Below are 72,089 nucleotides of genomic sequence, written 5' to 3'. Positions count from 1 at the left end.
TTTGTTTTCATGGTATTTGATTTCATTTTCCTGGCTTCTTGAGTCTTGCCAAGTAGTCCTCTTGAAGAAACCTGAGACTAACTTGATTTAATCAGAATGACAGACTGGGGAGGTCAAATTAAATAAAAAAAAGAATTAATTTAGTCCCTCTGTTTAGAGAAAGTCTTCCAAAACCCACCACCATATCACCATCCTGGATGTCTCTGCCTGTAGCTTTTTCAGTTCTAAATATACAGTGAGGTGGTTTGATATGAACGTTGGCTCTGATGTTTTTTGTGTATCAGATTTCCTACATGATCTCGGCTAGCCTAGTTTATAACTATGCATATCTATGCAACATTATGTATTCACCCACATATAATATTTTGCATTCACTAGAATTTCATTTATTGCTTTCTTCAGGTCACCCTGCTGTTCTCTGAATTCTTCAGCAGATCTCCACGAAGAGTTTTAAGCTGGGTGAGCCTATTTCAAATCAATTTGATTATATTGAACAACTAAGGCGCAAAGACTGTAAACTGGCCTCTTTGCTGGCATCTGTGCAGTAGTAACAAATATTATTTAAACATCACTTGTTACTTGTTTGGAGCAGACTATTTCTTCAGATATAGATTCACATGAAGACTATGAAGTCTGGGCTTGAGCAGAGCAATCATCTGCAGTTTACCTGCATTCGTCCTGGTCTTACCAGTTTATCAGCTTACCAGCTACTTCCTGAGCAAGGCAGAGAAGCCATATGAATGCAACTTTCCCTCTATCTGGAAATTCAAATGCAGACAGGAAAAACATATGGTGTTTTTGAAAGAAAAATGTCTTATGATCTGTGTATTAGTTCACATAGCATAGAGGAGACGCACTTCTGCTGCTCCTATAAGCGTTTTTGTAGTCATCCTGCACATGAAAAGTGTTGTTTTCCGTAGCTGGGTTGGACTGCATACCATTAGAAGTTGATGTATGCACAATTGGCCAGCCAAACAGGAGGAACTGCAATATAGCATGATGACTTGGCTTTTTTATTTGCTTGTTTACAGGTAACTTTTACAACTCTTCATTATCTTTGTGGTTAAACTTTGGGAGTATAGGTTTTAATTTACTTATATTTACACCTGTGGATGAGGGTGCAGGACAGACATGTCCTTTTCTGTAAAACATTACCATGTCTGGGGATGGGGAAAAGAAGTTCTGTCAATATTAGTGCACTTATCTTTGTTCTCTGCCTGCATGGTTAATGCATTGTTAAATCCAGTGAAAGAGAAGTATTGGTTTCTCTCTTTTTAAAACCAGCCCAAAAGAGATAGCTTCTGAGCTATGTGTCATGCTGAGAGATCATGTGCTGATAGAAGTTACTATATTTCAGCATTAAAAACAACAAAGAAAGTACAACAGCCTGACTGAAGAGATACTTCAAGATGTTTTCCCTTCCAGTGGGAAATATTTACACCATTTTAGTTAAGCAGGTTTTTAGAAATTGTTGTATTTCATTACCACCATTTAACTCTTGTACTTACATTACATTCAGATGTAAAAAAAAGAAAAATTGTATTTTTGACCATAATTGATGAAAAATTAGTTCACTTATGCATAGAGGTGGAGAATCAAAATCCTTCAGACCATTCCTCTGTTCCCAGGCATATGGTAAATACTGAGAATATATACATTTATCAGCTAAAAAAACCAGTATCAAACACATGATGTACTGAAAAATTCAGGGCACAGCTCTCTTTTTAAGGGAATGATTACAATTATTTGCTAAGATTATGACAGCATCACTGTGACTTATGTGTGTGACAATATTGGTGGACATCACTGAGAAATGTATTTTTGCAGAAGAGGTTTTAATGAAGACAGAGTGGTGCAGATTACATGACTTTCAGCTAGGCAGGTTTCCTAGCTGGCCTGTTCAGTATGTGCATAATTTGCTTCCAGTTTCTCTCCGCTAGAGAAACCTGTTCAGTCCTCCTATGATCCTAAATGTATCAGCACTCCTGGTAATACCAGTTGCTAAGAATAACAAGTAAAAATAGAGCCAAAGGGCTTAATGTATTAATTGTTTGCAGAATGTTCCCAGTGCCTGTTTCCTTACTTTCTCCATGAGCTGGGACTTTTTGTTAAATTAATGGAAATTATCTGCTGTTTCCATAAAATGTGGGTACTTTATCTGAACTGAAACTCTGCAGTTGCATGGTGTGGGTGGCAGAATGCTGGAATGCCTTTTAACTAATCTCCCCAGAATCGTGTTTATGGGATAATGCAAAGGCTAATTCCAGTTTTGGAATTACACTTTCAGCACAGCTGTCATGTGGCAAATCTCTTGCTAGAACTATATTTATGGAAATGGCATGGAAATAGCCCACCAGTGCTTCTCTTGTCTGAAATCTTTTTTCTGCTAGCTGTGGGTCTGCTTATGAAAAAGATGACATGTGAAGGAAAGAGATGTGGGAGCTAAAATACTTTGTATCAATGGTAATAGGGACTCTGCCAGCTCCAGAGGGAGAGCTGCTTATTTTATGTCAGAAGAGACTGTAAAAATATATTGGCAAATGAAAGGAGTTTAATGGGGGATAACACCAACAGCTTTTACCACTGTAAAGGTCAATTTACATGACACTGATGAGATGTCTGCTTTACAGCTTTTCTTAAACCTGATATTTTCTGCCTTCTTTGTGTATGCTCCTTGGTGTTTGAAGACCTGACAATGTATTAGTTCTCTGCAGAGTCCCAGTTGAAAGCAGTCAGTTTTGCTCAACACAACCCCCTCCCCCGGGCCTAGAAATTGCTTCTTGGGCTTGCTACTTGGATTTCATTTATCTCTAGTCCAGACTCTCAGAGGCAATGAGAGTCAGAGGCTCTGAAAGAAACTGCCCTCCTTGAAAGATCTGAGCTAGCATGTCTTCCTTCTCCCAACAGTTAAATGTGGACTCATAACATTTTATGTAAGCTGTAAAAATAAGTGCATTTTTAAAAACTGTGGGTTGAGGTTCTTACTGCTTATGTTGCTAAGAAAAGCATAAAAATGTTAGAATATGGCAAGCAAGTTCTTGCATGTGAATTTGCACTTCCACCCCTCACTTTTCAGTACAAGACCCAAGACAGAGCAGCCATTGCAGTCACCCAGGTAATGTAAAACTTATTGCACAAGGAATTCAAACTCCAGCCCAAGGCTATAGCCTGTTAAGGATGTGCTTTGAAACTTGTCACATTTTAAGGCAATCTCATGTCATATACATGAGATAAATAAAGTGACTTAAGGCTCTTGGAAGTCATCAACTTCAACACCAGGTCATTCAAGGTTTTTCTATTCTTACTGTGTCTTGTACAAGGCCACAATTTCTGCTGCTCTCTTTTAAAGCTTATTGCTGAAAACAAACCTTTTAAACCGTACTTGGTTTCTAAGTAAGGTTGAACTTCAGGTACAAACAATAAGCACTCATGAGGAAGGCAAATCTTGACAAACCCTGTTAGCTGCCTCGTCCAGGCTCTGTGCTCTTTGTCAGTGCTGCCCCAGCCAAGGACAGCTATTGGAACAGGCATCCATGCTGAAATATCTGGACTCTGGTAGCCTCTTAGTTGTCTTGCCTGATCCGCATGCATGCTTATCCTGATAATATTTACAGTGAAGGCATTCTTCTTGTCTTGTGTGCATCAAACTGTTTCCTTTACATCTTCACAGGAATGAAACAATTGTCACTATCTGATTCTGTCATGGAAATGAAGTTAGGGTGCAAGAGCGCAACAGGCATAGCCACCGCCAGGCCTAGCAAGAAAGGGTAATGGAGTCTTAATGTAAAGCGGGAATAAAACTGCGTCTGTTGCCATACCTGAGGGAAAAGTGAGTGGTGAGAAAACAGGGTTCATAGGCTAGGTAAATATGAGACAGGCTTTTTTTTTTTTTTTTTAAATTTTTTTTTGTGAGTTTTTTGCTTTGTTTTGTTTTGTTTTTGGTTTTTTTTTTTTTTTGGTTTTCTTTTTTTGTGGGGGTGGAAAGGGGAGGAACAACAGAATTAAGTTTTCTACACTTAGAGTACAAAATGATGATTTTAAATTCTTTATTCTGTCTGTCAGTGGGTTATGTTTATTTCCCTCTTGCTGTGTCTTTTTCTTACAGTGAATTTCTAGTCATATGGCTTCAGAGCTGTTAGAGCTTACAGCATCAAGCTGTGTTGGTGGTCTTGGTTTTCCATGGAGAATTTACAGCTCTGTGTAATCACAGAGGGTGATGGAGGAAGTAAGGTGAGAGAGAGGTGGCACAGGTATATTGTAGTGTTAAAATTAAGGTCCAACATTGCTTCAAGTCAGCCAAGCAGGAAATCCCATTCCAGCCTGGAAAGACCTAGTTTTGGTCCTCATATGGTTCTGCATTGATATAGGTTTAGTGGACAAGAAGAAGGAGAATTTAAAAATCGAGTGTTCCTGTAACCAACATGGTCTTTGTTTTGTTTGTGGGCTGTCTCCATCCCTCCCTCCTACAAGATCGATACTGCGTTTTTCAATCAGCTGTATGTTGCATGGATTGATAAGGAGCAATGTTTACTGTGCTGCTCAGCTTTGACTAAGCTGCATTAACATTGCAGGTACCTACCTGCCCATCCTGGAATGAAAGTCGTGTGGCCCCTCTTAAGAATTAGTTTTTCTGAAATGGAGGTGAGAGACAAAAGTCATGAAATAAAACAGACTTCCCATATACTTTGTCTTCTTTTTCTCAGTTATGTTTGTGTGTGGTACTGTTTGTTTTGCAGGTGTGTCACCTTGAAAGGTGAAAATTATTTGAACTATGAGTTAGTCTACCATTATTTGTGTCTTTTATTTTGTGATCTTCAGTTACCTTTGCATGTAGGTACATTCTGAGGTCTCAAAGATTCTTAGAAAATTTTTCAAGTTCTTGTATACTCATGTTTAGCAACATTTCTTATCCAAGGAATATTTAAGAGCCAAAAAATTAAAGTCCTTCCTTGCTTTCTACACTGCTCATTTGATTGCTTGTCACTGGCTTGGTCTGTTTTTATAATTTTTATGCCAATATGCTCTATCATTTACAAAACTGTTGGCATTGACTTAGTTAATGCTTATGAATTTTCTTTTCTGGTTGGCTCATTATTCTGTTTCCACTAAAGGTGACCTAGTTGGGTGATAGCTGCTGAGTGTGAGAAGTGTGGAGAGTAACTCATGCAGAGACTCGTGGTGCATGGTACTGACCAGGCACGGCCTAAATTAAGCCTGATCTGCACTGGTCAGCAAGGAGTTGTTGCTTCAGTAATTCAATGAGTCCTGGCAAGGGAGGTAGGCATAGGGTGGATTTCTGAGGCCTGACAAAACCTGTCCATGGAGGTAACATTGGAGAAAGTCAGCTTCATTTGTTGTCTTGCTGTTTTGTCCTTTCAGTTTCATGTAGAATCCTTCTGTTCAGTAGTTTTGAATTTCCAGTTTAGTATGGGTTTTGCTGTCTGGCAGAAGTTACAGTGTTTCTCAGTGTTTCAGGAACATGCTGTGGAGATGGGAGGAAATGAATGAGTCTTTTCATGCAGTAAATGTTTCTTTTGAAGTTAGAGCTATAAGTGATATTTAAACCTCAAACACTGGTTTGGTAACAAATTACCTAAGCCTATCAATAAATCAGCTTTTCTTCTATGAAGATTTTTTTTCCTTTGAAATTGTTTTACAAATAGTGTAGTGTCATCTCATGGGATAAAGAGAGGATAATGTTTATGCCAAAAACTTCACAAGGTCTCCTCCCTGAATGTAGATGACTAGATAAATTAATTAAAATATCTCTAGAGAAGAGATTTTACATGGAATATAAGCCACCCTAGCTTAGTCTCTGTGATATTTAGAATCTTGAATCCTATTTTATTTTCCAGAGTGACATATGTGTTGGTATTTTACAGTAAAATTTTTATACTGGATTATTTTGTCCAATGATCGAGGATGTTCTTGCAAAAGAGCAATAAAGCTCTAGTGAAGAGTCATTACCTTTTTCATCCTGAAAGAATGGGCCCAAGAATGCTCTTTCTTTTTTTTGCTTCTGTGAGAAGCTGAACGGCTGTAATCTGCACTGTGCAGAAGTCAGTGTACTCAGAACACATCTTATGGCCAAAGCCCTCTGAAAACCATGCTGTTGTAGGGTTAACAGAGAATCCTCTCTGAAGCAAGGAGCAAACTACAGTTTTAACTGAACATATATCCCCAGACATCTGAAGAAGTCTCTAAGCCACCTAAAATTCCCCCTGTGTCTTACTTAAGACAGACCCTGATCTGTGTGATATGTGTAATGCTAAATAAAATTAATTTTTCCACAGTAACAATATTTTCTCTTGAACACAACTCATTCTACGTTTTACAGTGGCTAGTAAGATGTTGTCTTTCATGTAGGGGGAGTGAACCCAGAAGAGATGGACCTTTCTACTCTAAGAATCATACCAATGAGATCTGGGTCCATGTTTTCACAGTAACTGCTTTATGTAAATACTGATTTCTTAATTCCAAATCTCTTTCCTCTTAAAGAGAAAAAGGCAAAGCAAAAACCTAATCCTGCCTCTTTGGCTCAAAGCTCTGAAGCTGATTGACATTATTATGTTGTGCCTGAGATTGAAAGAAAAAGGCCCTCACAGAAAGGCCAAAATCATCTGATTAAGTCTTTAATGTGGAATAATTACCTGTTTAAACAGAAGGACTTGTTTTTGGCCATTACATGAACTCTCATAGGAAAATGCAGAGAAAACTCACAAGATCCAAATTCTTTCAAAACATAGCTGGCTGTATAGCTGCCATGTGTTCATCCTAGGGAAATAGCTGCAAGGTCATTTGTTAGCCTGACAATAGAAAACATGCTGGAAGCCCTACAGAGCTCTGAGTTTCTGCTTGCAGGCACAATCCAAACACTGAGCTTATCCACAGGATCATGCCCTAAGATGTCCCCAAGACATGAAGCCCCTATTCTTCCCACAGGCCAAGTCAGTTGCTGTCAGTTTTATGGTGTTCTTGTTGAGTGCTTCTGGGAAGAGATATGTATGCTAGTAAATGACATTCTGCATTACTGAAGCTCTTTCAATCTTTGTTTAGGTTCTTCTGGGTCTTCCCACTGCTTATATGAAGATCTTTTTGCCATATCCTCATTGCTTCATGAGTCCTCAAGCTGTAGAGAAAACAAGGTTTGTGAGGGATAGAAAACAGATAAGCAGATATAGAACAGATATGGTTCTATATTTTTTTACATTTTGACATTTTTTAAGTGATGGAGCCAGCTTTAAGTGATGGTAATAGCAGAAGATGAATGTTTGTTCTTTATATCATTGTCCACTGATGCTTCATTACTTTGCAGGCATTATTCAACTTCTCATTTTGAAATATATTTTCAAATTATGACCTATGTTTTTTAATGGTGACCCATTAAGACAAAAAGACATAAAAAGCACACAGGAGTTTACTAAAGACAACAGGGACTTCTCAATCCTTTGCTATCTGATGTGCCCTAGTACCAGTATATAGATGAGTCTTCACAATATTTTCTACCATTACTGTCAGTCAAGTTTCTGTGCAATCAGCTATAGGCCTTTCTATAGACTGTGCTCAAATGTTGAACCCAGTTCTTTTTCACTGTAGGGTAAGGTTTGGGATGAGGCACAGAGAGTCCCTTTGAGAGTTATGCTAATGAAAACCAGGTGGAATTACTTATGAGCTGACTTTCCAAGAGGAATTACTTGTTGCATGCTCTATTTTATAGTCTGTCCTCTTTGCTGGAATTTGGAAGGATGAAGCTAATCAATCATCATCCTTCCAGTGCAGTATGCAGGGTTTTGGCACCTTGGATCTTTAGCGTACCACCTAATTTTCTTGAGCAAAAATTGATAGCAGTGTGACTCATACCAATGAAAGCTTCAGACAGATCCCCTTCCCTCAATGAATGAGTATATTGTGTGTTCACGTGGGGAGGAAAGGGACTAAGGGCAGGGAGAGAGCACTGAACTTCTGGAGCCGTACTGGCTCCTGACTTACTGCTGTAGCTGGCTCTTGCCAGTATTTACAGAGGAGGTTACAACAAATATTTGATTGATTGCTAGTTTATGTTAATTTCTTCATCCTATTGACCATAGATTTGCACTTGAAGTCTGTGCCCTCATGACTACCAGTGAAGTACTTCACATCTCCTGCTTTTGTCAACAGCCACTGCCACTGTTTCTTGAATAGGGTACTACTCTGTTGAGCAAGTTCAGTATCTCTACATGACTGCAGAGGTGCCACTTAGGTTCTGTTTTGACAAAGAAATTACTAACTGGACAGATCCCAGGAGAGAAAAAGGCATGGGTAGTTTTAGCACTAATGAAGCTTGGGTAGGTACGCTTTGGGCTCAGTGCTTAGGGATTTGGGTGTGTAAATTGAAGCATCCTGCAAACTAAACTGAAGCATCATGAAACCTTTTGTGTGTGTGGGATTTAACAACTCTGCTAATTCAGTGTGAAAAACAAATTTTCTATTTAGCAAAGACGTCTCTCTTGGGAGAGAGAAGAACCTGATACCAATTTGAGTAGGATTTGAACTCTTTTTTTTGTGTTGTATTTCTGTCCTCTGTTACATAAGGGATGTTAGTCAAGTGGGTTGTGTTAAGTAGCATCAATATTTGAACACAGGCTAGGGGATGCTCTACTACAGATGGAAGCAGTATATTTCTGAGATCAGTGCATGAGTCTGTGTCCTTTCATTGATGCAAAAGTAATTTGTTTTCACTTTTGGTGTTGTAGTAGATGACTCTCACAGCTGGGAAACTTTGTGGTGAACTTGTTAGAATGACTGGAAAGTATAATTCAGACAAATTTTCTGAATTAGGGAAGCTGTATTGTCATTCTTGGATTTGGCTAAGAGGAAAGCCAGGTGGGAATGAAAAGAAAATACTTAAATATAGTTTTGTTCCTTCCTGAAAAAGAACGGTTACTATGGTGTTTAAATGTCAGTTTTGAATTGAGAGTTGTGGACTATAAACAGAAAAGGTCTTAAATTCTGGTGGATTATCAAGTTCAGTCCTCACCTTGTTAGAAAGATTTGGTAAATTATATGTGCCTTGGGTACAGATCCTATGCTTTGGAGTAGATGATCTCCCTGGTATGGTAGGTGAAAAAGATAAGAGATACAATAATGAAGAAAGGCAATATTCAGCTACAACCTTTGTGATAAAGATTGTTTTGTCCTGTATTAATATTAAGTTCAGAAACTGTTTGAGGCCATAAACAAATTTTAATGTGTGCAGTCTGAAAGATTTGAACCTGAGTTTCTAACATTAGTATATATGAAATCTATTCCCCACACTGAAAACCTGGAGAACAATTTGATTATCCATATTACATGAAAGGTTGTAATGCAGTCTACATACATTTACCAGGCCTAAGCAAAATCCAGAGTTATCAAATATTTGCTGAATGTATTTGTCATAGGTCTTCCTTTAGATCATGTAATCCCAATATTGAGAAAACTTTATTCAGTAGTCAGAAACATTTTGTAGGCAGCAGAGCAAGCTGCATTACTCTGCTTAATACTTGTATGTTTGCAGTGCCTAAGTAGTATGCCAGTTTTCCTTCCAACACAAAAGCTTATTATCCTTTTAATTATTATCTCCATCTTTGTTTAAAATTTGCCTTGCATAAGTATTATATTTCAGGGGGAGCTAGAACAACAGAACTTTCTTTCTGTGTCCAATCTTCCTTTCTGTCCCTCGTTACTTGCATGGAGTTTTTGAAGAAATGCTGAAATGTTGACAAAATTTCCATAGGAAAAAGGTGTCACTGTAATAGTTTTGATCTTGGAGGGTCTAATTTAAATAATAAGTATATCAAACCTCTCTCTTTGTGATAATGAATACATGTATGATTAAAAGCATGCAGGGAAAGAGAGATAATCAAAAAAGCAGAATAACTTGTTAAGTTTTCTGTGATTTGGTGAGGGAGTGAGCTTCTCTACCAACCACTGAAGAAACTGGATGGAATACTGGTCTTCTTGTATTCAATAACTCTGTGTTTGTGGTGGGTTGACACTGGCTGGATGTCAGGTACACAACAAAACTGATCTCTCACCTTCCTCCACAAATGGATGGGGGAGAAAAAAGTGCAATGGAAGCCTCATGAGCTAAGGACAGAGAGAGATCACTCTTCAGTTACCATCATGGGCAAAACAGACATGACTTGGGGAGAATAACTGAGTTTATTACAGTCAAAATAAAAATCATCACAGTATAGTAGAAGTAAAACAAATCTTAATCACACCTTCCCCCACCCCTCCCTCCAGATTGCTTATGCTGTTGCTTAGGGAGAGGAGTCCTTTCACTACTCCAGCGTAGGGTCCTTCCCATAGGAGACAGATCTCCACGAATTTCTCCAGTGTGAGTCCCCTACCATGGGGTTCAGTCCATCAAGAACAACTTGCTCCAGCATGGATCCCCCATGAGCTCATAAGTCCTACCTGGAAACCTGCTTCAGCATGGACTTTTCTCTCTGGGTCTACAGGTCCTTGCTAGGACCCTGTTCCAGCATGGGCTTCCCATGGGATCACAGCCCTTTTTGGGCATCTGCCTGCCCAAGCGTGGATCTCCTCCATGGGCTGCAGGTGGACCTTTGCACCCCCAGGGACCTCTGAGCTTTGCAGGGGCACAGCTGCCTCACCATGGTCTACACCATGAGCTACAGGGGAACCTCAGCTCTGGTGCCTGGAGCACCTCCTGTACCTCCTTCTGTAGTGACCTTGATGTCTGTAGAGTTCTCTCTTCCTGTTCTCTGGCTGAAATTACATCTGCATCATGACTGCTTTTCTTTCTGCAATATGTTAATGCAGAGATGCTATCACCATATCTGATGAACCTGGCCTTGGTCAGTGGTGGGTCCATGTTGGAACAGGCTGGTATTGGCTCTGTCTGACATGGAGGAAGCTTCTCATAGCTTCTCATGGAACCGACACATGCAGCACCCGCACTACCAAAACCTGGCCATGCAAACCCAATGCAGCTATTTAAATACAGCCAAGATTTCACTGGCTGTGTGATGCCTGGTATTGATTTGTAGTAAGGCCAGTATACCTCATTCTGAGAGTCTGTGGGAATAGTGGTATTTACCTCCAATTTTAAAGCCTTTTTTTTTTTTTTTTTTAAATAGGACAATATGAGCCATTCTTTAGGTCAACAGGTATCCAGTCCTGAGAATTGAAGCATATCAAAACAAAACCAACAAGAATCATCCTAGTGGTTTGTCCTGTGCTCAAGTGCAAAGGTGTGGGGAAATTAAATGATCTTCAGGTTAACAGAAGATGATCTGATGGAGAATAATGGGTACGTATCTCAGATGATCTTTCTAAAACATGTATTCTCCCATGAATTTTTTTCTGAAATTCATAACATGGGGACATCCATGAGTTCTACAGGAATGGTTGTGATATGGTGTCTGAACTTCCACTTTCTTGGTGGGGCATTTTGTCATGCTGTTGAACTGTGTATTCAGGTTCCCAAATTCAAGGACATGGTCCTGTCATTGGACTCTGTCACTGAGAAATGGCTGCAGACAAGCAAAGGGGCATGTTCCAATTTAATCACTGCACAGCTTTTGTGACTATAGCTGTAGAACTCATTCCAACACTCAAGGTAGCTATCACCATTCATTTTCTTCTTGTATCATGGACATCAAGCAACAAAAAAAGACAACTTCCTACACTACTGGAAATGTTCAAATATTGCATAAAGTTTTAAGCACTGTATTTATCCAGTGAGAGAATAACAGAACACTTAATGCTGGAAAAGATAGAGATCATCAAGTCCAACCTTTGAACACCAGATTGCCAGCACAAAATGCCATGTTGAGTTGTTTCTTGAATACCTCCAGGGATGATGACTCCACCACTTCCCTGGACAACTTTTTCCAATATCTGATCACCCTTTCTGTGAGGGATTTCTTCCTAATGCCCAATCTGAACCTCCCTTGATGCAGGCTGAGGCCATTTTTGCTTGTCCTGTCGCTTGACCCAGGAAAGGAGACCAACCCCCCACCTGGCCACAGCCTCCTTTCCAGCACTTGTAGGCAGTGATAAGGTCACCCCTGAACCTCCTTTTCTCCAGGGTAAACACCCCCAGCTCCCTCAGGTGCTCCTCACTGGACTTGTGCTCCAGACCCTGCCCCAGCCCCACTGCCCTTCTCTGCACTCTCTCCAGCTCCTCAGTGTCTTTCCTGCAGTGAGGGCCCAGCCCTGGACACAGCACTGGAGCTGTGGCCTCAGCAGTGCCCAGCACAGGGGACAATCCCTGCCCTGGCCCTGCTGGCCACACCATTGCTGATCCAGGCCAGGATGCCATTGGCCTTCTTGGCCACCTGGGCACTGCTGGCTCGTGTTTAGCCACTGTCAACCAGCCCTCATTTCTGCCAGGCAGTTTCCAGCCTCTCTGTCCCAGCCTGTGGCACCACCTTGGGTTGTTGGGACCCAGTGCCTGGCCTTGTTGAACCTCATACTGTTGCTTAACACAATTTACTTTTCAGTATCAAAAATGACCCTAATGGACCACAAAATATCATGGTTCTTAATCCAGCTATTAACAAACAAACAACAACAAAAAAAAAGGTATTTTGAGACCAAAATTTTTTGATTCTTTTCCCTTATGACTGATATACTATAAGTGCTTTATTTATGTTGAATTACTGTACCCTCACAATGGTTTATAGGCATGCTACAAAGGATTTCCAACACATTCCTCTCTAAGGTAAATGAGTTGGTTTTAAGAGGCTTTTAATGAGTCACAGAAATACATGCAATATTTTACATATGAGTCACTACAAAATATGATCAAACATTATTTTTACATTTCTTAAGCAGGAGTATTGTAAATATATTTCCATGATGGTGCATTTCACACATTCTGTCTTCTGGTTATTTGCTATTGCTATTATGGCTATTGCTGAAAAATAGGAAAAGTGCAGATAAAAAAATTTCCAATATACATAAAATATTTATGAATAAAAATTTACATTAAGAATTTAGCAGAGTCCTTAATTTCAGGTAGTTAGGAATGGGTTGCCATTGTATGACAGTGAGAAAGATACTTTACATATTTTTGTTTTCTGTTTTAATCACCTCACCTGTCTTTGATATTCCAGCCAAAAATACTCCACTATTTAATTTCAGTTTTAGGGACTTATAACTGTGGTTGAGTTTAAGAATTCAGCATTCTTTTTATATTTAAGCCAAGAACATTAAATCCCAGAGAATACAGTACTATGTCTCAAGCCCTCACTTCATAAGATGATGTTGGAATGTTTATAGCAGCTTGTCCTGGGACTGACAAAAGGAAGGGCTGATTTCTGTAGAAATTACATCCTGACATCCTCATTAAGACCTTCCTTTCTGATATCCAGTGGTATGTGGGGCAACTTCCTTTCTCCCTTTTCCTTGACACAACTTGTTGAAGAGGAATGTGAGGGCTGGGTGTGATCTTCCCAACATCAGAGTGAAAGGAAGTAACATACCAAACAGATGATGGTATAAGTGCTGCTGAATCTAATTCCACCTCCACCCCTCTGGGTCACCACTCAGCAATATTTCAAAAGAGTAAAGTCAATAGTCATAACAAAAAGCCCATTCAAGATCTGTCAGTATTAGAAGTGGAGATAGAAGGAGAGCTAATTAAGAACTGCGTTTATTGATATGCTGCATGGTTTTTTTTTTTTTTTTCCTGGGTAAGCTGTGCTGTCACTTTGTAAGTTCAAAAGGTAAGGAGACTTCTATACCAAGTATGCACTGAGAAGTGTAGATTGCAACCCCTCTTTATAGAGCTGGGTAAACCTGTTCAGCATGAATAACAGTATGTAGTCTCCCGACAGGCTTTATTCTGATTTCAGTAATGAGAACACCCCAATTCCTGATGGTACTATCTTTGAGGGAGAACATGGAAGGTGAGAGGTTTACATGTTTTATTAACCACCCCCTTCTGCAACTCTCTCACATTTCTCATATCTGATATTGCATTCATTTATGTGTGAAACACTTACAGCTACCCAACAGATAATACTTTTTGACACCACCTTCCTGGAAAGGAGTGATTAGTCAAACAACACTTCTAAAGCATTCATGGAGGTAGGGATGTGGAGGGAGAGATAACACTGTCTGCCTTTCTAGGCAGGTCTACCTCTGCATAGTTTTGTTGCTTTCTGACTGCACTTCATGTTAAGCACGTCTGACTGCCTTCAATTTGCCTTTGCATCAAGAACATCAGGGGTATTAGGTTGAGGCTCAAGTGCCTTGTGTGGGCTTCACCTAAATGAACATTGTATACTTGTGGCAGAATGTGCGCAGTGCTGTCCACCTGCAGACCCACTCCATGTAGTGGTGGTTACTACTGAGCCAAGCTAGTTTAAATAATTGTCCCTGTGACATGGCCTGTCTTTAAAGGATTATTGTGACAGTCACAGGCAGACCCCAAATCCATGTCTGTGAAAACACTCTAGCTTAAACATCTCAGAGCTGAAGTTTAGCCCGTCTGTGCAATGGCAGGGGAGATATAAGTTGTGAAGAAAATAAAGACATCAAGAAGCTGTAAGATGCCCATTAACCAGCTCCTGAGAGGAGACCTACTAGACTGAGACCAACTGCTTTAAATGATGAGGCAGTCATGCTGTGCAAAGAACGAGCTGCTAACTACCCCACAACCACCCACACCAAGTGCCCATTCACATTTGCTATCTTCTCCATATTCTTCAGTACAATTTTTATAATTTGTTTTTCTGTTTCCAAATGCATATTTTAGGATCCTGTATACCAAATCTTAGAAAATCAGGAATTGTTTTTCACAGTGTTGCACAAAAATTATAACAGTAGCTATGCATTGTATGACTCCTCCATAGTTTTTTTTTGATGAAGAAAATTGGCTCTGCACTCTTACACAACCTGACTGTAATGATGATGCAGGGTGTATGAACGATGAAAGAAAATGATTTGGCAAAGAATTAAAAAAAATATAAAGATTAAAAGTACATTAAAATTTCCTTTCTAATCTTGAGAAGATATATAAACCTAGCAATATTAAGATGATTGCTTTGGGTTACTAGAATTTGAATATCATTTGATCTCCATTTAAAATATCTGCATATTTTTGTATGACAAACTTTGATAGCAAAGTCAGTGATAATGAGAGTTTGATGCTTTACTTATGGACACTTTTTCTTATAGCTCAGTGATACTGCTGTGAGATATCTTGTGATAATTTGTTTGAGAAGGAATTATCCTACAACATTTAATCATTACTTCTTTGGTGTGTGGTTTGGTTAACATGCCTAAAATACCTGATTCAAATTACTTAGCCTTGATACAGGATTATCTCATCCTTTAAGACATACTGATTTTTGCCACAGCAAAAAGAGCTTGCACTCCATAATTCAAGTATGTAGAACTTGGAGATTTATACCTGTCCATAGGCGTGCTGAAATTCTCTAGAAATTCAGGACACATAGCAATACATAATACCAAAAAATATTAATTAGAATAAACATTTTGCAAACCTGCTGGAAGAAATATAAAAAACAGGACAACACATTCTGAAGGTACTACATATGGTACAAAGCCAGTTGCAGGAAATGCATTGTGTAAGTATTGTGGGCTGAAATTCCATATCTAAAACACATGGGTTTGGAATCTGCTTTACAGCATCGTTTAACAGTTAAGGTGATTACAGCAACCTTAAAATGGAAGGGTGGCAGACAACCACCAAGCAATATAAGGGTAACAGGAACACAGAAAACACAGTGACTTTTTAAAAAAATTGATACGGAAGAAGAATTACTGAGTTACTTTCAAGCAGTACAAACAACCCATTTCAAATGGGTCAGCACTATTGTTTTCTATTTTTTTCTAATTAGAGGGAGAGCAAAGTCAGTTTGTTTAGCTGTAGATAGCCAGCACTGAAAGGAGCACTCAGGAGAAAGAGAGTCACTACAGAAAAGGCAGATTAATTGTTTCAGCTGGTATGGGCCATGGAGAATGGGTTTGGCCCAACATCCTCTCACAAAAGAAAGAGAGAATCTAGAGTTTTCACCGTCAATTTAGAAATAAATATTTAAAAGAATCTTTTAGAAGACATTCTCAAAACCAAAATTTAAAAAATTGCTGTGATCAAGAGGACTCTTAATATGTCACTTAAACATTGTTCATTAGGCAGAGAAGATAGTTATCACAATGCTAGTCTTTAAAAAAATATGCAGAGAAATATCCTTGGAGGCATATACCAAAACACCTGTCACCTGTACCCTGTATATTTAAAACTGTAATAAAATAGGAGAACTGAACATTAGCCATCATAAAATAATGGAACCAAATATTTACTATTTGACTTCCTTTCAGAGCAAGAAGGATTTTTTTTTTTTTTTGTAGGTAATGCCTCACTAACCTACTAGAGCTCTATTATGGAGCTGAAATGTTGTCCATATGTAGATTCAAATTATGAAACTGAACATGTGACAAAAAGGCTTTGACATGGGTCTTTATTGATGAATCCTGCACTGAAGTTCTCACAGGACAAGAGGGCTTATAAGTGGAAAAGCAATTAAGACACAAGAAGCAAATAGTAACAACAAAGGGTCATCTTTCAGGTAAAGATTTCTAGCAAGGATGAAGGTCCACCTCTAGCTGGTCAGCTTGCTGTTAAATGATCTGATGTAGGGATAAATTGTGAGTTGGGAAAGTTTGCAGATTACACATAATTATTAGAACAGACCAGTCATAAGGTGATGGGATAGGGATTCAGATTTTTTTTTTTTATTGAAAAACAAGATGATAAAATAGCAAATTAAATGTAAGGCTAGAAAGTATGAAATAATGCACATAGGAAAAAACTATTGTTAGAAGTTTGCCACAGCCTCTAAATTAGCACCTTAGAAAGAGTTTTTTGAAAGCATTGCTTCACTACAGGTTAGCCCCCTAGTAGTAGTGTTAGAAATTGTTGCTGTCTTCTCATTATATATGGGGGAAGAGAAAGGAGAGGAAGGCTTCCAGGCTTTGTCAGTAACTTAACTGTGAGTGTCCTCAAATATTAACAAATAACTAAAGAATAATGAAAAAAAAAAAAAAAAAAAAAAAAAAAAAAAACCAAAACAACTGCTTTGTGCTATTGGAAAGCCATGGATTATCAGTGCCGTGAATATTGCAAGAAAACCTGATCATCCTTTGTCAGAGAAGCAGAAATAAAGGTAGAAGATAGATTGAGAATGTTTTCAAAGTTAACAGATGTATAGAATTGTTTCTGTCTGAGGAGAAATAAAGTGAGGAACTTAATCTCAGGTAGTAACAGGTCCCACATAACTGTGGAGAGTCTGATGGAAGTGTCAAAATGTAGAAATGGCACAGAGAAAGTGATTAAAGCATCATTTCCCACTATGAAAGAAATAAACCAGATCAGTAAAAAGTTATAACTAAATGAAATGGAATCTACCTCTCCAAAAAGTATATAATCAAATTAAGGTGTCCATTGTAATGGATTTGTTAAAAGCATAAGTGAATTAACGAAGAACTTGGGCAGCTTCACAGATCACAGTCCATCATTGGCACAACTTCCAGTTTGACAAGTCCCTAAATCACTAACTGAGAGGACCTGAGAAGATATATCAGTAGAAAGGTCACACACTCCTTGCCCTTTTTATTATGTTCCTAAACCCTGACTGCTGACTACTGTCACAGCCACTGTGGTGGGGCAGATGAAGTGGTGCCTTAAGTGAATGATTTTAAAATACATCCCTGATAGTGAAAAAAAAAAACAACCAAAGAAACCTAATTCTGCTGGTATTCTAGCAGTATGAATAATTTTTATCTAATGAAATCTTAATGCCAGTTAATCATAAGGGTATCTGAACAAATATTTGCATTTTAATAGGAATGACAGAAATTTTTATAATGAACATGTTCTTGATTCTTCCTGTGCTCAGAGGAGCTGACTCACCAACTGATGCTAATATCCAGTTTGTAATAATATGTTCAAAATATAAGGGTGTAAAATTGCTCACACTGCCACTTCATTAATTTACATACTAAATGTTCCTTATTTTACTGCTGTGAGTGAAAAATACAGAAAATTACAAATAACAGAGAAGAGGTCGTGAAACTTTTCTGTTCCTCTATCTAGACCCACATGGGCATAGGGACAAGACAGTGTTGTTTTCATGGCAGATATTTTAAGCGTAGGTATTAAGCCAATAGCAAAGACTTTGTTGGTACATTTTAAATATTTGTCTTTGAAATCATGGAAAGATTTGGAGCTGGGAAGGGATTGCAACTTTCATAAATCATATACAATAAGTTTATGAGTATGAATACATAAACCAGTATTTTTTTGCATTTGCCTGGGAAATCCAGTCCTAATAGATATAGATGTCATGAAACCAAAAGCTGTGGTAATGCCCTGTCCCAGTGACATGCCAGAAAATCACTTGCTTAGTCAGTGACCTTTGGAGAGGCAGTGTACAAGTTGTCTCCTGGGAAAGTCTCAAACCCTGAAAAGCCTGTTGTTTCATAGCCTATGTCTTAATGAAGGAACCTCCCTTGTGCTTCCTTGCATACACAGTCAGTGTTGTCTAGGATGACATCTTGAGATCAAAGCATCTAATGATGCTTTATCACATCAGGGACCAAGTAAAGCACCAAACACATTCAGAATTAACTATGTTTTGTCTCACTAAGGGGGAAACTTCATTGGATTTCTCATTGTTGTGTACTCTAACCATCAGGAGGATAAAGAGAGATTCTCCTTTTAAAGTGGGGAACTTCAGACTTTGCACTTGGCTGAAAGACTTTGCAAGGTTCACAGGCTGTACAGGATTACACCCCAAGTGTATAAAGGAGCAATGCTACATATGTACATACTTATATATCCTGTTGGTCAGAAGGAACGGTTCATGCCATTAAATTGCCTTCAGAATGACAGGGCACCCTGATGGCTCCCATTCCATAAAATGACCAGGGAGTTTCTTTTGCTGAGTCGATTAGAGAATTACTTATTCTTAGGAAATAGAAAAATCACATGGAAATCTGAAAAATACAGTCCTTCTGAGAGGTGAGATGGTGATTCCCAAGATGCAGTCCCTGTGGTAAAGGGAGATATCTATCTCATGCATACCTTCTTGAGCAGAAGTCAGTTTGATCCTTTCAGATTCCCTCTCTGTCTGTATTTATATCCTTCTGCCTGTGATAGGTCACTGAGTGCAGGGTGGCAGCTAAGAACAGTAATGCAGGATGGACTCATGGGCATTTTGTCTTCTTTCCAGGTCCTTGCCATAGTATGCAAAGAAGAGAAGAGAAACCACCTGATAGAAACTCATGCTAGATTGCTACCAGCACCCCTGGAGGAGTGATCATTATGAATTCCACAGATGTTCTTTGTATTTTGTATTTACTTATGTAACAATTTGCATTATTTTTATACTTTTAGAGGCCACATTGGGTTGAGTAAGAGCTATGATTCCATAATACTCTTAAGCATGTTTGAATAGTCTCCACCAATTATACAGAAAGCCACTACTGTTTGTAATTCTAGCATGTGCAACATATATACTGTTGAACCAGATAAAATTGGCATCTATTTGCTATGAGAAACCTATGGAAAGACCTTCAATACCAGAAAATGCCTCAGTTTTAGTGTGACCTGAAGAAAGAATCTTATGTCTTTATCTCCAAACCACAGTTCCTGGCTCTCATGAGATGACTTTCAAGTTAATTGTCTCCTGAAGGTTATTTCTCAGGCTCTTGGTAATTCTGTTGGCTTACTTGGCTTGTTTCTCAAGCCTGGCATTGTCTTTTGGTTATTCCTGGTATTCATCTTCTTGCTGCTTATCTTGGCCTGTCTGTTTCTCATCCTCCCTCAACAGAGTTGGCATTACTACCTTCCCAGGCTCTTCTCTTAGATCTGACAAATTTTTTCATCTCCCAAGGCATATCCATTAATTCTCCTAGCTGTTTCCTTATCTCTACCAAGTTTCTCACCTGCTCATTTCCCCAGAGCTGTTACAGCGCAGGTCTTATTTATTCTGTGACATTTTTTACCTCCCTCACCATACTTCTTTATTTACTTTGTCATATGTTCCATCTGCCCATGGATTCAATCTCTCATGGTCTGCTTCTCTCCTCTCCCAGCTGATTTGGTTGAGGTACAGTTGCTATGACAAACCCTGCTTTGCCAGTTCTAGTCTGTCAGAGCAGCTAGTGTCAAAAGGCAAGGACTACGCAGGTACTTAAAAGGTCTGCCATGTTCAGACAGTTCATGGTGCATCCAGCATGGATGGGCAGGTAGAACACCCTAAGCTTGGGCTGTAAATATCAGTAGGACGGCAAATAGGAAATAGGACTGAGTTTATGGCTGTAGTTTTGCACAAGGCCTGTTGAGAAATGAAAAAAAAAATATTCATGAAGGTAGATGACAGTATTTGCATCAGTGATAAAATAAATCTCTAGCAAGGATTTCACATCTCTCAGAGAGCCTATCCCAAAACACACATCCGCCTGTGCCTAGGCCTGCAGTTTCTTTTGTAGTTTCACTGATGCCCTTTGACAGCTCCAGAGAGTGAGGTGATTGCAGAGCTGGGTTCCTCTGAATCCTCTAGGATCATGTGCCCTCTGTAGCTTTTCCAGACCTGCTGGCGGTGTTTCCTCTTCTGTCTCGAGAGCTGTTACCCTTTCACTGATTACCCCACCATCACCAGCCCAGTTACTCTGCAGAAAACCCATTTATGGGCTGTAAGTCTGAGCAGTGCAAGAGCCTCCCCTGGCTGGTGGGCCTCACTGCAAGTCAACAACATGCAAGTGCAAAGAGCTTGACTTCAGTCTTTGTCTGGGGCCTCTGTAAGCTTTGCATCTTCTCTCTCTAGCACTGTGGGCTCTTGTTGCTCAGAAGATGCTTTATTTTGTAATTCCTGCTTGTTGCACTGAGATCAAAAAAACTCTTTACTTTGTTTTTTTTTTGTTTTTTTTTTTTCCTTCTTCATTGCAGTTCTGTCCTCAGCAATTGCTTCTTATTACTCAATATCACCTGTATTGAAGGTAAAAGATATATGCTATGAACAAAGGTTGTTGGTTTTAACTAGATTATTTTCAGACAAGAGAAAGGATTTTCTGCATCATATATTTTCACTGTAGCATGCACTGAGTTCTTCTCTTGAGTTTATCGTGTTCAGATTACCAGCACTTGGAATGTACGTGGGTTGTGATTTTAATTTGCTTATTAATGAAAAAGCAGCATTACATCAATGGCATTTGTGCAGATGAATCCCTCTGCTATGATGAAAGAATTTATCTTCATACTCTAAGAATGCAATTCTCCTGAGTCAAGTTCTACTAATCAGAAACTATAAACAGCCCTGCTCTGATGAGCAATACCAAGTGTGGGGAATGCAGGTAATCAAAAGAATGTGGCTTTGCAAGCAAAACCCCTGAAAATGTACAAGGGTTTCTGTGCAGCATACTCCTGGTGTTCATAAAAATAAATAATTATAAATGAGAGTATTATATTTTTAACATGTAGGAGTTGCAAAGCACAGTGACTCAGAGGTACAATTAACAAATTTTATTATAGGAGACAGAAATAACATGCAATTATGCAGCAATAAGAAAAACATTTGGAATCAACCTTTTCTTGGTGATCTCCTACACATTGCCATTTCTTGCTTTGAGCCATGTCAGAAACCTCTTACTAAATAAACCTTTTCTGGAAGAGCAAGCTTTTTATCTGAACAGGAGATCTGCTAAATTAGAGGCAGAGCAATAAATTTCCAGTTGGAGGCTTTGCTCCACCTTTTCTCTGATAGTATGAGACTAAGAAAAGTCATCACTGAGAAAGAAATAGAAATGAAACCAGATGGCTGGAGATGTCTCCCATACATTGTGGTAATGTCAGGACTGCTTTTAAAGCTAACTTTTGGCTGCAACTTGATGCTGTGTTTTGTAATTCTGTTCCTTAGGCAATACTAGGTGGATAAGAAAAGAAAGCATTAGGTCAGAGCAAAGCCACTCAGCATTCAACTCTGGAAGGTTTTGGGGAATTTTTGATCTCCTGAAACATTTTAAAAGACTGCCCTTTTAGTGCACATCCAAGTTGCAGAAGCCATGAAGATATGGTAATGCATGGAGTTCCTTCATATGAAAAGTAGGAACTTTTTGTCTTTTAACAACACTTTTAGTTGGGATAAGATGGTGAGATTGTGAAAAAAAAAATCAGATTTGCAAATATATTTGCAAGTTTACAAGTTCTCAAAATTATGAGTAAAACTGAAAGAAAAGGAACTACCTGTCTTTTGGATCTGAAGTGCTTCTACCCATGCTACATATGCATCATAGACAATCACAAGCAAAGGGTTAAATTTTTTAGTGATTTGTAATAAATCATTGCCTTAGGCCATTGATGAACAATTCAGAAAATTTTTTTTTGCCTTGTGGCCTCATTTTCCTCACTCACAAACAAATTAGTTGTCTTAATGGATGATATTAAGCAGATAAAAAGGGCAACATAATTCGAGATGACATGCAAACCAAATTCCTCAAATCTATCCATTTCATATTCCTCAGCTTTGAAGAGGCTGTGGCTGAACCAGCATCTTGCTCACCCTCCACCATCCAGCCTTTGTCATGTGGTCTGCAGATGGAGAACTGCTCTGTCCCCTCTCTTTCCATTGGCTATCGGATCACCTGCAGGGCCCTGACTGTCCCCCTGTACTGGGCACTGGTGAGGCCACAGCTCCAGTGCTGTGTCCAGGGCTGGGCCCTCACTGCAGGAAAGACACTGAGGAGCTGGAGAGAGTGCAGAGAAGGGCAGTGGGGCTGGGGCAGGGTCTGGAGCACAAGTCCAGTGAGGAGCAGCTGAGGGAGCTGGGGGTGTTTACCCTGGAGAAAAGGAGGCTCAGGGGTGACCTTGTCACTCTCTACAACTGCCTGAAAGGAGGCTGTGGCCAGGCAAGGGTCAGTCTCTTCTCCCAGCAGGACAAGAGGAAATGGCCTCAAGTTCTGCCGAGGGAGGTTCAGATTGGACATAGGACGAATTTCTTCATGGGAAGGGTTGTCAAGCACTGGAACAGACTTCCTAATGACGTGGTGGAGTTACCATGCTTGAAAGTGCCCAGAAAACTTCTGGACATGGCGCTTGAGGACATGGTTTAAAGATTAATATGGTGGTTAATGGTTGGTCTTGATGATCTTAAAAGGTCTCTTCCGACCTTAAGGAGTCTTCAATGTGCAGGGAGACCTAGCTGGCCTCTCCACCTTGAAGGTAGGAAATTTCTCAGACACATGTAACAAAAATATGCTTCAGATCCCTGAAACAAAATCTAATGTCACACTTTATGTTTCACAGAGGAGTGATTTTGAAGGACTTCCAAGGCAGCAGTGTCGTCAGTTTGGTTTTTTTTTTTTTTTTTTAACTTATGACTGGAATGTGTAGACCAGATTTCTACACTTCCCCATGATCATAAATTTATCTCACCAAAATGCTGTACAAACACAGGGCTCTTTCATCTGCAGAGAGGATTCTGGACTGCTGACTTCCATCCACAACTTCTAAATCTCCACTTGCACTGAACTCCATGATGTTTTGCTGGTGAGCACTGCACTTGGCAGAACTACATAGAGGAAATGCATCTCTGAATCTATCTTTGAACACAGTGTCCTTCTGCAGTTTACAACGAGCCATCAGTTCACACATTCCTGCCCAAGCTGCCACAGTGCTTAGGAAACAGTGTAAGCTTTGTGGCAGAGTCAATGCAGGGAGCATCCAACAGTGATCTAAATTCTGATGGGGAAGCAGTAAGAGGTACAGAAGCCTCACTGTGTTACTTAAAGGTAGTGGTTATGGATATGACAGCATAATGCCAATTTATTGTGCCATATTATGCCAATTATTATGATTTATAGAGGGAAAAAAATAGCTTTATACTTTGGACAGCAGAAAGTATCAGTCAACAAAATAACTGCTGTTGCCTTCTTGTAAATCTTGTCTCTATTTTGGAGATAGTAATATTTCAACTTTTTCTTAATGAGTAGTAGACAATCTCCTCAAGTCTTAGGAAGAGCTCTCTGAGCACCTGAAGTATTTGGTGCATTTCTTATCATGAAGAGCATACTGTTAGTTTATTTTTTCTGTTTTGAAGGGTTTTGAGATATCAGCCTGGTAAACTCAGCAAGTCTCTTTTCAAGAAAAAAATTTTGAAAATTAATAATTCAACATACTGGAAAGCAGGCCTGCCAAGTTTGACACAAGCTGCAATTTAACTGCTTGAGCATGGTTTACAGATTTTCTGCAGCAGTGTAGGACCTGTTTTGAGCTCAGAGATCAGCCCAGGTCAAGAGACAGTTTATGCCCAACACAATAACTAGCCAACATGGGTTTGCTGTGCAGAGACATCAGTCTTGACACACAACCTGAGGTTGGGAGGATGGGCTGCTGTAAACTGAGTTTGACAATGTAATATGCTCTTATGTAAGTGGTAAGGAATACATATATCCAGCCCTAAAAAATAGCCATGCAGACCTTGCAGGCAATGTAAATTCACAAAGATAAGTGACAGAGAAGTTGTGCTGAGGTAATGGAGTTGTGACATCTGCTTAGAGTTTTTCCTGTGCTTGGTTACTCACGATCCTCCATTGAAATTTGCTAGGAGTGTGCATAGCGAGACTGTGAAAAGAGAGATGAGCAATACCATCGTCCTGACAGAAGTGTTTGGTGAACGGGTCTTCAACGGAGTGCTCCCACAGTTATTGACCCAGCACCACACATGCTCTGTATGTTCTTTTTATCTTTTCTAACTTCCTAGACAGCAGATATGGCATTTTGTCTTGCAAATGCATGAGTTCCCAGAACAGGGCAAAACAAATTTGGACAGTAGTAAAGCAGAGTGCATTCTGTAAACCATTGCCTGAGAAGTGCAAAGGGATTGCTCCTGTACAGAAAAGTCCCAAGCATCCTGAGGAAGCTTTTCCAGCAATATTCAAAGACTTGGTCTAAAAGCTTGTGTGTAATTATGTGCACCAGAAGTAGCCACCTGGTCATTATTTATTTTTTTTTCATATGTGTGAGGAAAAGCTCAATACCTTCTGGATATTGTGGTTTACACCAGCATTATTCATGTCTTTTCCCAGGCCTCTATAAGCTGGGAAAGTCACCTTGTGTTCAACCAATACTGGGCGTATCCCTCTTTGGCTATTGTCAAGGAGCCAGCATTTCATCTCTCAGCAGGCACATTGCAGTCACATAATGGAGGCAGGAACTCAGCTGAAATAAAGCAACGCTGAGAGCTTGTCAGAAATGTAAATGATATTGCACCTATTGTCAGCTGCGTATCCTCCATTGTTCTCACAGTTTTTTCCCAGCTGAAAAAATGCTGGGAAGACTGCATGATGAAAGCAGAGCCTGTTTACTGTAACATGCTCTGTCATGAACAGCTAACTGATCTCATGCTGCAAGTAGCATACTTCTGTGGAAGGGAAAGCTGAGAGTGCTGAAACCAGTATTCACAATGCTGCAAAGCTGCAACCTCAGTGTCTCCTCTGGCTGTGTCAGTATCACAGGGAAGGCTGAAAATGAAGTTCACCATAATTGGGGTGGGGGAAAGGTGGTTCCTGCTGACATGTGCTGGAAGTAAACCTAGAAGGATCTCACATGGTTTGTTCCAGGAGAGAGAGGATTGCTCTGTGAGGGAAAGAACAGGAATTTAGATGAAAGCCAAGCAAAGAAAAATGCTAACCCTAGGAATTTCACAAGGGATTTCTGTACACAGTTTGTTTAGATGTCCTTAAATAATGGAAACCTGAGAAAAGCTGGTTTTTGGATACTGAAATGCACAATATGTCAACAGAAGAGTTACAAAGAAGACAATGTAAAATAATTTTCCAATTCCTCTTCTTCCTCCTAATCGCACAATATAAAAATAATGCCACAGTTGTTTTTTTTTTATTCTTTCCCCCCAAAGTTTCTCTGATACCTTCTCTGTAGGGGTGGCTATTTCAGTATAACTCAGAAAATTTAGTTCTAGCTATCTCATTAGGACAACAGCAGTGGCAAAGACAGATGCAGCTAATGACACCATGTATTTACATCACAGAAATACTGCTCATCATTTTTTAGAGGAGTTTCCCATGAGGTAATGACATGAGTCAGCATGGAGGCTATACAGCACAGACACAATGAAACAGGTAATTTGAACAGAGATAACTCTGATTTGTTTTGTGTCTGTTGCCTTTGACCAGTGCTCGGGTCATACCAAGGCTTTATGTTTTTCCCCAGCAGTTATGCTTGCAAGAAGGGTAAAACTGTAGGGGTACAATTCTGTATCTGCACATCCCTGGAAGAAACTTAAAAGAATAAGCTAAGAAAATTTTTGGTACTTGTTGACAGCGAGTACACAAAGTCAAGTTTGGTCTGTGGACAACTTTTAGCAGCATTGGTAGAGATGATATATTTGTGTGGAAGCTGGCCTGTATACATGAAAATGTTTCATTGTAAGAAGAATTTTTTTTTCCTTATCAGAAATACATCCTTAATTTAATAATAAGAACATGTAAATGTGCAAGTATACTCTGTGTTAGAGTTAGATCTTCTTCCATTTCCATTTAACTGCCTTTTACCTTGCTGCGTGTAAAGGGAGCTGCTCTCCTCTGAGACCTCCTCCATTTTGGTCTCCTTGGAGGAGGGGAACAAAATGTAAATCTTGCATTTACATCAGCTTGTTATTGATCTTGAATCCTCGCGTTCCCCTTCCTATAGCACCATAATACAGTAGAGCAGCAATTTATTTCATGGTAGAACTTCCATGACCTTTGTCGTAAGCCTGAATAGCAGAGATACCATACAGACATGTACTTTATTTATTCACATAAACCTTGATATGGATTACTCTGTGATATTATGACAATTTTTTGGTGTAGAGCACATTTGTCTACTTCTTTCTAAAACTCTACTCTGTCACTTGGATTCTAGAATTAGTCACCCGTCTGTATTTTGCATTTTAAATCTGTCATCAGGGAACAGCATAGCAAAACCTGTTGCAGATATCTTTCTACCTCCATCTCACCTGCCTTCAATCCACTGAGTGGGTGTTTGTCTTTGATTACAAGAAAGTTCTGAGATGCATCACCTTTCATTTCCAAATACCTGGAAGGTAACTTCCAGTAGTTTGATAATTTTACTTATCCTGTCCAAATTTAAGGCAAGGTAAAAAGGAGATTCCCTATGTTCCTCATGACAATAGGATTTTTGGGGCACTTATTGACCTTGTAATGTTGTACAAGGAGTTTTATGAGTGGATTTTCTTTTAGTTTGTCTGGATGAAATTGCCTGATTAGAAAACTATAAACTCAAGAAAATGTGGGAGTTTATTGCAATGTTTGAACTAAGAAAGATACCTCCAGTCTCTTGAGGAACTGTTAATAAGTTAAATTGCTTATAACCTTGTTAAACCTGACCTTTTCCACATTGAAAAAAAAAAAAGTCATTATTTTATTGGTTATTGAACATTATTTTGTGATTAGAACTTTAGGTTTATAATCGATGGAAGAAAGGAGGGAAATGACCATGCAGAAACACATTAGCATGTGAGTACAGAGTATCATTAAACAGAGTATCATGTTTGGTTAAATGTGTCTAGGTTTGGATTCACATCCCCACATATATAGTCCTCTTAATTCTGGTCAAAAGGATCCTGTTTATCTAAACAGAAAGGAAATTAATACCATTAATGGAACACATATGGAGTTTTGTTATATGAACTAGTGTAGAAAGGAAAAGAAAACAAGGCCATAGAATGATTGTAAGTATTACACAAACAACCATAGCTACTGTGCTCTCTCATCAATTTAACCCACCCCCCATTCTACTGCTGTGGAACTTTAGTTCAGGTGGTACTGAGACCTCCTGTTCAGCTCTCAGCTGCCTTTTTGCAGCATTGTGGAACTCGCTTTATGCTACAGTCAGACTAAATGTGACAGAAAAACTATATTGGGTCAACTGCAACTGCCAACAGGGAGGTTCATCATTCAAATATTTAACATCCTTGTATTTAAAAACAGTTTACAAAGAGAAGGAAGAGTGCATTAAACATGTATTAACTGTGAACATGCCATTCAGACTCCTGTTAAAGTCTGTTTGCTGGGATTTGTTCGTCTGCAGTTGCTGTGTGGTGTTTTCTTCATAATGGCAGGTGAGGTATTTTTTTTCATGCTGTTGGGTGTGGTTCCCATTGAGGAACATGATTATGTCAAAAAATCTGACTGGTAAAGCAAAAGTCCTCTTGAACCTGAAAAATCAGAGACATGGGTATCTGATTGCAGCTTGAGGCACAAGAGTCATCAGGGGGCTCTTTGAACCCAGACACAACATGGCATATGTAAGGAATTGCACAAACTCATGAATTTTGGACTTTTGTACTTAATCCAGTGACACTGGGATAACTTACTAGCCTTAATCAAGGTTCACCCCCTCCCTTTGTGTTGAGCAGTCCTATGCTGTGCACAGTGAGGGGAAACGTTCTCCTCCTCTAATGCCACCTGTACCTCCTCTCTCTCAGCCTTTCAGAATGCATCTCTTTACTGCCTCTCTGACCTTGCTGCTGTCCAGAGGGAGCACGCATTCCCTGGTCCACAAATAGCTTACTCTTTACCCCTCACAGCAGACCTGGGCCTACACTGCCATTTAAAAGGAGAAACAGCTGGTGAGGCAGAGGACAGCTTGAAATGGTTTGTCACCAGTATTAGTGTTTGGGAGGATGGGCAGCTTGTGCAGGCAGAGGAGCAGTGCCCTTGGCTGCTCTGGGGGAGTGGGACACAAGCAAGGGGTCCCAGATTCTGCTGAGCAGATGGCAGTGTTCCTTTCCTGCAGAGGCACTGGATGGTGAGAACAGCCATGCAGAAAAATTATGCAAAGATATAGAAGAGTGCTCTTGCAAAAAAGACTTGTAGGCAAGGTGTTGTGATTTGCACTGGCCCTGCACAGCACTGTAGGATCTGCCTCACATTTTCCCTTGAAAGTAATCAGTCTAAGGACTTCGGCAGTGGTACTTACCTTATTATGAAAAGGACAGAGCAAACGTCAAGTTAATGTCATCTGTTTCACTGTTTCTACACCTGTGATACAAAAAATATCAAAAGGTGATCCACAGATTGCTTTTCCAAATATAAGTAAAACACCACACCCAGGATTCAGATTGTAATTTATTGCACTTATTTTGTTGCTTATATATAAAGGAGGGAGAGAAAGCAAAAACGGAATGTGATATTAGAATCTGTCTATACACTTTTTAATTTTTTTTTCACATTAGTCATGAAATTAATAAAATAAGGTGCAATAATGTCAATAAAATTCAAATATAAACCTAATTTTTACTAGCAACTAGCAAAAGACAAATTAAGACAACTTTTCTTTTATGCCCATGGATTTTTCTCCTCAGAAAAATAAACATTCTTTAAATCATTGCAAGGCGTGGATAAGGAGATTTCCTCTGGGATACTGCTAGAAACTATTTAAAAGTTCAAGGGAAGAAGTTTATACAGCTTTCCTGATGAGACAGTCCTGAAGCTCATTAGTGCTCATTGAGTCTTTCCTGCTCTTTAGGTCCACCCTTCCTTTATTTTCTTATAGTGAGCTATTAATTTGTAACTGTAGAATATAACAGGAACCAGTCATATTTGGAGCAAATCAAACCCCTATATAGCATTGCAAACTCCTACTAATGCTGTCTGCTATAACATCCAATAATTCTTGCTAACTAGAATACATTTTCATCCTGCTCCATATGGCAGCACTTTCTTAGGGAAATGAAGTTGCTTTACTTGGCTTGAAATATGAGTAAAACCTAAGAGAAACCTTTCCCTGAACCTTTTTTCCTCTTCTAAGCGTACTTATATTTGTAGTAATTCTGTATAAAGGTCACTTCCAATTTTCTTCACCCTGAAGGCTTCCCAGTAAAACCTCAGAAGATGTCCTGACAAGCTCTGCCTGACATCTGCTCCTCCAGTTTCACAGTGATGATGACACCACCATGCTTGCCTCCCTGGGAACCTGGCAAAAGAACCTGACTGTGCACAAAGTGAGTCTTCACTCATTAAAACATACAGAGACATTGTACAGAGAAGCCTTTTGCACTTCAGGTAAGATTTTAAAGAGCAGAAAAAGGGTGAGAAGACAGGAGAAGTTTAATATATTGTCTTTTATAACAATGATTTCCATAGGACATGGAGCTTAGCAAATCCCAAGTTTCTGATGATCTTATGGACTATTTAATCAGACATGCATATGTACCATCACCTGTTAGTGCACAGAAGTTGGAGACCCAATTAATCTAGGCATACAGAGTTCATGAGCTGTGGTGCTGTGAAGTGCAGTCCCACAGTAACCTCAGTGACAGGGGTCACAAAATGCTGGCACTGCTGTTGGGAATGAAAGTCATCTGACTTGAGTGGAAATGCGCTGACCTGTTTCCCAAGCCAGTTTGGCCTGGAGCTGGGTTCCTCTGCAGAGTGCACAAACCAGTTCGTGCTGTGCAAGCCATCCCTTGGGAACAGACAGGCCCTCTTCATGCTGACCCCTGGTCCCTGAGCCTGTGTTGCTGTCACCATCCTTGCTCACTACCTTCCAGCCTCTGGCACTGAAATACATGTCCCACAGTTGTTTTTCATATTCTGTCTAACTATTTTTTTCAGCAGAGAACCTAATTAAGTCAGATTAATGAAAGGAAACAGTATGCCAGTTGGCCAATTTTTAGCACACACTGAATGCTGTCTTGAACAGTTCCCATAATATTAATGTATAGTGTCTTTGTCCCCAGGGCATTTGCTACTATCAGATGTTTCACCCTCTTCCTTCTGCATGAGGCTCAAAATTGCAACATATGCTGCAAAACACATGCCTTTGTTTCTTAACTCCTGCACCCACATTTTCACCTGATATTTATCAGCATAGCTAAAATCAGTCTAGGGCAGATATTCAGCTCTTCTGAAGATACACTGCCAGGCACCTGGGTCTGCCTGGCTGATTGCTCCTGAAGCTCTTGCAACAGGATAGATTTCCTTGCCGCCCTTCCTTCATCTCCACAAGTATGCAAAGCAGTGCTTATGTCTTCAGAGTCAGGGATTTAGAAGCTGTAGCAAAATCTGCCTAACAACAATGTGAAGTGGATTTTGTGCACTGACAGTATCTGAGCAGCATGCAGTGAGACAACTGAGGCAGCATGCACACATGCTCTGGGACCACAGATGGTTGTCCTGGCTGTGGAAGGGTCACTGCTGCCAGTGGCTCACTGCCGCTCTTCTGCCCCATGTTGCCACACAGGACAGCGGCCTGCTGCTTCCCACAGTGTCCAGGAAAACTGGATGGGACATTAGGAGCAACAGAATTTACTGCCAGACCTATCTACCTGTATGCAAACCCCTCAACCAGCAGAAGACTGGAAAAGGAACACTGGGCAGGGTGGTTGTGAGCCTCAGGAGGCAGTCATGTCTCACCGGTACACCAGATTCTGGCAGCACAAGTGATGGCCCAAAAAATCTTCTTAATTGGCTTTTCTTATAAACCAGTTCTCTGCAAAAATTCCAACACTGAGAAAGGAAAATCAGTGCAGGCCTGTAGTTGAGTTAGGGTCAATGGGTTGCTTCTAATGTGTCCTGTGGCTGAGGGCAATCACATTTCAGCACTTTTTTATTTTTTAAACCTTAAATTAACACTGAATTTTCATGTTTTCTCATATTTTATATTTGAGAACCAGAGATTACCAAAGTTATGATTTCTTCTTCTCTGTAAGTGGTCACTAGCTATTTCAATTTAGGAGAAAATAATCATTTGAGAAAAGCAATGGTAAATAATTTTTGATGTCTTGGTTTTTTTGTGGGTGTCTAAGGGCAATTCCTGACTGTGGTCTCCTTTGTTTCTGGAAAAGTAATTGATTCTTTATCCAGGTACTTGCAAATAGCAAATGATACTTCAGCTAATTTATTTTCCCTTTTGAAGGTTGTTGACAGATTTCTGTTGCTAAATAAGAGGTGTTTTAGTTCAGCAGACTGAAAGTGGGGCATTGTACTAATCTGTACCTGCAACAAAACAGAACAGTGCAAACCAGATTTTAGCAACTCTTGTAATAGCTATAAGTATTGCATTTTGCAAAACAGTGATTTTTTTGGTACAGTAACACTTCATCATGTTTTGAACGAAGTCTGTAGGGTGATATGAGGACAGATAAAATAACACTTCATCTTTGCATAGGGGGCCCACAGAATGTCTATACAACTGAAGCTCCTTAAGGCTAGAGGAAATTAAAACCAAGTTTCTGTCCTGAAGGGAATTCTGGAGTAAAACATTATTTTGTGAGTTTCATTGTAAATGCATAGGTAGATAAAGATGTTATTTTTTAAAACAAAAGTCAATGATTTTACAATGATCTTTCATTTGAAGCAATGGGAAAATTGGAAAAGCACTGCTGCAAAGTCTAGACAGAATAATAATAAATTTTTCTGAACTGTGCTCACACCTCCTTCACATTAATTTTCAAGGAATGTGAGGACCCCGAGTGTATTGCATAAGCCTTCATTGAAGCAGTAGGAAGTAATTCCAAGTCCAGGAGGGCTTAAGTCTAACTCATGACTGGTTGTAGGCAGCTCCTGCCAGGGCAGATGCAGCTGAGCCTCCTCCTCCCTTGGGAGCAGGGGACTGGGCAATGGGAGGCAATGCCCACTGAGCACATTTGGGGGTGATAGCCAGCTGGGAAGGGCTGGGGGAAACTGGAGAGCTGGGCTGTGCAGGGGTGACTGGATAGAGAGTGGAATAATTTTTATATTGTTGTGAGTTCTGTATTTATGAAACAAATAAACACCTAATCTCCTACCTGGTGTATTTTTTTGCTTACCTGTCTGACCGGGAAATGTAAAAATATGATTTAAGAGACCAGTGTATCAACAGTATGCAACTCTCAAGTTCCAGTTACTGATTGAAAGATGACATAATACAATTGGAAATATTTTAGCTCTTTGTTTGAATGACAAGGAGGAAAGCATATCCTTTTGGAAGATATTTAGAGAAAGAAAATGCTCATTGTGATTGATTTTATATAAGATTTTATGCCCATGTGGAATCTGGGATCATAGGGAGCAAGGAAACTAATACTTTCATCTACAGTCAATTTCTGTTACTGGCAAAAGCCTGTGTGACTGAAAGGAAGTCAGCACAAGGAGAGCACTTTAAGAAAAATTGACTGTAATAGAGCGACGAACCCTCTCTTGTCCATCATTGTCCATACAGTTCCACTAATTCCTGTGACATAGCATGAATGAAATTCCCAGTGCTGGATTACTTTGACTTGCACAAGAACCTTACTATGCACTAGAGAACGAAGAAGTCAAGGATAGAAGTATCTAACTTCCCAATCTCCATTCTTCTGTGTGTAATTGACTATAGCTGGAAAAAGGAAATATTTATCACCTTCCTCAGACTATTTTAGTGAAACACTTTTTAAATGAAACACTTTCATTATAATTGTGTAACCATGTGCATGTATACTCTTTTTTATTATAAAACAGATTAATGTGGATTTCAGTGCTATAACAATAATACTGTTCTAAAACAGTAATACTGGCCCAGAGTGAATGTTTGGTTAACTAAAAAGTGATTTGATTTTCAGTGTTGAGATGTTTGGAATGTGATGCGGGGTCTGATAGGAGATGAAACATTCTGTGGTCCCTGTAGAAAGTGTCACATTTTTCTGTGCATTCCCTAGGGTGGTGGGTTGCACAGATTTTAGTTGAAGAATTCTCTAGAGCTACTGAATATTCTGAACACCACCCTTTGTGTGATTTAAGTTTCTGCCCAGGTTGGGGTGAAGTATGCTGTGCTAGCAGAATTATCTTCAGTGAGCAGTTATTTCCCAGGTGAACATGTATGGTTTATAGTTGTAAATTGCAATGTAATTCTTTCTTATCAGTCACCAAGTTTTAGTAAATAACATGACCTTCCAAAAAAGAAAGTCAAGGCTAGGGACATATGTGGCTTGGGCTTCCTTTTCCTCCTGCAGGCCTGTTCAGCATGTGGCAGCTGACTGACTTTCTGTGTTGCTGGGATGTCTACTTGGACCTGAAGGTAGAGCACCTGTACCTGCTGACAGAGCAATTCCCAAGCAGGTCTGCTATGCTTAGCCACACTTTGTTGGTGAGTTTGTCAATCATGATTATGCTTATGTATATATGTTGCTTCTAAGCAATTTGGCTATTAAGAAAATTACTAGCAAGCTCATGGTAATTTATATAGTTGCATAATATTTCTCATCAACATAATGTAATTCACCTTTTTAAAAATATATTACCTTTTCCAATGAGGGAAATTATGTTTTTTCAGCAGAAGTTGGAGTGTAGAGCTACTGGTCACAAGTTACAGCATTTAGATGAAATCCAGAAATTCTTGGCTTTTTTTCAAAGAAATATTTCTTTGACCACTTCCAGCCAAGATTAAGATAACAATGGGTGTTTCTTCTTCCCAATCACACCTCTGCTCTGATGTCCACAAAGCTTCATCCGCCCGGGAATATGATTCTCCAAGTTCTTTTTTTGTTTGAGGAGCAAATTGTTTAGCAAAAAGTTTCTGCTGTCTGCCCTCATGAGTGAGGAGGAAGTGCCTTTTCTTTTTTCCTGTTAAACTGATCTTATCTTGAATTTTAGAGATGAACTTGTGTTTCTGCTGATTTTCCACTAGAGACCTCCATCAGCCCAAATAACCAGTTGTTTTGTAGCTATGATTACTGGGCGTTGCTTGAACAGCTGAGGAGGACATGGCCTTGCCAGTTGGCCTCAGGGAAAAGGTGGAGTCCCAGGTCAAAGGAAAAATGTTTCTGTGAACATTTTTTTTCTCAGAGAAATTGAGGTTTATCCAAGCAGGTGTGTTGTGAGAATCTGAAGAGGAAGGAATTTTTATGCCTTGAAGCAATTGCACAGAGATGGCAAGAAAGATATAACCTAAAGTATACCTACGTTTTCATAATATGCTCTTGGTGAACTTGAAAGAAAGCTTCCTTCTGAAAAAAAACCAGCCTGTGTACATCCAGCCATCTTACACTGATGAGATTAAGCACAAACATATTCAATTTCTGTAAACTGAAGAATCTGGAAAAAAGGTTCCCAGTTTATAAAAATCAGAGCTGTAACAGGGGGAGGCTGGCTTCCAGCAGCTGAAGTCAGAGCAGGAGAAGCCTGGATTTCTTGGATTGTTTTGCTGGCCTTCTTGTTTGACTTCAGCGCCAAAGTCACTGCTTCCTCTGTTGAATTAAACCAGCCAAGCCTGCAAGAGCTGTTATGGCTCAGTAAGATTTCTGGTTCAGGTTTTTGCAAGTGATTTATCCATTGAGTTTAAGCTCTTAGTTTCTTCGGTACACACTTGAACAGTTAGAATAGCTTTGTGCCTTTATTTTGGCATGAATCTCATCCGCCCTATTATCAACACCAACACTTCCTGTGATTGAAATTACTTTTGTGACATTCTCAACAGCACTAGCACTACCTTTAAATGTGTGATAATGAAACAAAACAGCAGTTATCTTTTATGATCCTTAATTTTCTGGAGTGAAAGTAGCTAGGAAGCCAAAAGTACCTAAAATATGTTAAAACAACCCTGTAAAGTTGTTAAAGCTTCACTTCTACAGCAGTTGGAGTCTCAGCTCCTATCCTTGCAACTGTGGTTTCTGCTAGCTTGAAACCATTATATATTTATTCTCCTAGGAGGTTAAAATGTAGTTAAGTCAGTTAAACCATAACTAAGCTCATTGATTTTGTTCTCTGTGTTTCTGGACGATATATATACTCCTCTTGTTCCAGGTAGACCTTATTGCAAAATGAATATTTGGGCTATTTTATGTGGACTTCTGTTTCATATAGCTTTTTATGATAACGAGCAGCACTATTCTGGGAAACAAACCCTCAAAATTCTATTTGCATATTTTTGACTGCTGTAGTACAGTGTTAACTATCTGCGTTGTGCTGAATAGATGACAAGGGTGAAGGAAATGTTTGTATTTATATTTTATGCATGTCATTTGTTTAACTGTGCTTTCTGTACTTTCTGTGCTTTCTGGTACTGTCTCCCTGATGACAGTCAAATATGTTTCAATGCAGAAAAGGCATGATTTCAGTGGGATGTTGGAACATCTTTGACTTCTTTAACTTCATAAGCTCATAATACTGCCTTCTATTATCTATATAGCCTCTATGTCAAAATCTTTCATGATTTATCAATCAGTAATTATTTTCTTAATGTGCTAGTGAACTTATCAGGTAAAGATCACTCTTAGAAAGAGGTGAATTGGAAAAATATTTTTTTTTTGCCTATGGCAAGAAACAGAGTTATAACAACATGTTTGAAAGCACAGCACTGATTTTCAGGGAATGCTCTTTCAAGCAATTTTAAACATGTGGAGGATGATGACCTCCTGTAGCCAGATGTGCTAGGCTTGTACCTATGTGAAAAAGCAACTGGTAAAAACCCTGTAAAATACTTTTCTTGTTTCATGAAATCCTAGAATGTTATATGATTTATTCTTAGAGGTGTGCAAAATCTAGATTATGAGTGATAGCAAATGTGAGAAATCAGGTTGTTTTGGTTTAATTTTTTGTCATGTTTTGCATAAAAGGAGGGTGGGCTCTTAATCTCTACAATGTTTTCTGAGGGAATGAGTATACATATTTCCATACAATTTGTTAACATTGGTTGCTCTCAAACTGGATTTCAAAGAAGTCTTGTTTAAAAGACATATAGTAGTCTGATGAAATAATTTGGTGGGTTCCTTGTCAAGGATATTTTGCCTTCTCTTGGCAGGAATTAAAACTTTTCTTGAGGCTGTTTTAAACAGGATGTTTAAATATAGGGAATGCCTTTTAATTAATAAGCAGGTACCCCCAGTGTTGAGAACTGAGATGCATGGTCTAGCACTGCCCTGCTATCACTTTTCCTTGAGTCCTTGAGTGCTATATAAAGGCCCTGATGCTCACATTGTTTTTCAAGAATGTCTGAAAGCGACAGAAAAGGCATCAGTTTGCTTAGCACTGATTTTTGTGGGAGCTGGAGGTAATCATTGTGTGCCAGGAGAGCTTTATTACCTCTGTGAGGCTGTTGATTACAGAGTGCAACATTCCTCTGCTTTGGGAATGAGTGCTGGCTTTGGGAGAGACTCAGACATCAGCAGAAAAACAACAAAGGTATTCAGTTGGTGTAAACTTTAAATTGCAAATCAAATTATTCTGAGAGTCTACATCTGACCCTTGGGAGAGATGAATATTAACCCCATGAATCATGGCAGAAGTTCTGTAAAAAGAAAGAAAATCTCAGAAAGAAAGTCTCACTAGCAGGGATACAGGAGTGATGCCAAGAGCATGGCTGACAAAAGCCCTTGAAAGTATAAGCTCTTGCTAAAATGCTTTAGTAAGTACTTTGGGTACTTACTGAAGTAAGTATGCATGAATATAATGTGTGTAAACCTGGCTGAGATATATTTCTTCTGAAACAAACACCACTAGCAAGAGGGCAAAGGAGACTCTCGCACACCTGAAGTTCTTCTCCTTTCTTTTACTCAGTTTTTTGTGGAAGTCTCAGAAATTTCCTAACTACTGTGGTACAATTGCATAAGGCAGGTGCCAGTATCATGGCCTTTGGGGTTTGCTAGGTTAAGCAGCACACTTCACATTGCTTGAAATTTTGCTCTTATGTGCTTATAGTAGTGACAGAAAAATTTACTTCAAGTTATTTTGAAATCTGCAGCTGAGCTTGTGCTCAGTGATACAGCCTGTGATAATAATAGGAAAAGGGATGTTTACTGTAGACTATCAACCCCATTCATCTTGGCCCAGAAGCTGCACAGGGTGCCAGCACTGCCACCAGCTCACACAACAGTGTGGGAAGCCCTGCCCACCCAGGCAGGTGGGCAGGCAGCCAAGGAGGTGGCCTTTGTCTTGGGGAGAGAGGTTGAGCTGGAAAAATCACTCCAGCAGGCTGCACATAAAATAGTTGCTTTAGAACTGGTGAATGCACTCAGGTAACCAAGTAATTTCAAAAGCATATGTAAAGTTTGAAAGAGCAGTGGAAGTGCTAGAAGAGGGTGTATTGTATGAGATCTAATCCTGCAAAATGTATTCTGGCAGACCCACTCCAGATGGGCATGCAAGAAAAATAAATCCTGGGGCAGTGCAGTGGTTTTGTTAGTCCGCATTGTGTCTGGCACAGCAGCACTGTCATTTTAACATCTTGGATGTCATTGGGCAGCTATGCATTATCAGCCCTCAAATGTCCTTTTCAATCTTTTTCCTTGGTTCTGGTGTTTACCGCAGCTGGGGCCCTGGACTGCTTCTGGAGCTCCTGACTGAGTGAATGTACCAGTGAATTATAAACTCTGGGAGAGTTTTGGGTACAGCACCCTCTCTAGTATCATCCTGGTTCTGGTGCCAAGTATAAGCACAGCATTAGGGCTAAAGGTTAAAATTATTTCCTACAGAACTGGAGATTGCAGAACATTAGTAAGCACCTTCCTTTCTCCTGGCTGCCAGTCTAAGCTAAGCATTAGGATCTCTCAGATGAGTTGCTAAGCAGGTGAGGACAGCAGTCCCACCCCTGCCCCTTGGGCTTTCAGCTGGGTGCTGGTGCCTAAAGGCTGTAGGCAATGAGCAGCAACAGCAAGCCTCTGCTGGAAGGCCAGCTTGGGGAAAATGAATTAAGCATGTCACCTGAAGGAGATGCATTCTGGGCACTTATTAACTGTACTTCTGTGAAAATTAGTCTTCTAACATATACTATTAGCAGGTGGTTTAACCACCTCTAGTTTCCCACTCTTTTCAGACAAGGAAACAGTCAAATTATTGATTTGACCTCTCCAAAGACCTCATGTGGGGTAGACGTTTTTGTTGTACTGAAATTATGCATTCCTGTCTCTCTTCTGCTCAGTGACATTAAGAGTCAAAAAACCCACTAATTTTCTTTAGTTTGCTTTTTAATGCCTGCTGGTATTCTGCTCTGTGAAAGGAATAATTTCAATGGCCTTGAATTTTTAAAATCAGGTCTTTAAAATCTAACCCTCCCTATGGAAAGTTCTTAAACTTTTCTTTCCCTATAGATATCTTTTTAGTTTTGTTTGAATACGATTTTGGTTTTTAGTCATTGCATGTTAATGGTAATGTAACTTGGTGGCCAGTAAAAGCCATGTGGTATGCTAATCTGTGTAACTACAGAAATATTTTCTGAAAATCATGTTCTTAGGTTACCCCATGCTGTCACAATATCCCACTCTTTCTAATAAACCCTACATTTGTTGCAAACATGACAAATAAATTTCTTTGCAATGCTAAAGTTACTACACTGAGCCATGAATTCTATTCAGTAATTAATGTTTTCAACATGAAAATTAGATTACTTCCTTGCACAGGTGTTAATGGAACACAATATAATACTTTAAATGAAAATGAAAATTATCAGAACAAGAAATATGGGTTCTTTTATCACAGCTTAAGGCTATGTTATTAAAAATGATTACATTCCATTATTCTTTCTATATTTTTCTACATGCTTTTAAAGGATAGATTTTAGTAATATGGGCCTTTTTTTAAGCTTTGAAGAAAGATAGTTTATATAATAGTGTGACCATGCATTACTTTCAAAAAGTGCTGTGGCTGTTGAATGAAACTGTCAGATTTATTCTTGTCTATATGTTTGACTTTATATTTTGATGAATTTTTTAAAATGTGAATTCAAAAAGGGTATATTTCTATCCAGAAGCAAAATGTGCTATTTACAGATGAAATTACATGGTTTTGGAAGTGTTAAGTCCTTTAAGTGTTTCAGTAGCACAAGCAAGAAAAACTTTAAAAGATGGAGACGTTTAAGTAGTTTTTTCTTCAAGAGATATAGTCCATCTCTACTTTCAGAAGATTTTTTATGTACTGTGAAATACCAGATTTTAAGCATTTTCTGTCACAATCTACCATTGTGACAAAATTTGGTTTCTGATACTTTGGTTTCTGATAGCTTTTTCCTGCACCCATGGTGTTTTTCCTTTCAGGCTAAACCTCTGAGAAATAATTTTGTAGGTGTTCTATTACTAAAAATGCCTCTTTCATATGCAGGAATTTCGGAAAGGAATACACTGCCTGTTTATTCATTTGTTGCTGAGAGATATCCCAAAATTGCCACTCTGGACAATTGGACAAGTGGGAAATCAGAAAGTAAACATATTTTGCTTAACTGCTCCATTTAAATACTTATTTCATCAGAATAAATTAATAGGTATAATGAAATTAAGAATATTGCTTTGTAACTCACTTATTTAGAATTTAAATTGTACAAGTTAAAAGAACTAGTCTAGATCTAGCCAGAAATATTATTTCCCATATTCTTATGAAACAAATACTGGAAAATATTGTGATTTTTCTGCTCTGAGTCTGAACTCAGTATTATGGGGGTTTTTCCTCCATTTTCCCCTATATCAACATCTGAAGACTTTCTGACAACTCAGATACTAAATTTTGATTAAGAAATTTTCTTTCCTCATGAGGAAATTTGCTGAAGTTTTTCCAAAAGACACAGCTGAAAGTAACTATTTTGTCACAACAGCACACCTAGGATCAGTGATATCATTACCAGTTATGTCTTAATCGAGGCTTGTATTTGAGTGGCAACTACTGACAATTTATCTGAGGATAACCTGGTATGTATTTTGTGCATTTGTCTCACTCCAGTGCTACCTCTGTATGTCTGGAATTTTTCAGAATGTAGCAGAATACTCTCTGGGAGAAGCTCCTTGCTGTTCTCTAGAGTGAAGAGCATCTTTTCTTGTTTTTGTAGCGAATTGTCTGCAGGAACTTGGTGTGAGTAGTATTTTGGAAAACAAAGTACATTATAAAATCAAGGATTCTTGGTTTTAATCCTTTTCTTTCATAAAGGATTCTTTCTTCATTCTTTTAAAAGGATCCTTGTCTTTCATAAAAAATCTACTTGGAACACAAAAGAATGCTTTAGGAATCTTGAAGCGACCTTAAGAGATACTGATCAATTTTGCTTTATCTGTCTCCATCATGGCTGACACTTGAGCTATCTATGGCTCAAGAAATTTCTTTGATAAATGTTTAAGAATTAAAATCCAAGACTCATTGAGTTGAATGGGAGTTTGCTCATTCACTTCACTTAGGTATTTCCAGTGGTTTATAAATCTCCAGAGACGAATTCAGACAGAAAACCCTTGCCAGTCTAACAGAAACGTGAGTTCAGCCATGAAAGTATCTCTGTTCCAACTCCCATGCCTTCATGAAATGGCTATCTTGAGTATGCAGGAATGCTGGCTTTGGGACTGGGGACTCCTCACACCCTGCTGACCACAGTACACAGCAGAGCTTCCTTCTCCAAGAGCAGGCCTGATGGCACTCACCTGTCTGAGGCTGCGGTTGTGTCAGCACGCTGTTCACCTCTGTGTATCCATTACAGCCAGAAAATAAGGGTGGCTCAGGACTACATGACCCTGGAAATTATATCCACAGATGCTCTGGAATATCCTTTTGCTTGTACAATATGTGTGAAAATGAAAAGTAAAGAATTTTGGTATATTCAGATTGTGTACATATGTTACTACAGGCATGTGCACTGCAGAATAGTGCAGGAGAAACAGCACAGTCTACAGACTACCTCCTTCTGCAGGTGTGGCTGACCAATAATACTTCTGTAGCTTTGATGTGAGCAGACAGCCCTTCCAGAGCCAGGTGGGATGCCTGACTGGTGTCCGAGAGCCTCAGAGTATAAACAAGGGAAGTCACAGAACTCACAGAAGTGAGTTGCTAGTTTTGTTGCTAAATTGCTCAGCATTGGTCTCTAATGTGTTTTTGAACCTGGAAGACCAGCTGTCAAGATAATGATGGAGGAGGCATAAAACAAAAACCGCCATTGTTAGTAATTTGGGTGTCATGCTGTGCTGAACCTAAGAGCTGGATTTTAGGCTTTATTATTCTCAGAGCATCGAGGATAGCAAAGATATTGATGGTACACCTGTGTTTGATGGCTTCTTGGAAGAGCTTGTCAGAATGTTTTTGTGGGTGATCAATGTCACAAAGGCAGATTGATGGATGTGGGGCAACACCCCAGAGGGTCCTGTTGGAATAAGACACTCCTCTGCCTGGACAAGATAGAATTTTATTCTCACCTCATAATTTGGCTGCCGAAGTTTATATCTGTCTTTTGTCATTTAGAGACTGTCCTGCCTGTCTTCTGCTTCTGAAGCCAAAGCCAGCCAGGCAGACTCACTCATAGCCACAGCAGTGGGGCTGATGACAGGGTATATCCTGCAGATTAAAGGCTGAGGAGATGCTTCTGCAGCGCTGTGAAACAAGACCTTGACCATACATGATTTTCACAAATGGATATAATCCCTAAACCAATCTGGCTGACATTTAATGGCGGGCAAGGAAATTACTGGTCTGTATGTGTTCCCATTTATTTTACCTGTGGCAATTCCCATGATGTTTACCTGCCAGTGCTCATGGTGAGCTGTGAATTGGGAGAAATTTTATCACGTGGTGCCTCAGCTTGCTACCAGATCTTGGAATTGCCTGTTGCTAATGTTGCCTGACATACTTTGTTCCTCATGAGTTGTACAGATTGTGCTGCATAAAGTTTTGGTGTTCTGAATTAAGCAATGATTTATACATAGCTTTCTCTACTTCCTAGCTTGAGATGGTAGATGGTTGATGATTTCTGTTATAAACATTTCAGTAAAATCTTTCTATGTGTTGGCGTTTCCCTTTCATTACAGCTGTCATAGACTTTTATCCAACACAGAATACTATAAAATTGCAAATCTCTACAGTGTAAAACTTAACATGCTCATGATCAGAGCTGCCAAGTGGTAACAATAAGTGAGAGTTTTGGTCACTTTTATAATTCAGAACAGTGTGGGAACAAATATCAGCATGCACATGAAAACTAGCTGGGTCAGTAAAAGGGTATTTGTTAGCTACAAATGGTGTTAGGCACAGAAGGACAGGATAAGGTACAAGGTAGTACCAGTAACAGAGACCTGCAACTTGTGTTCTCCTTCCTGATCCTTTTCCTGCCTCTGCCTGTGCAGGCAGTAGCATATGCGAGTGAAAGAATTTGCCTGGGCCCTTTAAGTTCCTGTTTGCAGCCCACCAGTTCCATGTCTTTCTCTGTCTGCAGGTTGTTCTCACTTTCAGTGCAAATGGAAAAGAGGGAAGTGAAGGTCCTGTAACTTTGACAAAAGATTTAGAGAGAGAATTGTGAGATAGAAGCACATACAATCTTACCCTGAACTCTGTGCAGTGCTGGGACTGTAATAGAAATCTGGAGCTGACCATGTGGAAAATATGGAATAAATATAGAACAGCTGCAAGGCAGGAAAGTGTACTGCCTTGAGAGGATATAGGACAGAAGTAAATGCATGCTTAATCTAAGTAGGAGTTACTGATGATATCAGATGAAGGTTGCATACTCTTGATAATTGTAAGGCTGTCATTTGGCTAATTCATGTATAGCTCTAAAAGGCACTCATAAGAAACTGATTGAAATATTTTAACATTTGAAAAGTTCCATATATTTCTTTGCTTTTACTCTAACAAAGCTTTTTGGAAATTTCTATCTACCTGCGGAATATCTTTTCCACAGTGTCACACTCTTTACAATAAAAATTAGAATCTGTATTTTTTCCTGTCATTTTAAGAAGAAAAATAATGGTCATAGTTTTATAGCAATATATTTGAAGCAAGAGACAAGTTTCCTTTCCCACAAAGGAAATTTGAATCTTGGAAAAGAATGCACACAGATTTTATTTTGCTCCAATTATTTTTTTTTCTCCCCATCAGTTTAAATATTTGTACAAAAAAAAGTTTTATAGTCCTCGTCACATCACATTGGCCTTTTTCAGCATGCTTTCTGCTCCAGTGCCTGAATGCGCATACTTCATTGTTAGGAGAGTGCTTAAAACCTCCTCCCTTGGTATTTCTTATTGAATGTGAAAACACTGCTCTGGCAGAAAGCCACAGAGAGGTGTTTTGGCATTGGGAAAAGATGAGGAACTATTCCACTCAGTCTCCTCCACCCCTGCAAGCTCATTATCAGACAGATTCTGTTGTGTACAAATCCACACAGAGGTCCACACATGCCTGTCCTTCCAGTGTTCATAAAGGCATTATAATGGAAATTAATATAAAAAATTAAACTCTTGATTTCATGAAACCATGGGTGACATCAGGTATTATTTTCTATCCAGAATTCTGGTGCAGTCTTAGAAATATGACATATGATATTGATTTCAGTAAGTGTGGATGGGTACTATAATATAAAAAGTATTGGGACAATATTTAACCAACAATATCCTTGAGAATCTGATTTCAGTGAGGCTATATTTAGTTGTTTCTCTACAGTCACAAAGGAGATTAGACATACCTAATCATATGTTGATGTGAAGTAGCATAAAGTGAGTTTAAACTGGTATGAAGACATAAAATAGAATAAGAACAAAAGGCAGCAGGCAGCAGAAGGAAGAGTCCTGAAGGAAAATCTAAGAAGATGTCATAAACGTCTTTAAAAGACTACTGAAAAACAGGCTTTTAAGAGAAATAGTACATTAAATTCCTGGCAATGCTGCAGTGAAGGTAATCTCTTTTTTCCTTGGATTAACAGCCATAGAGGAGAGGACAGCAGAATTTGACCACTATTCTTGAAGAGGCTTTTTCCCCCTCTGGTCTTGAGCGGCAGAAAAAAAGGATGGTGCCAACAGATAGGCCAGTGGGAGACCCTGCCTGTACCAGTAGCACCCAGTATGCTCACCCATTTTGGTGCTTCCCAGCAGTGTCTGATTTGTGCAGAAGTGTCGAGGTCTGTGGATGAGGTGCTGTGCAGCCTTTCTCTAGAGTCAACTGCTGCCTGAGGAATTGCTGAAAATCTCACAACTTCTCCTCCAGCTCTCAGTCTGTCAGATGATTAGATGTGATTTGGTGGTAGAAGAGTGGTGGTAGGAAGAAAAGGAGCTTTCAGGTTCACAGAAATCTATCTGTCTGAAGGGTGACCTACATCCGTTGTTACAGCAAGGAATCTGCACGTGGGGATGTGTTTCTTGGGCTACAGCTTGTAACATAATACAAGGTTATATAAAACCAAAATGAAAACCAGTCTATACTATTATTTTTTATCATCTGCTGTATATTAATCATAGTGTAATTTTAAACAGTTTTCTTGCTGCTTCATAGTGCAATCTCCTAGATTTTGTCCTGCAATATGTGCTCAGAGTGATTTTTGCACCAGCAATCAAGCATGTTCAAAAATCCATTTAGGAAAGTAAAAAATTCTGAAACCCTCTCAATTTCAACTTGCTAAGTGCAGTTGCATAAATAGTGGAGAAACTTGTGAGCTAATTTGAGTGCATTCAGTCTACTCAATGTAATACAATGAATGTTGGGTCTTTGCTGATGGTATATGGCTGATTATTTAGAAGGAAATTTCTAAACAGATGTGTATTTCTACCTTCACCACTTTGGTACAGAAAGAGCTTGCCACACTCAGACCAACAGTTTGTTGTGGAGCCCCTTGATGAACTCAGCAAGATCCATTAGGAGTATGTTTGAAGGAAACAAACTTCCTCAGCTGGGCCTTAAAGATGTTTCTTGACTTCTCTAATCACGGTAGGCCTTTTGTGTTGCATCCATGCTCAGGTGGAGGAGTGCTTGATTCCTGCTCTCAAGTGTCTTATTTGAAAGTCACTATTAGCTTTAGGTTCAATCCTTTCTATCCACTAACGAGCAGGTTGTAGATGGGAAGAACAGTCCCTGCAGTATTGGACAGATGCAGTGATAAAGGCCAAGAGAGAAAAGGTCTGAAACATTTCCTACTGGATCATTTCTGGGTCACAAAGACGTATTATCTTATATTATTGTGGTTTTATCTATCAGTGTTTCCTGGTACATTCAGCAAACTTTTATTCACTTTCTTGAATTTATGTCTGCAGAAGCTATCTGCATGACTGTTTATTCCTTATTTAAAATTAAATAGAGTTTTCTTCCTTACTTTTTGTAGAATTGATATTTTGTTCGAATTGTTTCAGAGCTATCATCTTGAGTGCTAGTGGTGGATGTTCTTTTCACTTTAACCAACTTTTTATGTGTCTGTGTAACAATGATGTACAATGGACCACAAACATTGTCACTGAGCATTTCTTTTTGCTTTTGTGAAAGAATGGCACATTCTGTACTAAATTCTGCATTCAGGAAAGTTTAATGCAGATGCATTCTCAATATAAAAATAACTCACATTTATTAAGATCTTTATTAAAATTGTGGAATCTTGTTTTCATAAGGAAGATAAAGTTACACAAAAATGTAATGAATTAACCCAAAGTAGAAAACATCGTGTCTGCTGTAACAGTGAACATATATACCTATTTCCCAATTCATGCTTCAAGAAAATCAGGCTCCCAGCCTCCTCAGGTTCTCATGTTTACGTGTGACACTCTTAATTGCATTGAGTTTTACTAGAGAGAGGATGCATTGACAAGCTCTTAGAGGTGGGGGATTTGAAAAATAATATGACCTAGTTGAATCATCAGGTTCATATATTCTTGTAGTGTTCCTTTTCTTCAGTTATTATTTTCAACTTTATTCAACTGTGCTGTTTTCAAGAATTCTTATTCATGAAAAGTGCCTGATCATGCAGACAAAGAAGAGTGATTGTGATCTTAAAAATTCAAGTCAGATCCAAGTAATTTGATATTTGGGCTGGTGAGAACTAAGATCTGTAGAATCATGGAACATGACCCAGGTGACTCAAAGCTTTTTAGCTGATGGGATCCTTGCACAAAATTTTGAGGAAGACGTTAGTGTGAACATATGCATACAAAGGAGGTTTAAAGTGAAAATGTAATACAAAGCAGAGTCATAATTAATTACCATTATAATTATTTATTATCTATATTAATTAGTCATTAACAAGAAAATGTTAGCAACATGAGAATACCCAGTAGTGTTATTTTGCAGTATTTGAAAAATGGAGAAAAGGAGTTACTCCTTTGTAAAATACCTTTACATGCCTATCTCTGTGAGCTGAGTAATAATCACAAACCCCCTGCTGTGGGTTTCTGCTTGAGCACACAAACAAAGTAGATTGTAACATTTTTAATAACCAGTTTCAAACGGGGAACAGGTTTCATTTTGGAGTTTTCACTGATCATCCGTGGGCTTGCAGTAGTGGGTGTGTAGCAACGTGGCTTAAAGCAAGAGAAGCAGACAGGAAAAAGTTACAAATTCTTTGCCAGGCCATGGCGATTTTCGCTCAAGATGTAACCAGTAGCCTTATCATATTAGTAGAATTTTGATATTGAATTACCTAACTATCCTTGTTTTGGTCTCTTAAACCTCTCTTGTGCTGACAAAATTCATGTCACCCAGGACAGAGAAATAAAGAAAACCCTTGAAAAAGTAAAATTTTGGTGGAGACAGACTTCCACCACGCCTAAGGCAAGAGCTTCTCACTTGGTCTCATGGTTCAATCCAAAGTCTCATACTGTCTCCTTAAGTACAAATTCTGGTCTCATTCCTAAAAATCTGAAGACAGATGTACTCTGATGAAATCAATAGACACTTTTTAGTTGAAAATTGGTATAAATGCTGATGTTTAATATCTGATATGTTTCATGTTACACTCATTTCACATTTTCCCTTTGAGGAATAATGAATTCTTCTCCATTTCTTCCTGTTAATGAATTTATTTTAACATTAAGAATAAGAAAGGTAATGAAGCTCTTCTATTTCCCGCAGAATAATTAAAGATTCACTGGGGAGAGGGAAGAATTGTGGAGTCCATTGACTAGGAGATTCATAAAGAAAATTAAAAAAAACAGAGTTGAAACCTCAAGTCCAATTAATATTTACATATTTTATGGCAAAAGAGAACAATTCCCACTGAGGAAAGCCCAAATTTAGACTATTCATTAGTTTTGCAGACCTGTTAAGTCCCTGCAGGTATTTAAGCCCTTTGGGCCTGAGGTCTCCTCCGCTCAGATGAAAAAAATCACTTCAAATTAAACAGTTTTGGTAAGTGGACTGCAGATACATCCATCGGAGCTGTTTTACCAGGCCAAGGCCCAAATGGCATCCTGACAAAGGGGCTGTGGGTTTGTACTCTCTGTGGGGGTAATTTGAGCCCCCTCCCCAGGGATGTGTGCAGGCACCCTCTGCCCCTCACACACTCTGGATTTGGTGTGAGGGGCAGAGGGTGCCTGCACACACCCAGCAACAGCAGTCAGCATCCTCGGGAATGCTCCTGGGCCTCTCCTTGGGCTGATCTGATGGCAGGGCTGACCATGGTGCAGCCTAGAGCAGCTGTGGTGAGCCAGGTCCCAGACAGAGGCCTCCTCCCCTCAGATTTAGGACTGGTCTCTGTAGATATCCTTCAGCCAAACATCACACATAGCTCGACACAGAAAGCAGGAATTCTATGCTATGTTCTGCTATGTTCTGCTATGTTCTTCCTCTCTCTCAGAAACTTGCAGAAACACATAGGGAAGCAAAGGGATGGTTTGAATATAATTTAAATAAACTCCTTCATTTTCTGTCCTTTTGCTTCCATTCATCTACACTGAACCACAAAGAGGATCTTTGAATTGAATTATAAACACCTCTTTAATACACATTCATTCATCTGGGTACCAGGATACCAACCCCGCCTTTAGAGATGAGGTGTAATCTTTGAAGTCTAAATGTTTTTAAATGCGGGTTTATAATGCTATGTGAAACTGAAAGGCTGTTTTGCAGATTATTTTATTAATTTCACAGTAAATTGGCCTAACATGTGAGTAGAAAGAATTTTGTTACCTATCTGTTAGTGCTGAAAATCAAGGATCTGAAATCTTAATGGATGTCTTTTCTACCTTAGTAATAAAAGTCAGTACTTGCATATACAATTATCTCTAATTCATGTAATATAATATGTGAAACTGAGGATGATAGTACACACTTCTGGAAGGGTTTTAGCTTTTCTTGAGAATATACTTCTTGTTTCTGTAATGCAGAGAGATAAAATGCAGGTAGGATGTACATTGGCAGAACTGCTGTTTTTACATAACCATTTTCACTGAATAAGATTTTCAGATTTCTGAGAGTGCATGGATGTATGTATACGTCAGAAAGACAAATACATTTACAACAAGCATTTAAATCTTACAAATTTTCCCCTGTCTAAGATATTAAGGACTTAGGTGACCCAAGAATTTACCATGAAATATTTTTCAGCTCAAGCACTCACATCTACTTAGAGTTTTAGAACTCTGAGTCAACTCAAAAGTTCCTATTGTCAACACAGTGAATAGAATGCATGTGTAACTGAGCTCTGCTGCATCATCTGGGGTGTCTATATCTGATGTTGCTACCTCAGATCAAAATCTTCATCTTAGCATCACAAAAAAAAAAAAAAAATCTTGTTTATACAGGCTCAAAAAATGTCTTTATAGCATGACTCACGGTGTGCATCTTGATAATGACAAAATATCTCATAGTTTATCCATTCTGAAACATTTTCCATTTTTATTGCATGTTTTCTCATGGATTGAAGTTCTTCTGTGATAAATAGCTGAGCCTTGCTCCCTACTTTTTGAGATCTATTTGCTAAATTGCCAAAATCTAAGTCTAATTTGTAGATTAAAAGTAATTTTGGACTTCTGCTGCCTCAAATGAACATTTATTATGTTGGCAATGTCACTCTGGTGTACAGTGGGTACTGCTAACAAGTCAACACTCACCGGCTGTTGCCATGGAACAGGATCTTAGATAATGGAGATATTTCCTGCTCGCCAGGGGATGCCATTGTGTGGGAACTACCCATGAGGGCTGGCTTTCCATGCCAGTCATTCCAACCGTTTTTCATTCTGGTATTTGAGATGCCACACATAGGCTGGGCCCTGCTCTGTTCTATTTCTGGCTTTTCCATTGACACAAGGACAAGGAAGTTGGTTATTTTTTTCTGTCCTTTGTTATCTTAGAATCATAGAATGGCTTGGGTTGATTATCACTAACATTTTAGCAGATCTGATATTTAAAACAAGTCAGCAACATTTTATTAAATATATAGTTTGTCTGGAAATACAAAAAATAATTCAGAGCTGTGAGCAGGTTTTTCATTTGTCTGCCACAGCTTTCCTAGAAAAAGAAACCACTTTTATCTAAACTTGTTTTAAGATAAAAAACCCATTCATCTTCCAAAACAGGATTATTAATCAGAAAATGAGTCTTCCAGGTAGACTACCCCTTTGGGCTTCAATGTCCATTTACTCCTATAAACTGTAAATGTTGCAGAAACAGAAGTAGAGAAGCATAAATTTCCATGAAGATTTAATGCTGTTCTTTTCAAGATCACTGTCAGGAGTTTTTGTCACTTTTTGTCTGTATCAATGTAATAGAATTGGAAAGCCATCAGCTGCATCAAAACAGAAAAGGGGACATACTAGAAATGGGAAGTTTCACAGGGCAAAAGAACTATTTTCTTTCACCTATCTTAAATATCTATTTTGAGAGGCAATTTGTGAATGATTTGCTGTTGTGTTAAAAGTTCCAGGGCCTGATTACCACATTCACTATTACAAAATTACAACTAGAATAAACTTGAGATTTTGGTGCTAAAATAATTGTGGTTTCAGAAAATATAACAGCATCTTTTGTCATCTTCATCCTGAGGCAGGAACTGTTCCCTCAAGCACACAGCTGAGAAATAGGACTCTAGATTAAAAACCTGATGCCTAGTGGGAAGCCAATTGCCTTGTCATGCCAATGAGAATTAGATTCTCGGTTGTCAAAAATCTAGCTGGTTTCTTGTCTCACTTATGTCTCTCTTATGTCTCACTTATGTCTCACTTATATTAGTTTACTGATTTTTCTTTCTGTTGGAAAGAAATCTATCTGAACGACTCATATCCACAATCTAACCTGTAAAAGGACTGTGAAAAAATACTAAAAGCCATTAAGCACTTGTGTGATCCTGAAATATTGGCTTTTTACCATGAGCAATTTGGTGCTTCTGGAGCTGCCAAAAATTTTGCTGAAGCAAGAATAGGACTGGATGATTGAGATGAGTCTTTGTATTATTCTCAGAGATCAGGTGACAGATGCCCTGGGCTTGACAGAGATGGGCTGGATGGGCTCCCATGGTCTGAGGCTGGTATGGGAGAGCCCCAGTCCTGCCAGACCACAGAAACCATCTGGCTGGGCATTCATGCTCCTCCCCATGCCACTGTCACCGCAGGGTGGGGTGCTGGCACAGGGACATTTTCCATCTGGGCATGAACAGATACAGATCATGCTGAAAATAGAACAGAGCAGAAATTTTTAGCAGTGTTTGAGAGAAGACAAAATGGTTTTACTTTAAAATTAAAGATTTTTTTCAGGGAAATACTATTCAAGGCAACAATTTCAATTTTCAAAGAGAAGGAATTTCTGCTATCCACTTTAGAAAACTGTCTGCATTTTTTCTTTATCATCATACATGTTTCAATGACCTCTCCTCCTCTCTTTTCTGTATTGCAAACCTGTCTAAACAGGTGTAGTTATACAGTGAATGAAGAAAACTAGAGGAAAATTTGAGCTACTGGTGCAAACAAATGATGTTGAATTAACTTGAACAGTTCAGTAAACTGAAAATCAAGAATGAACAATTACATAATTGGATTAAAGATGATTAATGTTCCTATACTTTGAAAACCAAGTTTTGTAGAATTTCTCTTTTGTCACATTTTTTTTTTTGGTTTTTAGTGATGCAAAGCCAAATGTTAAAGTGCTCATATGGATACATTGTTTTAAGAAAGAATTGTTTATGAGTTTAGAAATTCCACCACAATTAATAAACCTGCTTTGTACTACACTGATGTAGTAACTACTCCTTTGAGTGTTTTCCAGCCAAACATTCAAGGGTCTTCAATTACAGACAACAGCCCCAGGCTCTCTGGCTCCTCCCAGCAGCTCTGGAGCTTGAGTGCAGAGGTGAGGTAGTGGGTTAAATCAATCTAATTTGGGAACAATGCCCTTTTGAATAACATTGGGAGCAGAACTGTTTCTGTGGCCGTTTGGCAAAATTCACCTTTTAGCAGGAATGCTGCTGTGTTGGTGCTGACACTGGCCTAGGATGGCATGCCTGGGTGGAGAGACAATCCCTTTCTCAGTGTCCAGCCGTGCCCAGCGCAGAACAGCATTCCCCCCTTGTGCTGCTTTGGGCATGCTGGTGCACACCTGCCCTCTGCCTAACAGCAGTGTGGCAGCTCTTGGCAGAGCTCATTGCTCCCAGCCTCATGTTTGTGGTGAGGTCTTTGCTCCGTGGTGCTCAATGTCCTCTGTGTTTTCTCGTACTCTTCACGAGACATAGCTGCTGGCAGACCCTGGTGAGAGCACTGCAGCATGGCTATTTAAACAAACACTTATTTACAGGCCATGAGCACGCCAGCCTATTAAACCTATGGAGCAGGAGCAGAACTTTTCTGTGCCATTTTAGATAATTGCAGCAATTCAGCAGTTCAGAATAGCTCAACAAATATTCCTGCTGTTCTGTGAAAACCTTAAAAGTACATTTTCACATCCACATGTCTGAGTGGGATGAAAACTATTTATTTCTGATTCAATATAATTTACTCACTATGCCTATCTCACTCTTGGAAATAAAACCAGGGCTCAGAATGGAATGCAAGTAGGGGGTTGCTGCAAATGAAGCCTTTCATTCATCAACAAAAAGTGTAATATGAGATTATTTTGCTAGAATTTTGTAGCACATAAAAAAGGATAGTGACAGAATAAATATGTGTGCCTTTATCAATGGTGGGTTTTCATTTATCATTACTTTTTTTTTCCCCTTAAAAATAAAACACATCAAAGAAGAATACAAGATTAAATGAAAGAGAATTAATTTTCATCTGACAAATGTTTTATCAGTTACAGACTATTCAGATAGTTATGAGAATATACTATCCAGTAATGAAAGGAAAATTAGCTTGACTTTCTATCAAGAAAAGAAATTTTGCTTGTGTTTCAGCAAACACTCAGAAGTTCACACTAGCAGTCAAAGGTAAGCAGAAAAAATGACAGCTAGTAGCAGATAGGAGGGAGACAACTGGCGGGAGGAGTTCTGTCTCTGCTCTCTGGGCGTAAGACATTTGTGTTAGGTTAGTCCACCACAATCTTGTCTCATCATACAGTGGTTCAGAGTACCACTTCCCAGAAGGCATTTGGTGTTTGCAATGTAGCAAAGGCACTTCAAATTGTGTGACAGTGGTCTGAGTCAGCCTGCCCTTGTGCATGTTGATGCGCAGATAAGAATTTTGCACATTAATTTCTGCCTGCTATGAGTCTGACCATGTGGTTCAGTTTCTAACATTGTTACTATTTGATGTGGTTTTTTTCCAGTTCATGGTACCTGAGGTAATGAGAGACCTGTGTCAAGCCCACCAAACTGGACTCTGTAGCTCATTGCATGTAGGAGCAGTGCTGGGAGTGATGTGCAGGAAGGGACTCCTAGCACTGACTTATTCACAGCATCTCTGTCAAGAAGCTCTTCCCAACAGTATGTTTTGGATTCATGTTAGAACACACTGGTCTGAAAGATTGAGGAGCAGAAACTGAGAAAGAAAAGAGCTATTTTTTCTGTCCTACTGAAAGTCCTGTCTGTTGGTTCATACATAGAAAACTCATATTTTGGGTTCCATAATTGATTGGCCTTTAATTTTTTTCTCCTTGTATGATGCTTCAGCAAAGTCTTCTTTGGGTGACTGTCTTTCGAATACACCAGATCTCAGTTCTAAATTAAAAGGCTGCAGTAATCTCCGTGAACATTTCCCACTTCTCTCATGGTCAGACTTCAAGACCTGATGTCACAGCCTATTGAGAAAAGTGGTATCTGTATAGGATCAGAACGTCTGCACTGATAACAGGAACAGTGGTGTATGCCAGGGAAATAACCCTAACATCAGGAGTTCCCTGCAGAACAATTTGTGAGCAATCACTTTAAACTCACCATTTTGGAGACAAGGATATACCCTAAATTTAGCACAGGCTTTTGTAATGCTGCAGTTCAACAGACCCTCCTAAGAAGGAGCAGGTAATGGGTATGATAGGGTCTCAACTGAGAATCACAGTGGAGTCTTTCAGGAAATTGCTAAAGACTTTCCTACTTAAACCAAATGAGAACCACTTGATTGGGAAGTGGTATAGGCAGCAAAGGTATGTGAACATGATTGGAAATTGGGTGAGTATGGACACTGTGTGTTTTCTGGTGCAAGAAGGACAGGCAGTTTGGGTGTGTAGCAGCAATGCATGAAAAAAAGGACAATTTGATGATAATTTGGGAAAAGGTTTTTTACCTTCTCCCCAACTTCTATTACCAGAAAACAAAACATATAGATTTATTTTGCTTTTTCTTAAAAATGTCAAAAAGAATGGTCGTTACTTATTAAAAAAAAAAAAATAGTACCAATGTTTTCTTATTAAAAAAAAATAAAAATTAGTACCAATGTTTTCTTTGATGTATACTTGCAACAAGAGGAGACATTTGGTTCTCTAGACAGGCATTGCCAACTTCAGCTTCAGGTACTACAATAGAAAAGAAACCTGTGAGTAATTAATCTGTGTGAACAAAACAATTTGTCTGCTAATGACATTCAGCCAAACTCACTGGAGAAATAAGGCAGTGTTACCTCTACTCTCTCCTGTAGTGATGCTGCTATATCTGTATTTGTTTCAGTCACTGCTTCAACTAGATTATTTGCATGAAACAAGCTCTCATTTTTCTCAATACACTGGAACTGAATATCTCTACAGCAGTTCCCACTTTGTTTTATATTAGTATTGTGAAAAGTCATCTTTATTTGTTTATAGTTTTGTATAATACAATGGCTTTCAGTGAGAGAATCTAGCAAACATCATTTACACTTGATTTTTTCTTCAGATATATAATGGCAGAAGAAGTAGAAAAGAGGTGCCAAAAGCTCAATATCACTTATAATATTCCTTGTATTTTTCCAAAAGTGTATTATTTCTGTAGATTATGTGAACTCTACATGACCTTTCAGCACTCTGCTAATGCAGTATACTGTGGAAAAATACTAACTCCAGCTCATTAGCACAGGTTGCTAGATGCCCATTCAGTTTTCAGTATGACATTTTGTTAATGATGCCAGAACCATATTATATTTTAAATTTTATATTTTTCCTAGTACATTTTAAAATTAATCCTTTATTTTTTGACAAAGTGTAGCAACTGAAACTGTAAAATATGGGTTAGCAGCTCTGGAAAATAAGTGGTCAAAATGTCCTTGATGTAATTCTTAGGAGTCTTAAACTTTATGAATGCAAAGATGTTTTTAAGAATGTAGAGCTCATACATATAAATGTGAAGTACAACTGGTTTTCTTTTCTTTCATCAGTTATTTATTCAAACTTGAAAAAAGTGTCTGTCCCTCAGTTTTCTAGCCCTAGGGTTAGACTGGCTCTTGAGAGACACATGCACACAAACCACAAGTACAAGACAAGGACACATTAGTGCCTTAAAGAATACAGTGCTGTCAGCAAATATTTAGTAATTTCAGCTGTTGGACCAGTTACATAAATCAGACAATATTGTCTTCAGAAGCATTCCCTATTGAAAATACACATTCTATGTGCTAACAGAAAAATACACGTGATATATTTTTCTGGATGTGGAAGTGTAAGAGAAATATAAAATAACTAAAAAAGCATATGATCTAAAAAAGCATATGATCAGCTAGCTTGCTGAATAGTTCTACTATCAGTGCAATGGTAGCTTTTAGTTTCAGAGCTATGTCAGTCCTCTGGTAAGAGCCTCTCTTAATGCCTCCTATCAATTACCTACCAAATCTGCAGTCTTCTGAAACATCAGCTCCTTAAAATGCTGTTGATGTCTGGGCTGATGCCTTACTCTGGAAAAAGATATTGAGGGCTCAGGCCCTGACTCTGGCCATAAGTTTTGCATTGACTTTGAGAGGAAAAAAACCCACATGGAGGATTAACTATTTTACAGAGAGTTCAGATAAGAAGTTTTTGCACAATAACACAAGGGCCTGTGGATAAAGGAGAAGTGTAATGTATAATAGCCTTTGTATTTAAATGGAGATGTGAATGTGCCTGATAATACGTGAAATAATAAAAAGTCTTTCTGTGACTAAGTTTACAATGGAGTGGTTATGACACATTTTTTAAAGTTTCTGTAAATTAAAAATAAAAAAATCAACTTTTTGTAAGAGAGACCTGCTCAGAACATTTCCAGAGAAATGCATGGCTCTTGAAAGCCCTAATAAGTGCAAGCTTAAATGCTTTTCTGAAGCAAGCACATTCTGGTGTAGTTTTGGGTGGAGAGGAAAGAAGGTCTGTGCTCTATTATCCCCATGCTACAAGAACAGAACTACTATAATGAAGTCTGACAGAGCTTCTAGCTTGTCCTCCTACAGAAACATGATCAGTCAGTGGAAAATCTTGTGTTTGCAACAGCAGTTTAAAAATCTAATGAAAATGCTGAGAGATAATTCTGAAATTAATGTATCTTAGCTGCTGACCAGGAACAGGCTTCTCCAGTTGATCCCGAAGATTAAACAAAGACAACACTGACAAAAGACCTCTTACTGATCATAGAGCTTAAACCACCAGTTAGATTCAGAACTTGATATGTGGTGACACAAAATATCATCAGTTAGCTTGGGGAGGTACTAATGCTTGTTCATGAAAGAAGTGATCTTCCTCTGTTGAATGTTACATATTTTTAATGTTGAGCTATTCTTGGTTTTTTTGATGGACATACTTTTAAGCCAGATCCTAAACAAGATTTTGTCAAATACTTTTGTCAAAAGCTTGTTCATTTGCATTTCATTAAGGAAGCTATTTATTTTTAAAAATATGGTGAATCATTACCTATCACAGTTGTTAGTAAGAACTGGAATAGTTAAAATATACAAATCCTGATGGTGCCAAGACTCCTCTCCCCTTTCTTTGTTTTTATTATTCCAGCAGTTTTTTAAAACCACTTTGAATTTTTGGTATAACCATACATTGTGGTAATAAAGCTTTGATTTGCCCTGTTTGTCTCATTTTAAATTGTAATTGTGTTAGTTTCTAAAATGTTAAGGAAGTATTTAAATGGAGGTGGGACTGAGATGGATTAATGAGATCTAGAGCTGTAAGCATACGGATTTTAAGAGCATCATGACATCTTGGCATTTGGTAAGGAAATTAAAAAAACACCCAACCTCTCACTTGCTGATATGAAATGAAAATGTTATATCTCCTCTCATGCATTCAACTGCAACAGCAAGTGAAAAGGTGTTAATAACGAAGAGTATTGAGGAGGGTGACTCTTCTAGCTGAGAAAAACAGGATGTATTTATGCATCATTTCTAAATGGAGTTCTGGAGAAAGAGTAGGTAGCAAAAGGACCATATGTTCTAAAAAAAAAGAACTGTGAGATCTCACATGGCATAATGACAAGTGTGGGAAGGAATATTTATTAGGGAAAAAAAAAAAAAGAAAAAAAAAGAGTAAATATTCTCAGAGTGAATTTGAATTGTTCGAAAGGTTGTAACACTCCCTGGGCTATTTGTCTTGGTTTCTCTCTGCAGCCATTTCCCTTTGAAGCACAAAGTGTCATTTGTCTTATTTGACTTTCAGACTGTGCTGGACCCAAGTTCAAGTGAGAGTCCCTGTCAGGTCACTCAAAACATAGGCAAACCTGATGGAAGAGAGATGGTTTTTGTTGGCAGTACTTCTTCTGAGTAAGTAATTTGAGTGATTAATTCCTAAGCATTATAATTTTTATTCTTAGTGCTGGAGGGGAGGATTGGCATGACAGCATGCTGTGAATGCAGAGTGATGAATGCAACTTCAGACTGTGTCATAATGTGCATTCCTGTCAGAGAGAGAATAAAAACAACTTTCTTGGATGAATTGTGGAAATAAAAGCCTCAGGTTTTTATTGATGCAAGTGGATACAAACTTTAATATTAAGCAGCTCTGTTAACCTGTGTGAAATTGCTTGGCTATCCTATTCCCATCCTTTGTGAAGATTTTATACTTTGAAAATCTTGGCAATAAGAGAAATCAAAAATTATAGCAGGCAATGGGAAATGCAGAGCGTTCGTCTGACTGACTGTAAAGTATTGCTAGGCTAATCTGTACAGGTTTGAATTGCAGTTACTTCTATTCTCCTGTGTTTGAGCATTAATTTAGATGGATGCCTTCTGTTTCTTTTCTTCTCCCTATTTATCACCAACATTAAACTTCTGGGAGGGCAAAGTTCAATGCCTAGTTTAAGGCAGTTAAACAAATAACAAAAACTCCTATGCAGTCCCCAGGATTTCAGTGCTTATTTTCTGACAAAACAATAGAACCTAAACCAAGATATTTAGCCATCTAATTCAATTCATAAGAGGATGCAAATCTATTTATACAGAATTATGTTTATGGCAGCAACTTGTTTTGAAGACAGAGAAGCTCATGGAAGCACATGTCTTCAGTACAGCAAAGTTCCAGTCTTTATCCTTCCTGAATCCAAAACAAACAAAATATTTCATCTCCCTTCCAAACTAGATTTTCCAAAATAGACAGCCTGTTTGTTTACCCAAAGTGCGGGCTGAAAGTCTTTTAATGTACATTAATGAGAAGGTAGAAGTAATTCTTAATGGGATCCTGACCTAATTAGGAAAATACAAAAAAATTCCCTTGGGTACCTTGATTTTATGTAGGTTAAACATTCATTCTCAGTTCCTCATGGCTCTCTCCACTGGAAAGAATATAAAATTATACATGGATTTGCACTTTGAAACTGAGCTCACAGAAGAGACAACTCCTTTGACCCTTTACAGGAGAGGAGTCCTTGCTGAGCTGCTGACAATTCATGATACATCAAGCACTATGAAACACATTTATCTCTTTTGGTTAGTCAGTTGAACTGAAAAGACTGACAATGCAGCTAGAGATGAAATTGGCATCTGTGAAAAAACAGAATAATAATTTCTGTTCTAGTTATACATAATAACTCGGTTGATGTTCACCCCTTCCTTGTAAGCCTTATTTCTTAAAATATTCCCAATAACGTTTACTTCCTGCTGTTGTTTCTTCATTTCAGAAAATCTTTCTTGTGATACATAAAAATCTTTGCGATAAGTCTTTGTGAATATAAGTTTCATGTTCAGCCTTACTTATAGAAGCCCGGAAAGATTGCATAGTTGATACCATTTGCCTTATATAGTGTTTTTCAACAAACTGGAACTTCATCCAAATAATCAGATTTTTTCTTTGGTAATTTCTAAATATTCTTTGATTATGAATGTGGTTCTGAACCTATGAAAAGTAGAAAGGCTTCCTACTGTGTCCCGAGAGTTCTTACTCTGGTTTCCCACAGGGTGGTCACTGATGTTTACAGCCAGATCAATGGGAACATACTGGGCTGTGGCCAAGTAACATTGGATAATACTACCAGTCAGTTCTTACAACTTCTCAGCAAAACATGTTTATAGAGGTGTTTCAACAAAATAAGGTGCTGTTGGTAAAGAATCATTGCAACAAACTTTGGATAACATTTTTCAGTTGCTCTTTTTCTTGACATGTGATGGTTTGTGGTTAGTTTTCAATTTGAATTGTGGACTGAGGAGTACATAGGGAGCTTTAATATTTTGGTGGTGTTACCAGCTCTTTAATGGAAGTTCTGTGAGGGTATGTTATGTTGACAGCCTGGGGATCAAAAGTCAGTTTTGTTTAGTGTACTCTTTGTACTAAATGTTTTTTTTGTAATACCAGTACATTTTCTACCCTGTGAAATCTCCTCCAACATCAGTACCCACCAAAATACCAAAGTAAAAAAGGAAAAGAAACAGTAAAAACTTCCTGATGAACAGGTAGCAAATATATGATGACAAAATTTAATTTAAAGCTAACTTCATATAACATTTCTATGGTTAGCTTCACTCTCTAATGTCTGGTCAGGCTTTTCTAAATTGTTAACAGAAGATAATCTTGTAGGTGAGTTATTAATTACGGTGCATTTATAACAATCAATCAGAATTGTTTATAATGGAGAATTAGGCTCCATGTTTTCATGTATAACTTTTAATAAAGTGGCAGTGAAAGTTCTTTTGAAATTTCTCTGACACTGAATTTTCTTCAGTGAAATTTCTTTTGAAATTTGCTTTTAAGTGAAAAAAAGATAATGTCTCCACAATGAAATAATGTAGCTGGATATACTTCCGTGGTGACTCACCTGAGCTACTGTTCAGTTACATCACGTTCTTCTTCTCTCATGGGCTTTGGATTCCCCAGTGGGACTTCAACTTCCAGAGCTGAAAGATTTCTACATATTTCTAAATATTAATCACAGGAAAGCTTGTGAGTTTTCATAGGATATGGAGTATGATTTGGCATATGAAGCTTCTGTAATAGAACTCATAGGAAGCACCCAAGAATTTTTCCAAACAAAAATTGTATTTTAGCTGGAGTGCTTCAGCTTTTGAGACATTATGTAAAAGTTTAGGATGTCGAGACAAATAAAAGAATACTGGTCACTCAAATGCAATCCCTTCTTTTCTTTTTATATCACAGCAGCTTGCTGTGATCCAGGCTGGTAGATCCATGCAAAAGGCAACTTACCATAACTGGTGTGTACACTCCTTTTTACTGCTCTGCTCTTCAGCATTTAATAGGACATGAGGTTGATCTGACTATATGCCCACACAGCATGTAAAACTTTTACTTTCTATTGTGACTCCCTGTGAATATTTGAGTGTTACAGAGAATACAAAGTTCCTGTATGGAAATAAGGAGACTTTCTCTGATATGGAGTAACTTGTTTAGCACTTTTTGTTTACTTATTAAACAGAATGTTTAAAGCAAGAAATATTGGGAAAAAATGTTAATGATTGAGGCCACTTATTCAAAATAGGGCCTCTGGATAACTGCTGATGCTAAAGATGAAATTCATCTGACCCATTTTAGAAGTTTACTTTGATGAGATGAATTGTGCCCTGCAAATATTTCTCTCTTTTTACACTGGGCAAAAAAGTACAACTATTTCAGATGTAAGCCACTGTATTTTATCAGCTGAATCCCACTGTTATGTCAGAAGCCTAAAGGTTTTATTTAACAGGGAATGGAAGAGGCACTCAGGGTCTTTCTCTTGCACTCCTCTTCTCTGGAGAAATAATAAGCTGAGAACTGATGTGGGCTGTAGAGATAAAATTAGTAGCTTTTCTCATAAAAGAAACCAAGGTAAACCACACTGGCCAGATTGTGAAAACAGCTACCACTAATGAGCAGTCACATTAAGTATTTCAAACAACAGCGGGAATGTTTCTTTCAGCAGTGCTTACAGTCTGCCCCTGAGATTTAAAGGGAATGATGGGGAGAAAAAAATAAAACAAAAACAGGGATCTGGAAGGGTGAAAGTAAAAGGAAGGAGCCAAAAAATGGGAGAAGCAACAGAGGAGAAAGTCTGAGCAAACAGTAAGATTTCATGCTTAAGACCCTGAAAAGGTTATAAGGCTCATATGAGATAGGAATGGAAAGTAAAAAAGAGGTTGATTGAAATTTCATGATTATAACATAATTAAAATTATAATTTTTTTTCCTTTGGAAAAATGGTAGACATGATTTTATTGAGCCATACCTAAATTAAACTTTTATTAAAAATTTTCTGCACCAAATTTTTTTTCAACTTTCTGATCAAACTATACATATAGAGACTATTTTCTTCTTAACATTTAGAATATTGAAGAAGAGCCCAGTCGTAATTAATATTAGGATTTAAACCTGTGGCAACTTCACCTCTACCTTGACAAGATGAGTTGGTTATTCTGGCCCAAGATACTCATGGATGATCACATGATTTGACTAAGGGGGAATTATGCAAGAAATGTCACCAGGAGACTTGGACTAATTCAGCCCTCTGAATTTTACACACTGCTGGTTCTCCAGGTCAGCAGTGATAAATTAGATGAGAGGAGATCTAGGACAACCAAATAGGACTTCAGAGCCCTGGTGCAGCTGGTTGAAGGGACAAGAGCACAGGTGGTGTTTTTCTTAACTGCTTTGGTATCAGGGAAGAATGCCAAAAAGAATAGGAGAGTCAATTTTATAAACACATGGCCCAAAGACTGGTGCCATCAGCTGAATATTGGGTTTTTTTATCGTGTGGTCATTCACAGCACCAGGGATGCTGGAGAGAGATGAAGTTCACCTGTTTAAAAGAGGGGAAAGGATTCTAGCCTGTGGGTTGCAGGGTTGGTTGAGAGCACTTTAAGCTAGGTTTGAGGGGGAAGGAGATAACATCAGCCTTGGCAGAGATAAGCCTATGGGTGGCATACCAGAGTTGGGAGTGAAACTGACACCCAGGGAAGTGCAGCTACACCCTGCTTACTCTGGACAGTGCTGGTCATGCTGGAACACACTTACAATCTTATGGACATGACCTGGGGACTCCTGAGGTAACAGATGCCTACAGGGAAACACCAGAGAATTATTTCAAAGGAATTAAGGTGTGTTCTTCTAGGAAGGTGGCATGATTGACAGCCCAGCTGAGGTGCCTCTACACCAATGAATATGGGCAACAAACAATCAGTTGGAAGCCACCATATTGCTAGAAAGCTGTGACCTTTTTGCCATCCCACTGAAACTTGGTGGGATGAGTGCCATGACTGGAGTGTGACTCTCTACAAGTACAGGCTATTCAGAAGGGATAGGAGAGGAAGGAGAGGCAGAAGGGTTGCCCTCTACATCAAGAGTGGGACTGTGTGTGGAAAATTGTGTCTGAAGAACAGCCATGAGCAGACCTGCTGCAGCAAGTCCAGAGGAGGCCACAAAGGTGATGAGAGGGGTGAGGAAAGGCTAAGAAATTTGGGGCTGTTCAGCCTGGAAAAAACAAGTCTTCAGAGAGACCTAATTGAGGGCTTTGAGTACTTGAAGGGAGTCTACAAGAAAGATGGAGAGGGACCTTTTATAAGATCATTTTGAGACTGAACAAGGGGAATTAGCTTCAAACTTAAGGACAGTAGGTAAACAAGGACAGTTTCACTATAATGTCATTTCCCTTCATCCTTCTATGACTGTTGAAGTCTTGAAACCATGCAATACACTAAACTAGTGTGCAACATCCCTGGAAGGGATAGAGAGGTCTTTGGAGTTTGCAACCTGCCATCAGTTATTGCTGTACTCCACCTTCTCTCCATTTCTAGGAAAATACTTTTTAATAATTCACTATAAATTTGTCCTATAAGCACTTTAGTCTAATGGCTGTTGTGGACCATGGAATATGAATCTGGTGTGTGCATACATAAACAAAAAATTATTAAATTAAAGGAAGCTGAAGTCTAGTGAGAGTTTGGTTGACATATTTTAAACAAGGACAATGAAATTCAGCCACTTTTTTAAAGAAAAAAAAAACAAGCAAGAGATTCTTCCATTTTAAATATTTCATATTCAACTGGATTTATTTTCCATTCATCACTGCAATTCTTCCAACGCCTTTGGTCCCATGTGTTTTTTCCCTCCTTGATTACCTGCTCTCTAGACTCTCCTCAAGTAGTCTGAGCAAAGAAATATTTAAAAATGTTATTTTCCTATTTTAGTCAGTACTTGATATTTGGAAAGTGTGTGCAGTAGTTCAGAAATGTTTCTGACTTGGAAACCTGAATGCAGACCCCAGTGTATGTACATATCCACAGTCAGGATTCTGGCCTGTAGGACATCTCTGTTTCAACAACTTCTCTTATCCATATGCAACTGAATTTCAAAACAGACACAAAGTAGCTGGATAAGTATAATAGGGTAACTTTCTGCCCTTGTTAACAGAATTTTTTCCTTTCCTTTCCTTTCCTTTCCTTTCCTTTCCTTTCCTTTCCTTTCCTTTCTTCCCTTCCCTTCCCTTCCCTTCCCTTCCCTTCCCTTTTTTTCTTTTTCTTTTTTCTTTTCTTGCCCTTGGACACGTGTATTCTGTTGGACGTAAAATGAATTTGATCATCATTGAATATACTCAATAGACCGTAGCAGGATAGAAGACTGATCCAGCTGGTAAGGCACTCACTTCTACTCTGTGTGACTGATATAAATTCAGCCTAGTTGCATTTTCTTCCTTGCTTCATTTTACCTAATTCTATCTGAAGCAGAACAAAGCAGGGTATTTCTTGTAAGGTTGCCTTTTTCTGTGAAGTATGTTAGATGGAGATGAAACTGTACAAGCTTCTGTCAAGTTATTTTTAGGAAAAGCTAAAAAGAGCAGCATGGAGGATTCACAGGGTATGAAAACATAAAAGTAAGATAAAGTCTTAAACAAAAGCACACTAAAGCAGCAGGGTTAACTAGCTCCTGCAAGGATTACTTTTCCAGGAGTTCATCCTTTTGCTACCTCTTTCTTACAGTTCTTCCTGAAAATTAAATTAATATTATTCATGAAAAGTACCTCATGTATTGACCTTTTTGCTTGCTTTAGTACCTACAACCATATGGACAACAATGAATAAATCTGTTACATTTAATTATTCTCTCAAAAACTCAAAAGAGGTTTCAGAGACAGCATTTGATTTCTAGGGAGAATCACAAAAGAATTTTAGCTCTGCAATTTACTCTTTTTGAGTTCCTTATGACTGCTCCTTCCCAGACTACATCTAACCGCTGTGTTTTTTATCAGTGTTAAGCAACAGACAAACACCTTTTGGGCTATGTCATAGATTTTTTTCTTCTACTGAGATTTAATTTATTCTTTTTCTGGGGTTTTGTATTAACTGATTACAATTTGGTCCATTTTACCTAGGAAATGTTTCTTTGCTTTGTCTCTTAATATGTTACCATGCAAAGATCTCCAATCATCATTAGAAATGGATTCTGAGCAGACTAGATATAAATGAGTAATGGAAAATAGGTTGGAGCAAGATGTAATTACAGGCCATGAATTTCCATGAGTGAATGCAAGGATAAAGCGATTTGGTTTTTCTAATCCATAACATAAGTTCCCTGCTATTCCTCTTTTAGGCCATTTATTTTAGTCAGGGATTTTGAGGAGCTACAGACTTTGGCTTCACAGTTCTGTGTAACTCAACTATCCATAATCAAAAGAGCTGGAGTAGAGACCCCTGTAATCGGCATGAAAATTAGGTGAGAGAAAAAAGGAGTGAAGAGTATACAGATAAATGCAATTCAAAATTTATGCTTGGGCATTTTCTCTTCACTCACATCTCTGTGCAAAAGACAATTACTACCAAAAGGAGATGATTCTTCAGACATTGTACAAGAGATGTAAGATCTCAAGAATACTAGCTTTTTTTTCCTTTCCAATTTATTTAATGGACTGGTTTAAATTGCAAGAAAAATGCAGTTATAATTTTTTTAATAGGTAAAATCAGATTTCAGTTTCTTTGTCATGGCAAGGAGGAGAAATAAAGTTGCAATGGGAGCTGAAGCAGCTAAATTCTCTAAGTATAATGACTAGCAAGCAAAGGAGAAAGAGAAGGGACAGTAGAGTACATTGCCTGCAGGCAAGTTTGGCAAGTAGAAGAAATACTCTGTTAAGGAAATAAACACAGAAAAGTAACATAGCATGAAGCCAGCCTCCAGCATTTTGACAGGTACTCACAAAAATGAAGGTGAGTTCAAACCAAAAATCTGAATTAGAAATTCTCTGTGAAGTGTAAATACTGGTGGCCAGAATTTCACCTGTGCTAAATAAAACATGATAAACTTCAAACCCAGCACAACCTTTCATTAATGCTGTTAAAACTTATGTTAGCTTTTGGAAAAAAGCTAAAATTATATGCTTGTTATTAATGAACTGACTGATTAACAATAACAGAATTTGCTTTATTTGTTTGGGAGTATCAGCAACATTTTCTGATTTTGACTACATAAATTATGTTATCAACAATAGTGGTCTTGATTTCATAGTTCAATCATCAGTAACTACTTTTATCAGCACCCCATGGTGACTTAATGATATTCCATAAGCCTGTCCTTTATGATGCATAGAAAACCTGCCTTTTTAGATTAATTTTCAGCCTTTATAAAATTAAATTTCCAATTTAAAATTTGTTTGTACAGCATCCCTCAATATTGTGACAATTCAGGGAGAAAAACAAACAACAAATCTGCCTTCAATAAATAATCAAAATTGTATGTCACCTTCCTTTTGCACTACTGGCCCAAAAATAAATTTATTAATAGTGGACGTAGATAGAATCTGATTTTTACTGCACTTAACCATCCCCTTCTCAGCTTTACTCAGCTGTGACTGAATAATTTTGCATGCATGTGCAACAGTAACAGCACTCTTTGGAGAAGTTGTGTGCTTGTTAGGCAGAGGAGACTGGACTGAAGATTGACCTGTTTATCTGCATTTCCATGATTCTGAGGGTATAAAAGATATTTAAAATGTTACCTGTCCCTGCATGGAAACAGCATCAAAAATGCTCCTGACTTGTGGGCACCATGGGGGAGAAGAAACTCTGCAGAATGACAGGACAACGTCTGGAAAGCTTTTCTGACACACAGAAGCAGCCTCACAGTGTTTCAGTGCCACAGCCCACTCTCTTCTCAGGGCATGGGGAAATATTAAACAAAGGAGGAGAAAGTATGAAAAAGTAGTATTAATGTATTGTTATGCTCCTGTCTCTGCAGAGGAGAAGATGATAAACCTCTGTTTTGTTCCATTTCTGTGTTTTTCCAGACCATGTCCTCTGTTCCCACACAAGAGCATCTGCCCTTTGCTTCTTTCAATGACAGATCAAGAGATAGGTAGAACTGGCAAATAATAAAATAGATTTTAATTCTAATCCCATGAACTATAACTTGATTCAATAACCAGAAGAGAGTATTTGGGAATTTATGACATTGTTTTGGGAATTTAGGATAGCACATGCTGCCAGTCACTGAATGTGAGAATGCTGGCTTAGAAAATTTTGTAATTATTTTAAGACTTAAAATTTTTATTGAATAATTTATGTAAAAATTCATAAGCAATTTTTATACAAGTAATTAATTCTGAAAACTTGAACCTTTCTTGGAAATCAGGACTTTGTTTTCTGTTCACTGAATGGATTAGAAGAGAATGCATGCTAAAACCCCGATTCTAAGTAATTCAAAAATCAACATCATATTGAAAATAGTCTCTTAAACTCTTGACTTAAACCACTAGCTTTTGCAAATGCTTCTGCCAGTAAATTAATTCAGTAGTGTATTTATAGAAAGGAGATATTTCTGAATTATTTTATTTGGGGTGAATATCCATAAGCATTTTGAATCAGGCACTGTTGATTGCATTGCAACTTTTCATACAGAAAAAAAAAAAAAGATAGTGTGACTGGGTGTGAAAGTTATGTGAAGAATTTCTCACATTGCAGCGATTCAAGTAATTAATAATGTGTTTGAGAGTTTTTCCTAGTTAATCTACATTCTGTCAATTAATGTTGAAATGATTTGAAATGACTGGTCTAACTACTATGTAAGAACTTGCTCTGCCATTGCTTGGTATGGTACTTGGCAGAGTTTGAGTACATAATGTAGCATGTATTTTTTATTACTTAAGAATCTGAGAAGTGTCTAAAAACAATGAAGAAGGAGTATATTTATTCCTGTGTTTTCAAGTGTTTGACAGCATTCCAAAGCATTATTTTCAGAAAGAAATCTGTAAAGCCCTATTTATGTGTCTTATTAACACTCTGTTTAGAGTTTCCTTTGAAATATAGGTCAGATTTTATAGCTGGGGGACTCCATTGAATGGTCTGATTTCCTGTCCAGGATTTTTTTTTGAGGAAATTATTACTCCTTGATCACAAAGCATGTTTTAGAAAAATCTGCTGCAATGATTGACTAGTGTATGTGATCAGATTAATTGCTGATGTTTTATGAAGCTCCTATTAACAGGTCATGTAAGCCCCGCAAAACTGAAGTTCAGGAGGAAGAGAAACAGTGCAAAAAATAAATTTTCTTTGTTATTAATCTAATCTAAATTTTAAATATTTTTATTTAAAAATTAAGGTAGAAATTAAAATGATTCCTCTACTTGTCAACTTTCAGTAACCTCAAGAGGATTTGAAGAAGTTTTAGTCAAATTTAGGGTATATAAAAAACTTGATTCACCTCTCAGAGCACAAAGCATACACTTTTCTACAGTCATGTTAGGTTCTCTTAATGGCTCTAGTAGTTAGAGAAAACAGCACATTTGAAATCTTACATGCAGTGTTTCCAAGTAAAACCAATACTTTTTCTGTTCTTAAAGCAGGACTGTTCTTGAAGCTCATGCTGCAGATCAAAGACTGTTGAAAACATTACCCTTTTTCATATATTTTAAAATCTGAAAATACACTCCCTTTCCTGAAACATCCAGAAAGTCATTTCCAGAAGACATTCCATCAAAACATTGTAAATCAATATGAGTAAGGAAAAAAAAGGGCTTGAATGAAATGACACCTTTCAATAAAAACTTTTAGGTGAAAATTTTCTGAGTAGCTCTTCATAGTATGTCTATGAAAATAGTCCACTACTACTAGAAATCCATTTAACTAAATTAATAAAGATAGTATGTGAAACCTGTAAACAAAGTGAAACATGACACTGCTGGGAAATATTTTTTGAGCCATTACATAATGAAGTTCCCTTCTGACCATTTTAGATATCATTTTATACCACTTTTAATGATATTGGGCAGGTTCACTTCAATTTTTAGGCAATGTGATCCGTGACATGTCTGCTGGTTACTTGCTTGCTCCTTAAGAGCTGCAGCTTGTAGTGGAGGCAGCAATGTGTTTTTTGGGAGCTGATGTTCCTTAAGTGCTAAAAAACATAAAAAAATGAAAGCTACAAATTTGTCACCAAAAAGGAAATTTCATGCTCTGTAAATCATAAGGAGAAGCACAAAACTAAAATGCACCCAAAATATTCTAAGGTAAATCTCCTTGCCCCAGCTCTTCCAGCTATCAAAATGTCATCCATCGCTGAGGAGCTTTGTCTTACTCTCAGGAATCTGTGCCTCCAAAAACTTCTGAGCAAACTCTGTTTTACAGAGCTTTTTCAGGATTTGTGTAGCCTTTTGGAATGATACAGTGGGGAAGGAGATTTGATCCTGGCCCAGTTGCCAGGTGGTATAATTAAGGGTGCAGAACTTACACTTTGAAGAGCAGTAGAACTTTGCAGAAGTCATAGATGAGGAAGGCATGGGTTGCATCATGGATTATACCACTACCAGGCTTTTTTTGTATGCTGGTTTTACTCAGCACAAATCAGCTTTCATTCTGCAGCCTTTTCCTTGAAAGGAAGGTGTCTTCAGCTATCAAGACGTCATGGAGTACAGTCTCCTTCTTTCATGGAAGAAAGCATCACAAAACAAATACAAAAAACAAACCCCCAAGCTACCAAAAAAACCCAAAAACAAAACAACAAAACCCTTTTGTTCCTAATAACTAGATTTCTAATTAGCAATATGTTTTGAACATTTGATGATGTTCAGGGTACTCCATATCATGAGATATTCAGAATCTTGCAGAACTCCTCAGTTTAACAAGAAAAAAATCTTGGTATTTGACAAAAAGAGAAAGAAGAAACAAGACATGAAATCTCACACTGCCTAAAATAAATCAGAAATCTCAAAAAAGGGGCAAACTCAATAAAGGTGGAGAGATTAACATACATTTTTCTAAATGAAAAAAAAGATTGTGATTTTTTTCTGTATTTGAAATCTTAGAAATTCAGCAATACTATTTTAGTAAAAAATTGCCGAGGTGATCTGTAGGATACAGAGAGATCACATATGGCAAATTAGAAAACCTGAGACTGAGGGGCTTCAGAACATTTAAAATAAAATTTGCCTCAGGATCACAGATAACATTAGTGTGTAGTAGCTTGTGATGTTTGCTAATGAAACCAAAGGTGTGGAGTTCTTCTCGAGCTACCAGTGTAATTAAAAAGGCAGACAAAACATAACTATAAAGATAAAAATGCTTTATTGGGCAGAAACACCAGAAGCACAAGCAATAGAGGTGGAAATAAAAAATTACCGAGTGAAGACACCATAGATTAAGCTGGACACAAATCAAATGAAGGCTACATTTTTTCTGTTTGGGTTGTAAACCTGATAAATCAATTAATGATAGGATTTGAGCTGTCTAAATTCCTACTTAGTAAAAGAACTAGAAGGACTGCAATTATAGGTGGAAAATAGAATATTTCCAGAAAATAAAAATTCTGTCTTGACAATGGCAAAGCCTGAGTTGAAGAAATTGAAAAAGAACAATTGTAGAAACCAGGGGGTGAATAGATGGTGCTATCTTACAGCTGAACTTTGGTACTGTTTGATCATTTCCTTAATTTCTTTTAAGCTAAACACAGATTCCATTTATAGCAAAGCCAGCTTAAAAAACTTGTTTTGCTGAAATGTTCCCCTTAAAATAAAATGTAATCGTTGCTCTAAACATAAAACAGTCAGCAAAAAACATTACCATAATATCTGCATTATCACGGCTATGGCTCCCCAAAACTTTCAGTGCAGAAATTGCTGAACATCTGATTCTTGTGCTGTCACATGTGAACTCAAGGAACATTGGGGTCAAAGATTGTAAAAGGAAAAGGCAGTCCAATAGTATTATTCTCTTTTTCCTTTGGAAAATCAGTTTTCAGTGGGATTCATATTGTAAGAATCCTTAGAATAAGGAGAAGACAAAAAGAAATTGAGGAGAGAAAAGACCTTCAAAACACAGGGAAGCTGAGAAAAGAGACCTTCAAGGAAGAGGAAAGTCATAATGAATTTTAAGAAAAAGCAGAGTTAATTACTAAGAAAGACTGGTTAGAAGATGATATCAGGAAGAAATGGAATTTTGTTTCATGTGTTTCCTTCTCTTACTGCTGAAATGGCAGAAGGAAAATTAACCAGTTGATTTATTTTAAAAATAAATGCGGACAAGTGTGCAGATAGATAGGTTTAGAGATCTCTGGGAATAAAATGGCTGAAAAGTGAAACAAAGAGACAACGTGAGAAAATTACTTCTCTAGTGGCAAAATAGTTTGCCTGTATGTCCAATTGCTTGCCGACATTCCAGGAGTCCTGGAGCCCAAAGAAGCTTCTTCTTTACACAGAATGTATTTTGCATTAATATTCTGTGTATTGAACAAAGAATTAGACTGCAATTAATAAAAAGGGGATATTGAAAATTCAGATCTTTGCAAGATGATGTTGCATATAAATAGGTACAACACAGAATAACATGGTACACCTTCCCAAAATTACCTTTGAAGAGCTGAGCATATAAGACCAATTTAAACCAAAAATGGTTGACAAACAGACTGAAGGAACACAATTATAATGTTGTTGTGGAACAAAACAAACACAAAACTAGCAAATATTAGTATTACCAAAATATGTAGCCTATTCTGTATTGTAAATTAATGGTACTACTGTTAAATCTCAACAGCTAAGCACTGTTCTTCATGCCAATACACAGTATAAAAATTATCCCAAACTAAAGAACATTTTCTAAGTGAAAACTTTACTCACAAACCTGGGAGAGTAGACAGAAACTAAAAATGGAACATCAGAAATCTTGCATTACTTTCATGGTGTTCAATCTATTGTAGCATCTAAGAATCACAGAGGCAGAGGCTGGAAGGGATCTTTGGAGGTCACATTTGTACAACCCCTTGAGCTGATTGAGCATGAAGAGCAGATTGCCCAGGACCATATTCAGATGGCTTTTGGATGTCTCCACGGACAGAGACTCCACATCCTCCCTGGAAAACTTGCTGCCAGTTCTTGGTCACCCTCAAAGTAAAAAGTGTTTCCTGATGTTCAGAGGAAATGTTCTGTGCTTCAGTTCATGCCCATTTTCTCTTGTCACATCACTGGATGCCACTCAAAAGAGCCTGGTTCTGCCTTCTCTGCACTGGCCCCATTCTTGGTTTAGTCTTTGTTTCTAGATTTGCATAATTGTTTTCTAAAATTTGTATGAGCTCTTCTGCCTGTCTTTGTCTCTTGTTCATTTTGATTTTCCAGGTTGTTTACCCTGAAATTAGTCTTTGAAGAGCCAGTTTTTGTTACATGCTTCTTGAATCATAATATATTGCGCATGCCTATAATA

This window comes from Pyrgilauda ruficollis, unplaced genomic scaffold (genome assembly GCF_017590135.1).
Source record: "Pyrgilauda ruficollis isolate IOZ18807 unplaced genomic scaffold, ASM1759013v1 scaffold25, whole genome shotgun sequence".
NCBI classification, from domain to species: domain Eukaryota; kingdom Metazoa; phylum Chordata; class Aves; order Passeriformes; family Passeridae; genus Pyrgilauda; species Pyrgilauda ruficollis.
This window is presented reverse-complemented; position numbering follows the sequence as displayed.